Genomic DNA, 67,123 nt, shown 5'->3' on the forward strand with positions numbered 1-67,123 from the left:
TTAGCAGCTAAGTGAGTTTCTCCTTTCTTGGTGGTTTCACTTTGGCAACAGAGTCGATTTCTTTGAGCTTCATGCCATAGACTCACATTTCCGGGCCGGACAAACAGACACACACACTTACTTCCACGCGTAGACGTTTATATATAAGATACCCATAAAATATTTCCACAGGCAGTCATTAATGTTATGTGAAGGTGATGTGACGTATGTCCTGTTCTGTTAAAGGAGTATCTTGAAGTTTAAAAATAGTCTGATACTGATAAGACAATTAATGATCTCTGTAAGCAATAAAAATTATAATAATGCTTGCTACTTAAGGGTCTCCACCAGACATGACCTAACTTTTATTTGGTTATGAACTAAGCAGCTTGGGATTGATTTATGACGTAGCTAAGAGAAGAGGAGACTATGCTCAAGGTATATAGAACATGCACTTTGTTAATTGGTATTTGGAACTTTAATGTTAAAGTTCTGGATCAGCATTAATTCTAATAAAGGTCTCCTTTGGTTAAATTAAAATATCATATAATATAATCTTCCACAAAAGTATTCAAATTAAAAGAATTTTTAAATGGTTCATTAAACAGTGCAGTGCCATAAGGTAAGTGGAAAGTTCAGGAGTATGGTGTTAACATTTGGTATTGAACACAACAACTTCATAGACAGAAGACTTCCCTTTGACTTTACTTTCTGTAGTTTATTTCTAATAAATTTGTTATTCATCTAAATGCTTAATTTTACAAGGATGCCAACTCTCAAGTATATGGCGTTAACATTTGCTAGCAAGCAGTGAATAAATGTTTACCTTGTTTTAAAACCTAACTTTGTCCACAGTGAGACCCTTACATATTCTTAATTTTTTTGTCAAAGTTCAACCAAGAACAGTATCTGTAGAGCAGCAGAGAATTGTGGGTGATGGGCAGAGAGACTATGTGGGTGTGAGGCCCAATGTAGCACACCTGCTATTTTTGGGTCGGTCAGTGTGCAGTTCAAGTGGTTCTCAGATTCAGTCCAGGGAGGTCCCCTCTGGCTGCAGGCTTTCATTCCAACCAGTTTCAGAATCAGTGAGTCATTTTTACCTTTAACTGATCTCATTGTTAAATTAGGTCATCGTTTTTTTCATCTTTTTTTTACATTCAGAAAAGTGCAGTACAGTAATGTGAGATTTATATTTGTAAGAAATGTAAAAAATGTTTGTTTTTGATCATTTCTTTAAATCTTAACTTGTCATTTTCTTTTCAATTCACTTTTTCTGTGGAGTTTGCTCTGTTAATTGAATCGGAATAATAATAATAAAACGACTACCAGAGCAGACAACAGGGTAAACAACATTAAATATTTAAGGTCCTCGTGTGAATGAATTAAGTAGAAGATTAAAGATAAGGTTTTTAAGACAGTTGTAAGACCAGCAATGATGTATAGAGCTGAGACATGGACATAAAAGCAGCACAGGATTAAATTAGTAGTGCACAGAAGCCAATGAGAGATTGGGTTGTGCTTTAATAGAAGTTGGGGTTCAGCTTCAGAATTCAGCAGGAAACAGTCCATGTGAAGCAGCATATCTCTGAAAGATAGTGTTTCAGTTACAGTATATACATCTTTTTTGTAGACTGTCTATCTGGGTATAATGCAATTCATATGCCTAAGGTATGCATTTCTAAACTTATAACATTTTCTGTATATACATTAATTTGTATTCAACAGTACCAGAGTAAGATTTTAGGGTTCAATTAATGGGACTCCCCCATGGGATATTTTGTTCACTAACCATGAGCCCATTAATAAAGATTTGCCAGATGTGCAGTATTTTAACAAAAATTAGTAAAAACACTTGGGTCTGAAAATATTTCATTATTATTATAATAATATATCTATCTAATAATGTCACAGCAGTTATCCCCAAAATCAACAAACTGGCCAGATATAGCATCTTTGCTAAAAAATAACTTTATTAGAATATTATCTGAAGAAGCAGGTGGTTTTACAACTATATATATATATATTTAGATTGGTGGCCCAAGCTCTTTTATTTTGGGGGGACCACAAATACTGCACTATGGTAGTGGTTTAAAAATATGTATCCTTTCAGCAAACATATTAAATTATTCTCTGATCCTTGGCCCTAAATATATTAATACTTTCCACCTGTCAGTAAGTTAAACCACCCTTGACTCATAATTAATTATATTTCTAGCAATCAAAAGCTTTGAATATTGTGCCTTCAACAAGAACATGGGGACCCAATACAGATTTCACACAAAAGTTAGAAAATTTTTATTCACAAAAAAAACCTCAGCCACACTGAATAAATTGCCAAGTACTGTAGTAGAGAATGGGATTTTAGTGACATTACTGTCAACACTTGATATTATGTTAAAGAATAAAAGAGAACAAGGATTAATAAACTTGTTTGGCTGAAAAGCCTGTTTTCATCACAGCGGTGCTTTCTGTAGCAAGTGCTGCAGCTCCATTAGTGTTCTCATCTTTAATGCCAGCTTGGTACTACAACACTGAGTCTTTTTGTAACACATATATAAAGGAAAACTCTTTGTTTGATTATAGCATAACATAACCCACAAACCTTTGTGATCCCATTTAGGGTCACTGGGGGACAGAGCCTTACTTGGCAACATCTGGCACAAGACAGGAAGTCAGCCTGAATTGGGAGTCAATCCATCGCAGAGCTCACTCACAGATACACTGACACAGAGCCAATTTAGAGTCTCATTTGTTTTGGTGAAAGAAAAAATCTTGCAGACACAAGCAGAATATGAAACGTCCACACAGACAGTGAAAAATTGATCCCAAGCTACTGGAGTTGTGAGGCAGCAAGACAAACCATACTGATACAATGATGTATATTTTTTATATATTCCTTTACCTTCCAGAGCAGCTCCAGTACTGGAGGATCACCGTGGCTGCAGGTTTTCATTCTAACCCTTTTATGAATGAGTGACCTGTTTTTCCTGCTAATGAACTTCTTTTGAACTAATTTTAATTGATTTGCGCTTGAAGACTCAGACCCCTTGATTGTTTCTTTTTCCTTAATTAGCAGCCAAACAATAATGAGATACAAAATGAGCTGAAACAACTGGTGTCCATCATACAATATCTGAAAATAAAGAAATGTGAAAGTCTCAGGAATGTTGATCTGCTCAGGTCCACAAAACATTTTATCAGTGCTCTTAGAAAAGAGAAAATCAACAGTTTCAGAAATGTCTGCTAATGCACCACGAGAGCAGCAACAAAGCCATGAAATTAAAGAACGGGTTTAATTAACGACAAAAATCGTCACCTCATTAAGCAGCTGGTTGGAGTGAAATTGGTTGGAGTTTGAGGCCCTCACTTAGTTGGTCTTCTGTTGGCTCACTCACTTCACATTTAATTTCTGTTTGGGTGCCATTTAAGGAAAGAAATGAAGCAATTCAGGGGAGCAAATCTTAAAAAAGCAATTCAATTAAAATGAATTCACCAGAAGTTAATTAGTAGCACAAACAGGGCACTCATTAAAAAAAGGGTTAGAACGAAAACCTGCAGCCATGCTAGTCCTCCAGGACCGGAATTGGCGACCCCTATTCCAGAATGTAGACAGCATAATGAAATTACTTGCATGGTTGAACAACACACAACACATTGACATTCTTTGGTACTATGATAAAAGGAATGTATTAAAATGTATAAGTTAAAGTGAGTGAACCTTTAGTCACTTGGATTATTGAATAACTGGCAGAAAGATTGCAGTTTGTGAGACTACAGTGTTGTCTTTTAGAACGAGTAATCAGTAACACATAGTTACACCACTGGGTTGTCTCGGCTGCCTTCCTAATGCCTATATATTTAAGATTTCAAATATGATTCTGTTCAGAGATGTTACACCTGCAGACATTATCAAATGGATCTGCAATCATGGGCAAATAAAATGGTGGACAGGCAGAGAAACATTGAGGCCTTGTGGGTAATTATGTTGAGTGGTGTCAACTCAAAACTATCAAATATTTGCAATTCAGCATTAGCAAAACCAAGGAGATGGCGATGGGTTTAATGAAGGGTAAGACTCACCCAACGTTAGTCTTCATCTGGAGAATAGAAGTTGAGGTGGTTGTGGTATGTAATTCCTGGGCAAATATGTGGATTGGGATGCAAACAAAGAATCTATGTACTAAAGATGTAGTCAGGGGTGACTGCATATCCTGAGGATGTGGTATAGCGGGTCCATGGCTCTAAATGAATGGGCAGTTTTTAAAATAATCGCCACACTCACGGCTTAAGGAGGGGCCGTGGTAGTTTGGCCAGAGCAGTTCCTGGGCGCAATACAGGCGTGGGCATTTCCACACTGAAGTGCATAGGTGCGGGATCGCCCATGTCTGTAACTGTGTGTGCCATGTCCCAATCATAAATAGGAGAAATATGAGTGGTGAGGGGGAGACCGAATAACACAGAGCAGAGGTTAGACGAAGAAGGAGGCAGGAGGCGTGGAGAGCTGGTTCAGGAGCGAGTGAGAGAGCAGGCTCGCTGATGGATGCAGGCAGTTGGGAGGAGAACCCAGAAGGAGTGTTTGGCTGACACTTGGGGGCTGAAAGAAGTGGTTGCTCCAGCAGCGAGAGTCAGGGAGGCTTGGGAGAATGAGCCCCCAGCATGAGTGCCCTCGTTGCTGGGGAACCCGAGTCTGTCCACTGGGAGCAGCGTCTAGCCTGGGGATGGAAGGCTACCGGACCAGATGAAGGTCAGCTATAGCTGCAGGTAGGGCGACTCTCCTGTTGAAAACCCTGTTGGGATAAGCAGGGGAGCCGCCAATTAAACAAAGAAGACACCAGGTGTTTAAAAATTTATTTATGTTGGATTTTTTAACCTCCACTTTTATCACCCTGCTTTTATGGATTATTTATTTATTAATTTTGATGCACTGTGCTTTGGACACTGTTTTGGTTTTGTTTGTTTTTAATAAAAGCATTTGCACCTTTTGCATCATCCCCTTGCTCTGTTTGATTTGTCCCCATCAGTTTACATTACCAATGGTGTTAAGTTCGAGAGGCTCCCAGAAGTAAGGTGGGAGCATGAAGTTGGACCCACACTGTCACAGAGGAGCTTTTGGTCATTTGGCATAGATGGAATTTTTCTGCCTCTGTTCTATCAGTCTGTGGTTCCAATCTTACTCTTTTGCTCAAATGTTTGTTTGAGCAAAAAGCATTAGAACAGAGGGTGACAACAGACTTTGGAAATTAAGCAGGTTCTGTTCTGGGCAGGAGACTGGATCCCTGGAGGAAGTAGCATGGAACTAGATGGCGACTAATCTGATGCTATCATGAACAAAATATCACTGTCTATCTATCTATCTATCTATCTATCTATCTATCTATCTATCTATCTATCTATCTATCTATCTATCTATCTATCTATCTATCTATCTATCTATCTATCTATCTATCTATCTATCTATCTATCTATCTATCTATCTATCACCTAAAACAAGCTTCTAGCAACATTAACATGCTGTGTCTAGCTGACATTGATGTGTGGTTCATATGACACATTGTTAATGTTAGCTCATTAAATAACAGCGATTAACAAGCGCAGTTGTACCTTATCGCCACCACTCATATTTTGTGTAGGTACTGTAGTTTAAGACCATGTAACCTAGTAAGAAAGGGGAAATACTTAGTGAATGTACAAAGCAAGTATTAGCCAACCAAACTACTGTCTGCAACGAATGCCCAGTGTGAACAAAATGCATCTTTACCTAACTGTTGTTTTGCAGCACAGGAAGTCGTAAAGAAATAACGGCAACAGGAATGTGCAACATTGTGGTGTTGTGGTGTTACGATAGGATGGAGGTTTGTGGGTATGTTTCAGTATTGCAAAAAATGATATGACCAGTGTGAGATTATTATGACTTCAGGATGTGAAGGAACAATCTATGGAAGGATATGCTATAATATATTATAGCTAGAGGCATCATGCATTATGTATTTCAAACTTATAATCAGCCATGGCACATAGCATTACACACTACACTCCTATTAATTATTTAATTTCTTGCTAGATCCATGCTAGACACAATGACAGGAGAAGATTGTGCTTCCGGGTACATGACAGAGGAAACAACAGCTGAGAAGGATGATGAAATAAATACTATATGTGGCAGAAATGGAATGGAATGTTGAAAAGGCTGCTACAAACTTTAATTACTTTGCCCGCCTCAGTTCAAAGATCTTGATCTTTTTTTTCTGCTATCATCTCCAACAGTCCTCCAGAGACAGAGTGCATTGTGAATATGGATAAAGTGATTGGAAGGCATGGCCTTAGCTATCAATGATACAAAGATGAAGCTACCAGTACTCTACAAGACAACACTCCTGACCTGATCTACTTGTTGCTCCTCACCTGCTGGCACCAATATCTACATGAATATTTTGAAAAGAGTAAGAAGCAGCTCACCATGCCAGTATCAGCACTTTCTGCTTGCATGCCATCATAGATTTAAGGATAAAGATTGTTTATTGCTCAAAATGAGATTTATTTTTTGTTATCTATTATTAATTTAATTTGTTTTAAACTTTTCCTTTGGACATCCTGTAAAGCACATTGAGCTACATCCTGTATATGATAATACGTTATAGACATGTTGTTGTTGTTGAGATACTTACTGTAGTATCTCCTAATTACTGTTCTGTCTTGTGTCATGTTGAATAGTCTCATCTAGAACTTTTGTCTGTTGGTTTATCGCTACTTTTCTGTCATCCACAAGATTTCACAGAAAAGAAGAACAACAAAATTTGTGAACTTCTAAATACCAATGAAAAACTGAAGGTTTTGAAAAAACAGATTCTAAAGCTTTGTACTAACTAAAGGCACGTTAATGCCCTTAAACTACAGCACTTTATAACAGAGAGTTCTGAGCTGGCTTCCACTTTCAGCAATTGCCTGCTAGTTTCATCCACACCCTAGCAGCACCTAAAGTCGACAAACATCTGTTTTAAACCTGTACCCATACATGACAGAGTGTGGGAGCACCAACAAAAAAGGAGGTATCCACCTGAAGCTCTGGGGTGTGAGTTCAGGACATTGTTAAAAAAAGCTCTGTCTGTCCATAAAGATGTTGGAGCTGTGGTTTTCGATGTCGGAACTAAAGACTTTCGCAGTTGCCAATCAGAGGTGTTGAAGGAGCTGGAGGAAGACTTCAGATCGCTGCTGCACATCACTCAAGATGGGAAATTTTTTTCCTCAACACATGGTTGAAGACCTTCTGTACTGAGTATGGCTTTGCCTTTGTCAGCAATATTAATTTGTTCTGGGAGCGACAGAGGTTTTTTAGAAAAGAGTAGCTGCATCTGAACATGTTGAATGATTATTTAAACAAATATTTTATTCTTGATAAGTTTCAGTTAGGTTTAACAACAAATAATACAACTGAAACTGCACTGGTTAAAGTAGCAAATGACTTCTGGATTATTGCAGATATAGGCCACATATTTGTTCTCTTAGACCTGTGTGCAGTATTTAACATCATAGACCACAGTATTCTTATAAATCGGCTTAGTCAAAGGGTAGGCCTCTCGTGGCACTGTCTTAAATTGGGGTTCATAGTTATTTAACACATAGAAAATTCTTTGTTAGTTGTGGTGATTGTAGTTCAAGGATCCATGATATTGTATACGGCATACCACAAAGATTTATTCTGGACCCACTGTGATTTTCAATTTACATGCTACCATTCAGTCAGATTATATCAAAATACAAGGTGAAATACCACAGCTATGCAGATGACATACAGTTTTATTTATCCATAGCACCAGATGACCCTGTCTCTCTGGACTCTCTAAGCCAATGTCTGTCTTGTAATTTGGAATGGTAGAAATTTTCTCAAGCTAAAAAAGAAAAAATGAAGCTGTTATTCATGAATGGAAATGGAAATAGGAAATAGTGAGGATATTAGAAATAAACTTGACTCCGCTGCATTAGTGAAGACAGAAGTAGAGAATTTAGGTGTAATCATAAACTTTAAATTGCATATTAACCATGTTACTAGGACTGCAATCTTCCACTTAAGGAATCTTGCAAAAGTCAGACCTCTTGTAACACTGTAAGATGCTGAGAAATTAATTCACTCTTTATTTCTATTTCGCTAGATTACTGTAATGGTCTACCTAAGAAAGACATCAATCAGAATGTAGCAGCTAGAATCTTAACCAGAAAAAGAAAATCAGAGGACTTCGCAGTTTTAGCTTTGTTACATTTGTTAACTATGTCCTTTTGAATTAACTTTAAAATACTACTAGCGGCGTGTAAAGACTTAAATAATTCTGCCCTTTCATATATCTTGGTAGGTGCATTGGTGATCCTAAATGGTCCCTAGTGTGTGCTTGCTGTGTGTGTGTGTGTGTGCGCCCTGCGGTGGGTTGGCGCCCTGTCTGGGGTTTGTTTCCTGCCTTGCGTCCTGTGTTGGCTGGGATTGGCTCCAGCAGACCCACGTGACCCTGTAGTTAGGATATAGCAGGTTGGATGATGGATGGATGGATAAATAAATAAATAACATTTGTGTTAGGTAAAATGCCCATTGGGGACTGGGTGGTCTTTTTGTCTGGACCCCCTACAGATTTTGTTTTTTTCTCCATCTTAACTGGAGGTTATTTTGTTGCTTTTTTTTTTGTCCACCCTGGTCATCTGAAATTATAATTCGACTGTCATTTAGAAACTTAAAAAATAATTCTATATTTAAGGACTCTACTTCACTTAATTATACAGTACATCTGTAGCTGCTGAAATATAAGGTGTTATCAGGCACGGGTAAAACGCATGTCAAAAGAATTCTCAAAGTCCAAAAGTTCGTTTTAAAAGTATTTAGTGAAAGTTAAAGGCAAATAATCCATACAAGAATAAAAGGAAAAATAGTTACATAAGAATAAAAGGCAAAAAAAGGGTAAAATGTATCTTCTATAAACTTAGCTTTTCTTGAAAGAACTTTAGTTATTTCACTACTTAAAGATTCTTAATTTCTTCTTCTGTACGCCTTAGTGTACAGTACGGTACTTAAGTAAATAAGTTTTCTTTATGTGTTATTTCTCACATTCAAAGAGCCCATAGGCCATCAAGCATGGTCACGTGCATAAGCACGAACACGAGCGCGAGTATGGTCACGGTTAAAAACCGTATGCCTATACACCTTATACAAGGCAAGGCTGTCACTAACAGAACAACAATATTTACTTGAAGCCGTTAGAAAAGACAAGAATGTACCAATAGAAATCTATTTATGAGGGTTATAGGGACCTCCCATAGATTATGCATTGTCATCCAATAAATATTCATAAATTTTATAGAACTAGGAAAATGATTCTTACAACATCTTTCATACATAAGTGTGCATTATTTATCATTTGTATACTTTTTACTCATTATTATCTAAATTTAATTTGTTTTTCCTTGCATTGTAACTATTTCTTTGCCATGTTGTGAAGCACTTTGAGCTTCATCCTATGTATTAAAATGTGCTTTAGAAATAAATGTCGCTGTTGTTGTTCATCCTAATTCCATTTGTTCATCCTACGAGGTGTGATCAAAAAATATGGTGAATGTTTTAAAAAAGAAACGTTTATTGCAGTAAAAGATTTATAACTACTAGTCACCCTCAAACTACTCTCCTCCACTTTGAATGCACTTATCCCATCGCACCTGCCACTTTGTGAAGCAGTTCTGGAAGTTTTCTTTCCAGTGTGTCTTTAGATGGGCTGTCGCGGCTGCCTGGATGTTCTCAATGGATTGAAATCGTTTGCCTTTCATGGTTATTTTCAAATTAGGGAACAGCTAGAAGTTGCACAGTGCCATATCCGGGGAATAAGGTGGATGCGGACACAGCGTAATGTTTTAATTCGACAGAAATTATCGTACTAGAAGGAATGTGTGACAAGGAGCGTTGTTATGATGAAAAATGAAACTGCTTGAACATTTTCCTCAGTTATTGATGTTGAAGGACGTCCTGATCTTTTCTAGTCTTCAACAGAGTCAGATTTTTTACGAAATTGATCAAACCGTAACCAACTGTTGACACTTGTAAACAGTCTTAATTGTCACCATAAACCGATTTTAACATCTGATTGGTTTCCTGAGCTTTTTGCAATTTGAAGCAAAATTTCATTATTAATGACAAACTTGAAAAATACACTTGAACTCAACAGTGGCTCACAAACGAATGACAGTATCAAACAAGTTGAAACTTGTCACAAACTAGGCTCTAGGATGGACATGTCAGAACCTCCATTGAAATGTTTTGCGTTGCTCTTGGATGGTGCTCTGCATCAACATTCACCATACTATTTGATCACACCTCGTATGCTATCACTACCAAAAGAGTTCCCAGGATCTTAGGGTACATAGTGAGGTTATCCCTTGATTGAATAGATCCATCCATTATCCAACCCACTACATCCTAACTACAGGGTCACGGGGGTTTGCTGGAGTCAATCCCAGGGCGCAAGGCAGGAAACAAACCCCAGGCAGGGCTCAAGCCCACTGCAGGATGCGCACACACACACACCAAGCACACACTAGGGACAATTTAGAATCGCCAATGCACCTAACCTGCATGTCTTTGGACTGTGGGAGTAAACCGAAGCACCCGGAGGAAGCCCACGCAGACATAGGGAGAACATGCAAACTCCACGCAGGGTTAACCCGGGACGCAAACCCGGGTCTCCTAACTGTGAGGCAGCAGCGCTACCCACTGCGCCACCGTGCCGCCCTGATTGAATAGATGCACCTCTTAAATTAATATTCATCTCTCTTTTCTTTCCATTTTCATCTTTCAGGAATTGCAATCCAGTTATTCTACCATCAGGTCTTCATAAAATAGTTCATCTTTCCAGAACAGTTAATTTACATGTACATTTTTTTCTGAGGATCAGAGTAACACACGCTCACCAGAGACTTTATTAGGTATATCTGGCTAGTCAGATTTGTCGGCTGCACATCCATGATGCAAATATCCTGTTCCACCACATCCCAAAGGTGCTCTATTGGATTGAGATCTGTTGAGTGAGATGATTTGAGCTTTGTGACATGGCGTGTTGTCCTGTTGAAAGTAGCCATCAGAAGATGAGTACTGCAGTCGTAAAGGAATGGACATGGTCAGCAACAATACTTAGGAGGTGGTATTTAAATCATGCTCAATTGGTACTAAGGGGCCCAAGTGTGCCAAGAAAATATTCCTCACACCATTACACCACCACCACCAGCCAGAACCATTGATACAAGGCAGGATGGATCCATGCTTTCATGTTGTTGACACCGAATTCTGATCTTACCATTCGAATGTTGCAGCAGAAATAAAGACTCATCACTGCCAGCAACATTTTTCCAATCTTTTGTTGTCCAGTTTTGGTGAGCCCATGTGAATTACAGCCTCAGTTGCCTGTTCTTAGCTGACAGTAATGGCACCTAGTGTGGTCTCCTGCTGTTGCAGCCTATCAGCTTCGACGTGTTATGAGTTCAGAGATGCTATTCTGCATACATTGGTTGTAATGAGTGGTTATTTGAGTTACTGTTGCCTTTCTATCAGCTCGATCCTGTCTGGCCATTCTCCACTCACCTCTGGCAACAACAAATCATTTTTTCCCAGGGAACTGCCGCTCACTGGATATTTTCCCTTTTTCAGACCATTCTCTGTAAACCCTAGAGATGGTGGTGCATGAAACTCCCAGCATATCAGCAGTTTCTGAAATACTCAAACTAGCCTGTCTGGCACCAACAACCATGCCACGTTCAAAGTCATTTAAGTCACCTTTCTTCCCAATTCTGATGCTTGGTTAGAACTTCAGCAGATCATTTTGACATTGTCTATATGCCTAAATGCATTGAGTTGCTGCCATGTGATTGGCTGATTAGACAGTTGCGTTAATGAACAGTTATACAGGTGTACCTAATAAAGTGGCCGGTGAGTGTGTGTTTCAGAAATTAGTAGTCAGTGCTTTTGTATTATGAAATTTTTATAGCAATGTCCATTCATCCTGAAAATAAAACAATGAAAGGGGGACATTGGTTAATAACTGAGAACTGATCAGTAAAATCAATTTAAAAGTTGAATGGCACAGTTAAATGGTGTTTGCAAGTTCTCTCTATGACTTCCTTCTCCAGACATGTAATGTAATTTTCTAACCTGCCTCGTCCAAAGTAGCGTTACTCTGGGGCTGGAGCCAATCCCAGCATAAGGGCACAAGGCAGGAACAAAATGTGGTCAGGGCACCAGTCCATCATAGGGCTAACACACACACAGACAAGCATCAGGGTCAATTTAGTGTCACCAGTTCACCTAACCTGCATGTCTTTGGACAGTGTAAGGAAACTCACACAGTCACAGGGACATCATGCAAACTCCACAAGGAGAGGACCCAGCATGTGAACTCTGCTCTCCTTAATGCGAGGTAGCAGTGCTACCACTGCACCACCATTCTGCCAACCTCTGAACATTAATGAATATATTTGAGAATTGTGATAATTGCTTTTTGACAAATTTGATTTTTCTACCTTTAAACATGAAATGTAAACTTGTGTAGTAAACAAAGAAAGTATCTGGAGAAAGCCCGTAATATCTAAATACAAAGAAACCAACCTGGCTGGTATCTGAACCATGATCTGAAGAAGCAGATGTGTCCACTGAGCTATTTCCTATTTGTTTAGATACAGTAACTCCAGTATACTTACTTAAAAATATATATTATGACAAAATAATATTTAATATCAAGGTACAGTGTGGTTTTGTTTTATTTCTACTGTTAATATAACAACGGTTTTATAAAAAAAAAAAAAGAAGAAATACAGAACCATATTTTTTGTGGTACAAATATCTGGATGTATAATTTCCTGTTATTCATTTAAATAGGAAGTTTAAACCACACTTCGGTTACATGTTCTTTGGCTTTTAAAGAACCGTTAAGGATGTCTGTCACTGTCTGCCTCAGCTCAATGAATTATAACTGATTTCTGCATTGAAAATGGCTAATTATGATGCTGGCAAGCAAAAGTGTAGTATCTTTTCTCATACGAATGATTTTGGCTCCCTCTGGTGTTTCCTGTAATTTAAGAGTTATTTATTTATTTATTTTTATTTATTTTTTGCTGTAAAACTCCTTTTCCCAATTCAGTAAGTTATGGTAAAATAAAATTATAAAACAAATATAAAAGTTAACATAATCAGAACTAAAAGTGATCCTGTATATCAGTGAAACATTTAGAATATGTAATCATAAACCACACTTAAACCCCTTTAATACTACTCTCTTGAGGAACAGAGAAAACTATATCAATGTATGAACATTATGGAACAGACTGAATTGACTGACCTTAGCAGGACTAGTGTCCAGAGTTGGGGTTACTCTCCTCAGACAGCAAAATGGCTGCGCAAGGGCCTATTAGAAATGTGTCCCAGCTGAGTGTATTGCAATCCCTGGACTCCATCCAGTAGCCTTGCATCATACAGCTCATTACCTACTGTATATGTTTAGAAGGAACCCTGAAAATAATTGAGGTTAATGGGGAGTGGGATGCAGGTGTTGGCTGGGTGTCATGATTTGGATTTCACTGTAAATTTTGACTTATTGACCAATATTTTCAACTCCTTCTTCGTCTTCTTTCGGCTGCTCCCATTAGGGGTTGCCACAGCGGATTATCTTTTCCCATATCTTCCTGTCCTCTGCATCTTCCATCACCTGCATGTCCTCTTCCTCCACATTCATAAACCTTCTCTTAGGCCTTCCTTTTTCCTCTTGCCTGGCAGCTCCATCCTTAGCATCCTTTTCCCAGTATACCCAACATCTCTTCTCTGTACATGTCCAAACCAACGCAGTCTTGCCTCAATGACTTTGTCTCCAAATCGTCCAACCTGAACTGACCCTCTAATGTACTCATTCCTAATCCTATCCATCTTTGTCACACTCAATGCAAGTTTTACCATCATTAAGACCTCACCACTGTTACACGTCCCTCGTATATATCCTGTACCACTCTCACATACATCTCCGCCACTCCTGCCTTCCTCATACAATACCATAACTCCTCTTGAGGCACCTTGTCATAGGCTTTCTCCAGGTCCATAAAGACACAATACAACTCAACCTAGCTTCCACTACTCTGTCCCATAACTGTAGTTACCACAGCTCTGCACATCCCCTCCCCACCAGTACTCCTTCTCCACTCCTCAGGCATCCTCTCACTTTCCAAGATTTTATTAAACAATCTGGTTAAAAACTCCACTGCCATCTCTCCTAAACACCTCTATGCTTCAACAAGTATGTCATCTGGACCAATAGTCTTTCCATTCTTCATCCTCTTCATAGCTGTCCTTACTTCCTCCTTGCTAATCCATTGCACTTCCTGATTCACTATTGCCACATCATCCAACCTTCTCTCTCTCTCTCTCTCCCTCATTCATCAGCCTCTCAAAGTACTCTTTCCATCTGCTCAACAAACTCTCCTCACTTGTGAGTATGTTTCCATCTTTATCCTTAACATGGAAGGACCAGTAGAGGAACAATACCTCCCCCGGGACACAAGAGGGCAGCCGCCCAGGTTTACATCGGGGCCATGGGATCAGAGTTTAGAAGCTCAACCCTATTGGGGCCCATGACCACCACCAGGGGGGCCCAGTGGATTACAGAACCTTGGATTGCAGCACTTCTGCCACACTAGGAAGTGCTGCTAGAAGATCGTCATGGAGCATCTGGAGCACATCCTGGGCATTATAAAAGGGGCTGCCTCACTCCATTAGAGGAGCTGGAGTCGGGAGGCAGAGGACAGAGCTTGCGAGGAGAGGAGAAGAGGCGGCAGAAGTAAAAGAAAAAAGGACTATTGTGAGTTAGTTGTGGATGTTTGGGATTACTGTGTATTATTTGCTGTAAAGGAAGAACAGAAAATTAAACATGTGTGATTTTTGGACTTCTGTGGTCTGTCTATCTGTGTGTCAGGGCTGATTCTCTACAGACCCTAACCTGTTGCACATCTTTCCTAGTTCGGTCTAGCCAATCAGTACAGGTCCTTTTCCCTCTCTTTTGTGTCCAACCTCATGCAACTCATCATACACCTTTTCTCTAGCCTTCGGCACCTCTCTCTTCACCTTACACCTTATCTCCTTGTACTTCTGTCTACTTTCTGCATCTCTCTGACTATCCCACTTCTTTTTTGCCAACCTCTTCCTATGTATACTCTCCTGTACTTCCCCATTCCACCACCAGGTTTCATTTTCCTCCTTCCTCTGTCCAGATGTCATGCCAAGCACCCTTCTTGCTTTCACCCTTACTAATTGTGCTGTAGTTGCCCAGCTGTCTGGCAACTCTTCACTGCCACCCAGTGCCTGTCTTACCTCCTCCCTAAAGTACTAGGGTGTTGTACCGTGTTAGCCATTATGAATGTAGAGAAAAGCCAAGCAAAATGACACCTTTTATTGGCTAACTAAAAAGATTACAATATGCAAGCTTTCGAGGCAACTCAGGCCCCTTCTTCAGGCAAGATGTAATCACATGTAATTGATGTAATTACATCTTGCCTGAAGAAGGGGCCTGAGTTGCTTTGAAAGCTTGCATATTTTAATCTTTTTAGTTAGCCAATAAAAGGTGTCATTTTGCTTGGCTTTTCTCCTCCCTAAACTCAACCTTGCAGTCTTCCTTTTTCAACTTCTACCATTTGATCCTTGGCTCTGCCCTCACTCTCCTCCTCTTTTTGATCTCCAATGTCATTCTACAGACCACCATCCTATGCTGCTTAACTACACTTTCCCCTGGTACCACTTTGCAGTCTTCAATCTCCTTCTGATTGAACCTCCTGCATAGGATATAATCTACCTGTCTGCATCTTCCTCCACTCTTGTACATCACCCAATGTTCCTTTCTCTTCTTAAAATACGTATTCACCACAGCCATGTCCATCCTTTTTGCAAAATCCACTATCATCGGACATTCTTCGTTCCTCTCCTTGACACTATACCCACCCATCACCTCCTCGTCTCCTCTGTTCCCTTCATCAACATGTCCATTGAAATCTGCTCCAATCACCACTCTCTGTCCCTTGGGTACACTGTTCATCACTTCATCCAACTCACTGCAGAAATCTTCTTTCTCATTACACGCAAACCCAACTTGCAGGGCATACAGTATGTTTTCACCTCCAAAACACTCTTGACATACTGTTCCTTCAGAATAACCCCTACCCAATTTCTTCTCACATTCACACCATGAGAGACCAATCTGACTCCACCTCCGATCCACCTGGCCTTACTCCCCTACCATTTAGTCTCTTGCACGCACAATATATCAAGCTTCCTTCTATCCATCATATCTGCTAACTCTCTCCCCTTACCAGTCATACTGCCAACATTCAAAGTTCCTACCCTCAGGTCCACTCTGTTTACCTTCCATCTCTCCTCCTGCCTCCAGACACATCTTCCCCATCTTCTTCTCCTGAAAAAGAATTCTTTGCTGTTATGCTTCTCGCATAACATTTGGTTTGACCTCTTTGCCTGTTTCCTTAGCTTCAATTCTTGTCTTTTATTTGTTTTGGTTTAATTTTTAACATGCTTCTCCCAGTTAACTCAGTAAAAAGTCACATATCTGTTCCTCAGCAGGATATTAGGTCTTCATCCTATGAAGCCGGTGTTTTTTTCTAAATACAAAATGACCCGTGTGAGTGTTTATGTATGTAGGCCCCTGCCCGAAAATAAATCTGAGTAGAGAGAATAACATTCTATGTGGATGAAACAGAGACATTTTTTTCCTCTCTGCCCTTAATTTAAATCCAGTCTTGTCATCCTTGACACAGCTCTTGGTCAAGCAGACTCAGCCCCCATTCCAGTCCAGTTGCGGACTGTTCATGTCCTGTCATTCATTTTCTCCAGTTTCAAATGGTTCACAAATATAGTCATTTATATTCCATTTATTCTGGAACAGAGTAGCAGGGGGTGCTAGAGCCTATCCCAGCTTGCATAGGGCGCAAGGCAAGAACAAACCCCGGACAGGGTATTGGCCCATCGCAGGGCGAACACACACATGCACACACCAAACACACGCTACAGCCAGTTTTAGTATCCCCAACCCACCTAATCTGTATAGTCTTTGGACTGTGAAAGGAAACTGGATCACCCAGAGGAAACCCCTGTAGACACAGGGAGAACATGCAAACTCCACTCAGGGAGGACCTGGGACTCCTTACTTTGAGGCAACAGCACTACCACTGCACAAATACAGTTTCAGACAAATAAGAAGGAAAGGATATACAAGTAATTAAACCTTTTCACGCCCTGCTTCTCCCTCAGAGTCATAGATTTACTTGACCCTTCCAGTCCAAGAAGGCTCATAGAATGTCAGGCATTCCTCCACAGATGGTCCACTCTGATGAACTCTCCCACTCCATGTCACAGAAGAGCAGGGGCCTCATGTATAAACGATGCGTATGCACAAAAATGTTGCTTACACTCGTTTCCACGCTCACATCGCAATGTATAAAAACTAAACTTGGCGTAAAGCCACACACATTCTCACGCCAGGTCAAACCATAGCGTACGCAAGTTTTCAGCTCAGTTTTTCAAACTGGCGGCACCCAGCGTCAAAGCAGTGCTACTGTTCCTGTGTGGTTTCCCTTTATTTATTTGATTCACATCCCTGACGCGGCTTTATCAAATTCACTGAAATTTGTTTTTTAGTGTAAGACATCTAATTGTAATCAACCCGTAACAATATAATGATGCACTGAATGGCCAAACTATTCCAAATACCTTAACTGCTTTAGCGTTGTTACTCTCAGTGCACCTGTATATTAACCCATTGTATCTGAGTGAGGAATCACAACTATACAGCTGCTGATAGGAAAGCTCTATGGCAGATTGTGTCAAGTATGGAGAGAATTGTCAGGGTACAGAATCTAGCACACACTGCCTCAGCCATGGGCACGGCCTATTTGAACTACTCCCATCGGCAAACGCTTCAGAGCCTTTCCTGTATGAACCTCGTGATTCAGAAACAGTTTCATCCCAAGAGCTCTAAACGCACTCAATCAGTCCATCAAGTGCTCCTGGTAGAACTGTTTGTACTTTTAATTGTTGTTGTTATTTTACCATTTTATAGGAAAATAAGTTTATGGAGAATTGAATCTCACTGTGCCATACAATAACAAGAAAGGAATTCAAATCAATTCAACAGAAGAGAGCGCATATTTACAGATGATGATGACTGGCGTCTAAGTTGATTTAGATTTTCAAGAGCTATCTTCTTGGAGTTCTGGGTATCATTTTTAAGATGAAATGCATTAAAGTATGTATATTACATTATACAGATACATTGTTCATTTCATTTAAATAATGATATTGTTATTTTTTTTTTGGATTTTATTAAAGTCACACAACATTCCATACAAATAAATCGATTTTTACAAACATAAGATCGAAAACAAATCAACCCCCACCCCTGAGAAAGAGAGCTAAGCCAGCAGAGTAAAACTTAAAGCTAGTAAAAATAAGTAAGTAGATGAATTAATAAGTGAATAATGATAAATGGGGGCGGCACGGTGGCGCAGCGGGTAGTGCTGCTGCCTCGCAGTTGGGAGACCTGGGGACCTGCGTTTGCTTCCCGGGTCCTCCATGCGTGGAATTTGCATGTTCTCCCCGTGTCTGCGTGGGTTTCCTCCGGGCACTCCGGTTTCCTCCCACAGTCCAAAGACATGCTGGTTAGGTGGATTGGTTGTTCTAAATTGGCCCTAGTGTGTGCTTGGTGTGTGGGTGTGTTTGTGTGTGTCCTGCGGTGGGTTGGCACCCTGCCCAGGATTGGTTCCTGCCTTGTGCCCTGTGTTGGCTGGGATTGGCTCCAGCAGACCCCCATGACCCTGTGTTTGGATTCAGCGGGTTGGAAAATGGATGGATGGATAATGATAAATGGAGAAAAAAAAGATAAAAGGGGAGAGAACCTGCTTCCTCAGTGCTTTAAAAACTTATTCTAAAATAACATTGATTAGATCCTGCCAGGTTTTGAAAAAGTTCTGCACAGATCCTGTAAGTGTGAATTTGATTTTTTACAGTTTCAGATAGTATATATCATCAGTTACCCACTGACTTAGAATAGGAGAGTTAGGATTCTTCCAGTTGAGCAAGATAAGTCTACGTGCCAATAGTGTATGTAGTAAAGGCAATCACAGATTTTAAGATGAAGTTTATGATGTTCTACTTTAATGACAAAATAAACTACGTGATTAAAGTGGAAATTTCAAGATTAAAGTTGACATTTCGAGTTTTTTTTCCACTGTGTCCCTTTTTTTTCTTTTCTTTGTACCCTAATAAGCTTCCATATGACACTCAGATGGTGGGCTACAACTCGCAATGACTTTGATATCTGAATTCTTTTTTATTTCGGGCACTGTGTGACTTTCTGATCTTGAACTTTCGATCAGCTTCCTTTTGTTGGTTATACAACTGCTTAAACCAACAAATGGTATGTTTTTCATTACCTCCACTTGGCATTTGCTGAAATTCTTCTTTTTTTCCCCATGCTTTTGCCATTGTCTTTTCACAGAAAGCTGTACTTAAGGGAATATTTATATTGATTTGCATATTCAAAGAGGTGTAATTCTGCGAGGAGTCTGTGAGGGACGGCAGGCGTGTGCATGAGCGTTACTTTTCACACTGACTGGGATTTATGTAGCAGAAGAATGTGGAAGCTGGCTTACACACGGTTTTGTGCATCTGAATTTTTTTGGAAGCTGGCTTACACACGGTTTTGTGCATCTGAATTTTTTTGTGCGTATGCACATTCCAATTTTTGTTCGTACGCCATGTTTTAATGTGAATTCTACGCACAGTGCTATGCCCCAGATCACCTAACAATAGGTCTTATCTTATCTATTAGAGCAACAACTACTTTATCCAGCTTACTTGCAGTTTAAAATTGGATATTCAGATAAAAACTTTCCTGACTGTTTAAAAATGTATACTGTTAGGGATTAATAAAAATAAAAGAATATCAATCTATATGCTACATATTGTTCTCTGTTACAATGTGTCATTATGCAGTGTTAACTAAATATGAAAAATATAGTAGATTCTCATATTAGTGCTTAAAGTGACAGATGTTGACAAAGGGCAGCTGAACTGTACATTTGTTATAAGAATTCTGAAATAAGGCTATATCCCCATCTAGTGGCTCAAAGAAAACATTGAAATTTCATCAAAATTAGGTTGTGTGTTTTTAAATATATATATATATATATATATATATATATATATATATATATATATATATATATATATATATATATATATATATATATATATATTATACTATTCTACTATACTATAGTAGCACAGTAGAAATGTGTATTCTTTATACAGAATTTACAGCTTTTTAAGTTTGAAGTTTGAAGTTGAAAGGTAAAATAACATTGATATGAGTAATGGCAGCAAATGGCTTTGGTCATTAGGAAAATGTCAGAGTAAAATAAAAAAAAATGCCAGGTCAAAATCAATCTGACAATGGTCATACATTGATAACAGAAACTTTAAGTTAAAAAAAACATAAAATGTAGAAGAACAAATGAAGACAAAACATTTTCAAAAATTTTAAAGTCAAAATTAATCTATATATATAAAAATGGAATGGGTGGGTCGTCGGGTGGGCCTTTTTTTCATTCCGTCGTTTTTTCGACGTTTTGAAAATGTAGAATGATTATTTGATTTTTTTGTTTTTATTTGATCGTGTCTATGTAGCCGCCGTCGTAATAAAGTATCGCTAAAATCGTCATTTATCATAATTTATTTTTGACGTATAACGTCGCCGTCGTCGAGGTCAGTGATACCAGTGCAAAAAATCTGCTTACGGTTGAAAGACACGCCCTACTCACTGGACAGTTAAAAACACCAATCAAACTAACGATGACATCAAGTATTACCCAATCAAAAGTAGGAAAGGAGGCATCTTCATAAAATGCGTGTGGGATGATTTGCATGAGACGCTGCTTTAAAAAAAAAATGATAAAAAAAAATACGGGATAAATCCCGTCCAGTATTGATTCAAAACGGGACGCGCAATTTCATTCTCAAACGCGGCACGATTCCGTATTTTAAAGGACGGGTGGCAACCCTACAGTGCCAGGTAACCACCCATACAATCACATTGTGATTCAGACTAGGAATGCAATGAATGTAATTACCCCGATCTACATACAAGGCGAAAGTCTTGCAACATTCAAAGATGATGGTTTGGGATAAGTACACCATACAACATAAAAGAGCTTATGAAGCCTTGAACCGAAAAAAGCAACATCTCAGAGATCATAAAAAAAAAATAGGAGCTAATGTCGTTTTACTCGCTGTAGATTTTAGTCAAACATTACCAGTTATTTCACGAGGGAGACCAGCACATCAACTCAACGCGTGTTTAAAATCCATGCTTCTCCCACGCTCGGTTATATGTCGCGTGTTCTCGGGTAGGTGCACCAAAAAATGTATACATTTAAGCATGTAATAGGCAAACAAAAAATGAGGTATACCCAAAGGCACAGCAGTAGTACTTAATGTAACTTTACTTCTTAAATGTTAATGTTTTACTGTTTAATAATTTATACGCTTCTTATATGTTGTTCAAATTCTTTTATCAAAATACCACTGACAGCGCAATGCACGATAACATCGAGTGAATACACCATACGCATCCGCCCACGGCTGCCCTGCTGTGCGCAGATACGACTTGATTGTACAATAAAATAAAATAAAGATAAAAAGACTAAAACAATCATCACCCATAAAGCGGATAGTAGACGTGACGTACTATATGTGTACCACATTTCAAGTGTATAGGTGCAACGGTTTGCGAGCTACAGGTCATTTAAAATCCTGGACAGACACACAAATTGCCACGGTAGCAAATTACAGAAGAAGATTTTACTGTTTAATAATTTATATTTATATGAAATGTGCTTCTTATATATTACTTCATATTCTCATATGATAATGATGTTAATGTTTATATTGATTTCTGTGTTATTAAAACTGCATGTATGTGTGTATATGTATACGAGCTGTATATACCCGGCGTTGCCCGGGGCAGAAGTAACCTAATCGGTCAAACACTTACATATATACCAAAGTAAACCTAATCGGTCAAACAGTTACATATATAAAAAAAGCGAACCTAATCGGATAAACAGCTTCATATATACAGAAGCGAACCTAATCGGACAAACAGCTAATCTATATACATAAGCAAACCTAATTGGTCAAACAGTTACATAAATACAAAAGCAAACCTAATCGATGAAACAGCTTCATATATACAGAAGCGAACCTAATTGGTCAAACAGTTATGCATGTGCAGAATGATTTTACAAAGATTATGCGTGTTAACAATCATTAAAAAGAAAAGATTGAGGAACTCTTCTTCTATATGTGATAAAGCTGGATGAAGCTGACTTGACGAAGACGTAGGTGGCATAGATTGGTTTTTCTAAAACAGAAGAAAAAAATGAGTATCTATTATTATTTTAAATTAGAATGAAAATGAGAACCTTGATTAGAGATAGATTATCCGTATTAAAATATGTGCATGAATAAACTTTTGCTAACTCTCTAGCAAAAGTTTATTCATACAAATTGGCATGGGATGGCTTTGTGAAAAAGTAAAAATTAGATAAAAATAAATTGAGAATGCGTACTTCGATTTGACTGAGATTATCTATAATGATCAAAAAAAAGTTTACTATGTTTTTTTTTCCATACGGGAAGGATGTAAAACCTTACATAGGCATCCTTCAGCCCGTACTGAAGGGTAGTGTCAGATTCTTACTGACTAAAAAACACCCATTTTATTCCACAGCTACCCCAAAAACCACTATTAGGCATTACTTTGGGGTGGCAGTAGTTTAGTTATGAAACAGCTGGGTCCTGAAAAAAATCTGTCTTATTAGTGGCTTCATCACATATAGAAGAAGAGTTCCTCAATCTTTTCTTTTTAATGATTGTTAACACGCATAATGTTTGTAAAATCATTCTGCACATGCATAACTGTTTGACCAATTACGTTCACTTCTGTATATATGAAGCTGTTTGATCGATTAGGTTTGCTTTTGTATTTATGTAACTGTTTGACCAATTAGGTTTGCTTATGTATATAGATTAGCTGTTTGTCCGATTAGGTTCGCTTCTGTATATATGAAGCTGTTTGTCCGATTAGGTTCGGTTTTTTTATATATGTAACTGTTTGACCGATTACGTTTACTTTGGTATATATGTAAGTGTTTGACCGATTAGGTTACTTCTGCCCCGGCAACGCCGGGTATATACAGCTCGCAGATCATAAATGCCAAGTGAAAGACAAATAATCAACAATGAGTTTACGGCACTTCATATCTTTGGTGCCCTGAGCCTTAAGCTGTACTTAAAGGGCCAGAATTCAATGTAGCCTCTCTGTCACTCCTTTTCTAAAAGCAAAAAAAAAAAAAATGCCCCAGTTATATAAATGATTAACTATGCACTGGCCTTACAGTTGCTGTAGAAGTGTATATGCTCCCTTCCAAATCCTACTATCTTGCTTTGGAACAAATATCCTGACCCCAACATCTTGAGCTACTGACCCCAAGGGTCACATGGCACATGTCAGTGCACTTACTTCTCTTCCATGGCTTCACTAACTTTCTAAGAAGAGAGTTACATGGCCTTGGCATCTGCCTGATCACTTGCACGGATTCAAACAGTGCTTCAGTAAAGAACAGGATAAAACCAAAGGCATTTGCAGGCTGTGCAACTCAGAAGTTAAGTATTGTTGTAACACAACAAATTTGAGAAATTATTTATCCCGATGTCTCTCATAAACGTAATCTCGGTTGACATCCATATGAGTAGAGCCTAAACAATCAACACTGGAGACTGCATTTAGCACCAAGCTTAATAGCAGAATCTTTAGCAGTTTTTAAATCTATAACAAGGGCTTTCAACAAATGATGCAGGTTTTGGAACAGTGGTAATGCTATGCCAACCAGAAAGCAAATATGTACATAGGCTTTATGAAAATCTTGAGCAAAGCATCGCCACATCTCTCAGGTCAGTGAAAAGAGCAGCCCTAACCTGTGACAGCTGGAAATCCAGGGCAGCAGATTCCTACATGACTATCATATGTCACTACTTTAAAAGCAACTGTGCACCAGTGGCAGATATGCTGCAAACCTGAGCTGCTGAGATGGCTGGCTGTTGTTCCAAAAACCTTTCTAGCATTTTCTGTTCCATTGTGTGACCACATCAATCAAACGTATGTGTTGGAAAGTCCAGTAAACATTGCTTCTCTGTAAGCATGTGGCTAGCTGTACTGTTATAGTGGAAAAAGGTTGCAACATGCCTCATCTGGCCGCTCAAGCAAACAATTGTTGGAGTTTTCAGAGCAGTCTTTAATACCAAAGTGAGTGTGAGTGCAAAGCAGTCAACGTGAAGTAGCTCCATCAGCTGTAATGCACAGATCACATTAACGTTGTTGTCAGTCACGATGCCTGGTTCTCTGTCTTTTATGTTTTATTCATCCAATGCTGCTGTCAACAAGCATCAGCTCTAGATCCTCATTTTAAAAAGCTTCCTTTTTGTCAGAGGAGGTACTGTGAAGACACATTTTCTAGACTAATTAATGCGAATGAAGATAAGTGTAACTTGTAGAATTATAGAAAGGCAAGAGTCTTCCCACTGTATCTTTAATTTTGACTAATTCAAGATTATTTTAAATGTCCAATAGGGGAACAAATCTGGCTCTCAGTTAAGTTGAAGGGTTTCTACATGGAGATTCATAACACATGATTAGGTTACTGAATAACATATTTATTATTTAAGAAGCAATATCTGACTATTTTATAATAATATTATTCGCAAGATGATATAGATGTTTTATAAAGTAGATGCTATTGCATTGTATTAAAATAAGGAGCCCCCTATAATATGTGTGGATTCTGATATGGTGATACATACTGTATGTTTGTTAAATTATGGTGAAGTTTGAATGAGTGCAGTGCTAATTTTTTTTTAAGAGTAATATTTTGTTCCACATGTTGCAAATACTAAGTCACTATGTAGACACTGTCACACACATGTGCATAGTAGGCAGCTGAAGGGCTTAGAGATGAATGATAAAACATCTGCCCCCGGGCGCTGTGCACTGATGCTCTTTCTAAGTTCCCTGCAGGCCTTTCCCGGGAAATCCCACCAGGAGCCACCGCCTCGACTTGGGACACATCACTTCCAGTCCCGGCCCCGAGGATGACATCATTTCCCCCAAACTTCCTATAAAGCCTCACACCTTTTCCCTGGAAGTCAGTTCTGTTTTGGACTCTGTCTTGTAAACTTGACTCAACTACGAATCATTTAGTTTTGCAGCCAGGATACTGAATTATACGGGTATGGCTGTCCCAAACCTTGCCATGTCTCTTATCTCTTCTTCTCACAACACCCTTCAAATAAAGTATTACGGAAATGTGTTACATTATATTAATGTTCTCTATACATGGTTAAGCAATCTCTAAAAAAGCCAGCACTTCAAATATATCAGTGCATGCTAATTCATTCAAGATAAAATCGATGGCAAATTGAATCAGTACATTGTGAATCAAAATTGAATCGAATCGGAACATCAGTGCTAATACCCAGCCCTAATATTTAGTGCTATTTTATAAAATCACTGATTTGTGTGTGTGTGTGTGTTTTCTCAAGGTTATAAGTGAGCTTAGAGCTTATAAAAAAAGTTGATGGATGGATAGTAAATGATCACAAAGGTATTGAAAAATCCCCTTCTGGTTTGGAAAAATGTTCATTTAAGTGCACACTAACCATTATCCTTTTAGCAGGCATGTAAAAAAATATTTTAGTGAAAGACCAAATCCCAGGGTATCTGTAGTTGTAACTGACTTGACCAGGGAGTTAGAGAAAGAGACACTTGCACAAAAGATTTTGATTACTAGAAGTGGCAGCAATTGAAAGTTCAGTGTGATTGAGATACTAAAGCAAAGTTTAATGAATAAAAAGCAAAAATGTGAATATGCACAGAATTTATATGCATTGAAATAAATGCGTGTAGTGATGATAGAGAGAAAGAAAAACAAACTATCTTCCTCGTCCTTCAATGGGATCAATTCAGGAAGGATCTTCCACACGGAAATTTAAAAAGAAAAACAGTTAAACAAACTTTGAAAAATGAAGAACAGGCACATAAACCTAGATACTACCACAAATTCTTAATTAACCTGAGATTCTGTTATATAGAAAGGACAATATTCGTCACTGATTCTAAATGTTCTGCAGCTTTGAACTTAAACACTAACTGGTCAAAAGATTACCTGTGGTGTGTGCTTTTACATTTTATTTGCAGAGCAAGTTTTTCCTGGCCAAACGTAGCTCATGTCTACTACCTTCAGCCAGTCACCAAAGATGTTTAGGTGCTTACTTCACGTTGCAGTCTAGGCAGGTGAATTCTTTCTATATCTTCCTTTCAAACCTTTATCTTACTTATGGCTTCATATACAACTGAAAAACATGTGCTCTCCTTGCTAGCAACTACGCAGATGTCCTTTTACCTGTCACTGCTTTTATGGCTCTGTAGGCCAGGACATACAAAAACCCTCTAAATGCACTCATTCTGCTGCTTAGCCATTTCTTCCTGGAGCACTTCTTAGCACTGCTTCATATGACCACTGCCTTCTAACTATAGCATTTACCAAAAGGGAAATAAGGCTCTAAATAGTTATATAACTTAAAGCAGTGGTTCCCAATCTCTTCTAATGTTTGCTCTGCATTCCTAGCAAATGTTTAATTTATGTTCGCACTCCCTACACCAATTTCATTTTTCTAATTTTTGAACCACATATAGTACTGTGGGTGAACAGTAAAATAAAATAAAAAAATAAAATAAAATTTAAATATAAATTCAGCAATTTACCTTTATACCTAAATCTTATGTGTCCCCCATGAAGCTTAGACATAATCTCAGGTTTGCGGTATGAAGGAAATGACACATAAAAATGATTTAGGTGCTTGAAGGACTGGAGACCAATTGGCCCCACTAAGCAATAAAACAGACACAACTAGTTTTGTACCCCAATAACAACTGCACTGCAGTTCAAAAACAGATGTGCTGCAGGAGAGAAGGACTGAGTGTAAGCAGCAGGTATTACATCCAATTCAGTCTCCCTTGTCTCATTACCCACTCCAAAATTGCCAATCAAACCTTGAAATCAGTGACGTTTCATAATCAGGGCTTGCACAGAAATCAATACTACACATTCTGTACTAATCATTGCAAGGTCCAAATTCAATTCTCTTAATGTCATCTTGCACCTCCGGTAGGGAACCCCTGATTTAAAGTAAATTAAAAAGCTTGACACATCCCATCACACATTCAGCCACTTGAATTTATGAATTGATTTGAAGGTCAGAAAAACTAAACACTTGAGTCAGAAAATGTAACAGGCCTAACCCTAAGAAAGGATCCTAAAATGCAACCCTAAATGGATTGTGCAATCATTTTTAGTCCTCAGTCTGTACAATCAATGTGGGTACTTTCTAACCAACTCAAGGTAGAATAACCACAGAACTGAACACAAAATAAAGAAAATGGCCTAACAACAGTAAGGCAAGAGGAGTACAGAAACAAAAGGTGATTATAATGCAAGAAATTAGATTTAATTAGATTATAATTTTTGTTCCCAAGGAGAAATTAATATTATACAGAAGCTCCCAAAATAAATAAAGAAATAAATATAATAAAAACAAACATCACCCAATAAAAGAAACACATAAAAAATGTCTGGTTTAGATAACAGAGAGACGCTGCTGTCAATAACAGGCTTGTAGATGGAAGTAAAATGAGGTCAGACCTGCTCAGATTATGTTTAAAGTCATTAATATTTGGATAGTGCAGGTCCAGCTTGCAGTGTCCAGGAATGGAACATGCTTAATAGACACTTCCTTTCTTGTTTGAAGTCATCAGCATTCAGAATGATTCATCATTAAGATATTGGTACAGAGTGAATCACTTCTGTTGCAGAGTCAGCCTGGATGATATAATTTACTTTCATGGACAGTGATGTGGACAAATTCAGTCTGCAATTCAATGTCTGGGTCACACATTTTAGTTTTAATTGTACTGTGCTCCCTTTTTTACCATTGCACATTCATAAAAAGCTTCAGTCCCCATCCTGCTTTTTCCACCCAGTCTGCTGAAACCTATCCAGCATTAATGTATTATCTGAAATAACAGGTCTTATCTTCAATACCCAAATATCACAGTACCTGAACTTGCCATAATTTGCTATGAGATATAACAGTTCAAACAACTTATATGAAAGCAATCAAACATTTCTCATTATATGAAGTCAGACCTGTCCTTTCCACCTTAATTTTATTCCCACTCTGGATCTTCGCTTGTTCCATCTCCAGATGAACTTGCAACTTTTATCCTTGATCTGGATATTTGCCCTTTCACCCCTTTCATTTTCAGACAAGTAGCTCTTCATATAGGGCATAACAGGGCACTTTAGGTGCCACTGATCACAGCGCTACCAGGTGAATGCATGCATGTTTGATATATCCCATGTTCAACATGTGACATTTCTCAAGTTTACAGAGGCAGTTGAGGTAGGTCAGTGCATGGGTCTGTGGTGATAGCAGTATCTCATCAGTTTAGTTTAAAAAGTCATTCAAAAATGTATGGTCATAAGCCAGAGGCCAAATCTTAACGTTACTAATTAATAAAATTAATCTATTACATTAAAAACATTATTAATTCTAAATAAAAATGGGAAAGAGAGCTTCTGTAAAGGCTGCTGCATGGAATGGAACCTGGAAGTGAATCATCAGCAGTTTGATCAATGATAACAGTCAAATTCTGTTATGAATCGAGAAAGCATTATGTGGAATAGTTTGAATAAAGTATCTGTTGTAAATAAGTGCATTATTATAGAAGGACAAGCCAGTATGGCTTATCTGTTAAAGAGCTAGACCTGTCTTTGACCTTCTGTATGACGCAGAACAAGAAACATAGCCTGTGTTTACTTCAATGATGAGAAAAATTTGTAGAGAACTCTGCAATATACACAAACTACCTTAAGAACTATAGAAAAGGTTTACAAAGACTGGTATTTCAAACAGTGAAATCCACAATTACCCACAGTACCACTCACATGGGGATTACATTAATGTGTTAATCATTCCATGAATTTAGAAAATAAAAATCTAATGGAAGCCTAATTAAAAGATATATTCAAGTTATTTCAAATGCAAAAAATTGTTGATCATCAAGTGAGAATGTCATTTTTGCTAACAGGCTTGTACCATCCAGTTAACATTTAAACCTTATGGTTTAATGAGTGTGACCTGTATCATAGATTCAAAGTCATCCAGGCTCTGCAACATACATCAAGATCTCATGGTCATTAATATCATCGACCTTCATGTTTATATATGTGTATTGTGCGCCAGCTGGGCAGTGGTGGCACTCTTCTGTTCAGCATATTCGGTGGTCTTTGTCTGTCACCTGTGCCATATTTATCCATGCAGTGAATCAGTGCCCATCTTTGATGAATGCAGTGCTCTTTCCTTGTTGTATTTGAGGAGTTATGTCAGATTCAAACATCTACTACCTTCTGTGCCATTTCTGTACACCTACCGTTTTTATGTAGCCAAATGATTTATTATACAGTGTTTTCATGATAATTTGCTCTGCTTCTGACCCTTGCAAGTACTTATTTAAGATTGTGATTCCTGCTTGTTTCTTAGGCTGATTCTTCATTTAGAACAAGGTATCTTTGTGTGATTTCTTGACTACAGTTGACTACAGTCCTTGATTTGTCCTATGATAACTGCTCTTCCTCCTGCTTAGGTTCTTAGCCCTCCACTAGAAAAATACAAAATTTATGATCTTTCAGCAATAAAAAAAATAAACATTACTTTCTTCTCTGGGTGTCATAATGAGCAATGCTGCGCATCCTCCCTCTGACACACTAACACTGAGTTCTTTTAGCCAACTAATCATTCAGCAGAGGTGTGTCAAGAAAAGCTATGGGGGCTCTTTAATACAAAAGGCAATACATCTGCTTAATATCTCACTAGGATTGTGAATGACAGGTCAGAAGTTTCCTTTCTTTTTAACTCTCTTCCCATTCTCATGTTTTTTTCAGCTGTTTTCAGGCCATAGTGTGTGCGCATATATATGTATTGATTGATTTATCTACCTATTTATGTATTTATTTATTTAAAGCGCTTCTGTCAAAAGGCAAATATCCCCCTGGTGATTAATAAAGTTCTATCTATCTCTTTATAATTTGCTCAATTGGATGATAACAAGTTACCTTTTTGACATAACTAAAGTTTTATACATACTTCAAATTAAACACATTTTGTGTGACTTATTTGCCAGACTGCCAGATTAAAATTAAATTAAATTAAAGTCGCCAGACAATGATCTCATCCTTTGTAATTCTATTCATATAGTGTATTTACTCTAAATACTGTTTTAAAGGTGTGCATATTAGGTAAACTGTCAATTCTAAACTGACCCTGTATAAGTGATTGTGGCCTGGTCCCAGTATTAAATGGATGGCACAAGTTCCCGATAATAGAATACGGTCGTAAAGATTTTGTGCTTTTTTCCTACCATGATGTGACTATTTATCCTAAAAGGACAGGGAACATAGGATGTTATGATCACTTTAATATCTTTCTGGACTAGGAGGTTCAATCACATTTCCCCAGTGCCACTTTGCCACCCTAACTGATATCTTCAGAAAAGTTAATAATGTACAGTAAAAATACCAGCAATTGCCATCTACAGAAGTTTTCAGATGACTCCTCCATCATAGGCTTCATTAATAATTTAGATGAATCACAGTACAAGAGGCTTGTGGAGGACTTTGTTTTGTAGTGAAGGAAGAACCACCTGCAGCTCAACATCTGCAAGACAAAAGAGTTGATGAAGGATTTCTGGAGTGTTTAGGAGCACCTGAGACCTGTCAGCATTCAGGGATAGGACATGGAAGTGGTGCAGAGCTACAAGAACCTGGAGGTTCACATAAACAGCAAACTGGACTGGTCTGACAACACAGTGGCACTGTAGAAAAAGGGCACATGCAGCCCATATATCCTGAGGAGACTCATGTCTTTTGATGTATACAGCAAGCTGCTGGAAATGTTCTACTAGTCCATAGAGGCCAGTGTATTGTTCTACATTGTGGTCTCCTGGAGAGGTAACCTGAGTTCAAAATATACAAAATGCCTGAACAAAAATACAGTAATCCCCCGCTCTATCGCGGTTCAGCTATTGAGCTCCCACTACATTGTGGATTTATTAATACTATTATTATTACCCACCCCCACTTTTGATTTACCAGATAAACAATTTAAAGAGATTGTTATTTTCGTGGGAATTGTTACATATGCATTATTTTCATTCTTACTTTAAAACTTTTGTAAAAACAATATTTGTCCTTTATTTCCTGCCCCGGGCGTGGTTAAATATCTTTCTCGTGGCACTTATAACACTGCTCGAGTTGTGAAAGGGAGGTCTGAATGCACGCTAAAGAGATGCTATCGGTTCAGCTGGTGTCTTGCTGCTGCTGCTGGCCAGCTGTGTGTTGTGCTTATCGCGCTTTGCATCAATCACTTAAAAGCCTGTGCAGCAGCTGTCCTTTTTCCACTTTGCGTCTCTGCCGCTCGCTTTGTGATGGGGGATGGCTGAACAAATGCTAAGCAGAAGTGGACAGATCAGCTACTGGCTTTGTGCTGCTTCTGCCAAGATGCATGCCTGTTCTGTTTTGAGTTTGTGTGTGGGGCTGGGGGGCTGAATGCACGCTAAGGAGAAGTGCTCGGATCTGGTCACAATCGCTTTGCTCAAACCCCCGCCTCCCCCGGAGGCTCGCTATGCTCCTGCCACTTCGTCTTGAGAAGGGGGGAGCTGAATGCATGGTAAGGAGAAGTGGACTTTGTGCTGGCTCTGTGCTGCTTCTTTTTCAACTTGTCACGCTGCGTGTCAATCATTTAAAAGCCTCTACAGCAGCTCTTACCCTGTCTCACTGCCTTGTCTTGCGTGAAGTTAAAATGTTTTATAATAGAGTGATGTTACTCATATCCTTAGCCCGACATCCGCATATCATATGTGTTTACAAAGTGTGTTTTAATAAGTTTACATGTGTTTAAAGTGTGTGGGATGGGTTATTTAAGGCTTAAACTATAAAAAAAAAATGGTCTTTCTATATCGTGGATTTTCACCTATAGCGGGTGGGTCTGGAACATAACTTCCGCGATAGGCAGGGGATTACTGTATCAAGAAAGCCATCACAGGACTAACTATGGGCTTACTAGAAGATACCATGGGAAAGAGAAATGCAGCAAAACTGAAAAATCCCCTCCAGGAGGTGCTGTCTTGGAGCACTTTTAGCCACAGACTCATGCCTCTATGGTGTGCTAAGAAGTGCCTCTGGGGATTGTTTCTACTTGCTGGTATCACGAAATTCAATGCATCCTCCCAATGTCCCAGGCTAAGCACTTATACGTTTCCTTGTATGTGTTTTGCTTTTTCTGCACAACATATGTCATATTTATTTATTTGTTTATTTATTAATCTATCTATTTAATGATTGTATTATTTGTCCTGTGAGTTTGTATCTTTGCTTTTTATGTTTACACTGATACATGCATCTAAATTTCTCCTTGTGATAAATTACGTTTATCTAATCTAATCTAATCTAATCTAATCTAATCTAATCTAATCTAATCTAATCTAATCTAATCTAATCTAATCTAATCTAATCAGATATCTAATATAACAGGTTAATGAGAATTTACTCACTGCTACAGAGAGCTTTGATTTTGCAAGAAAGTTAAGAGCTTTTCATATATAATTTTACCTATTTGTTGCAAGAATAAAGCTGTTACACTGCATATATTGACTAGATGCTGCACATCTGTAATTTATGAATTACTTTACATTATTATGATACCTATTCAAGCAGTTAAAAACCCCAGACAGCTCCTTACGAACATCTTTACAAACGAAAATATATAAGATGGGATCCATAAGGTTGTTAAAGCTTAGTAAGCCAAGAGATATCTGGAAGTAAAGAAACATTTTAGCCTCAAAATTGCAAATATTATCAGAAAAAAGCACTCCCACAAATTTAACATAACAGGTTGCATGGTAAGGCCCAAGTCCTATGACAAATATGAATAATACAACGCAAAATAAGCGTTTTATCCTTTTCTTTTCATTTTCCGGAACTGATAAAGATTTGTTAATGACCTTCCGAGTTTTGTCATGTAAAATCAGTAAAACCAGCAGTGGCAAGGGAAAAGTAAATGTTAAAGTTATTAATCGGAAGATAGTGTAAGCTTTCTCTGAAGGATAACTCTCTAAACACAGACCCTCTTTGGCACTTTGATCGAACCCCAGAAAATAAGCTATAGATGTCAACAAGGAAATACTCAGCCAAGCACTTATACAAATTAAGCATGAGTTTCTGAGTTTTTGGTGACTTTGAAACCTTAGAGGATGGACAACAGCCACATACCGTTCCAATGAAATTGTGACTATGAAAAAAGTATTAGTAGTTTGGTTGATCCAGTACATGACACCACTCACAGGACAAGATACTCCCCCAAAATTCCACTTATGACCCTTTCTGTAGTAGTCAATCCATAAAGGTAAGGTGAGGATTTGAAGCAGATCTGACAAAAGCAGATTGATAACAAACACTGGAAGAATGTTTTCTGACTTGATCATGCAGTAAAGACCATAAAGTGCTAATAAATTTATGGGAAGACCAATACAAAAAACAAAACCATAAAGGACTGGTAAGAATACGACATCAGAATTAAAATCAATATTTGTACATGTTGTGTTGTTCATTTTTATACGTGCAGAGTTCTGTTGGAGTCGTTTATAAAACAAAGGATCTGCAGTGACTATAAGACATTGATTGCTTCAGATGGTGATATCTTCTTTGAAATATTCCCACTGAGGTGTCATCATCAAAAGCTAATGTACCTATCAGAAAAAAAGCAAAACAACAGAGTAAGCCAACAGTTTAATATGTACAATTATTTGAACAGTTGCAGCATTTAAAGAGCTGATGCTCCAGAGTGTTTATAAAGATAAATACGTTATTTTTTCGAAATCTACTCAGTGTTACACTTTTTGATGGATGGAACAGGTCCTGGCCAATGATGTTACAGATGAAAATACTACATAAAAATAGAAGGGTAGATATGTGGCTCCAGAGGCATGTACAACTTTAAAAGTTCACATCTCTCACCTGTATTTATTTGACATCAATTAGTTGTGCTAAATCTCAAAGACCATGTACCAATATGGGAAAAAAAATAGTTTTGACAGTGTTGGAGACAGACTAAGTATAAAAAACATTTTCCAGACTCTCGAGTAGCCCAGATATGGCTATAGTGGAATTTGATGACAATATGGAAAAGAGGGCATATAACATCCCAAGTGGTCACTTGCAGTATTGTGTACTCATTTTTAGATTATTTGCAGCAGCAGTGAGATATCAGCGTCTGGTGGGAAAACGTTTAAGCTTCCATTTGCAATATGGTGTGATGCATTTAGAGAACATTGTGGTGATTTTATTTTTTTGACAGCAGGAGTAATGAACTTCAACCATCTTAAAGAAATCAATTAAATTTTAAAGGACACTGGCCAACATATCAACCATTTTTCAATGAAAAGGAATATATTTGAGATAGATGGTAGCTTAAGCTAGGGTAAAACCACAGATGCCAAAGGTGAAAGCAGCAATGGAATAGCCTATTTCCAAAAAAGACACAAGGTTTTTTCAAAACTATGCATTATTAAAGGAGGTTTATAGCCCACTTTTCTTAAAAAGGTACCACCATTCACAGGATTAATACAGAAATGGGCATCCAATACAGGTTTGTGGAACCCCCTAAGCTTAATGCCCTTAAAGGTTCCTTTTGAGGTCTCCTAAATTCCCATACACTTTTGCACTCTAGATGGATGCATCAGAGGCAAGACTAGGAGTTGTCTTGTCTCAGCTAATTTATGAAGGGTACTTCCCGATGTTGTATCCCTTCCTGAAGCTATCAATGGCAGACAAAAGCATAAGGAACTTGCAGTAAATTGCATCATGGAGCAACTGAAATACCACTTTCTTTGTCAGAAATTCATGCTGGTCACTGCCTTAAAGTGAATAGCTAATGACAAGGAAAGTAATCTCTTGTGCATTTGGGTTTTGTCATTATTCATTGAATTATTAAGCATTAATTTTAATATTTTTTCTGTGATTTTCTGTTGATGTCTTTGTGATGTCATTTTGTATTTAACTTTGGATATCATCTATGCCCTTTTCTGTTTGTATGTATGGCTGCTGTTGTTTATTTTCACTATGCCCATTGTCAATCACTGTGATATAGGAGTCACGTAACCTTTAATGTCATAGCCCCTCCTCCTGAGAATTAACTCTAGTCAGGAGGAAAAGATCTAGATCAGATGGGTAGAAATAGAAAATGTCCAAGAATTCACATTACTGAGAAGTGTAGTGAACTTCTTTTTGGAACAGAGACATGGAGGAAAACAATAAATTTTGTTAAAATCCTATGTGTGTTTGTCAGTGAAACATGTTAGGAGTGAGGTGACCAAATACAATCAGCAATACCTTCCTATGTCAATGGACAAAACAGCAACCTTGTCATGCTTGGGTCACAGAATTGCACAGAAACACAGTAGATTGTTGAGTCAGGAACTTTTATTCAAACACTTCAAATGAACATATGTCCCTTTCAAAAGTAAAACGAGCTCCATGTGAAGACAGAGGGGACAGATCCATCTCTTAATTAAAAGTAAACACATTTTCCTCTTCATAGGGGTGTGTGTCGGGGTGGGACCCCCAATAGGAGCAGAGGACATCTGGGGAAGGAAAGAGAGAGAGAGAGACAAAGCAAAGAGGACAGGTGCTGTTCAGACTTTTAAGTATGCAAAGCACCGCGCAAGAAGCATATCATGCGACAGAGCAGCAGCACCAGTCCAGCAAGTAAGGGAGCAAAGAGGAGGTAAACTGTATTTATTCCCATTGTATCAGCGTTTAAAAGGGGGTTTTGGAGAAGCATCCGTGTCTTCTAGGGGTGCGTTCAGCCCCCCTGTTCACAACCTATATCCACTACAATCAAGATCAGAAAGTGGAATTGTATGGGCCACACACTGAGAAAAAAGAACTGTGACATGATAAAACAAGCATTGAAGTGGAACCCCCAAGGAAATGTAAATGTGGATGACCAAAGAACACCAGCCGCAGGGGATTAATTGACCTTCAAAAATTTTGTTTTTTCAGGGGTGAAACAAAGAACATCGCCAAGCATAGAAAGAGATGGAAGGCTACTGTCTTCACCCAATATCCACCTGGAATGAAATGGACTAAGCCAGAAACTAAACTAAGTCGTCCAACTATATATGTTATGATTGGTATTCTTCATTATTTTTCATTAGTTCCTCTGCACATATTTTGCTTTTCCTTATATTTTGGTTGCAGAATTTATTTCTGACATTGATTAATTTCTAAAATGTTGTTTTCAAATGTTTTTTTTTTCAAAACCATTTAGATTTTTATGCCTGATGTAATTGACACAACATCTTAAAATGCCACCAGTGACGATCTTTAATTATCTATTATATATTATATAATTATATATTAATTAAGTCAGCGGATAACTTAAAAAATTTTTGTGTTCGTTTATTTGTTCTTTATTATTGTTATTGAACTGTGTTTTGACTTCAACTTGAATTTTTTTGGTTTTTAAGTTGATTTTGATGATAGACAAGATGGATTCTTCATAACAGTTCTTGGCTGATTTCTCAACATGTCCCCTCCCAGTCAACTCTACTTGTCTCAATTTTCTCTTTTTTTTGTTAACTATAATGATTTAGAATGGTAGTGCTCTACTTTTGATGTTCAAGCTTTGGATTGAAATTCATACTTTTGTGGTGAAGAAATTAGATTATTATTAAAAGGGTATCTTATTTATAGTCGATACGTAGACTTTAATCTCAAAGGGAAGCGAACCCAGGTCCCCAGGTCTCCCAACTGCGAGGCAGTAGCAGTACCCACTGTGCCACCGTGCCGCCCCTAACCAAAAATAATAATTCAATAAAAAATAATGAAAAATATATAATATGAAGGCATTAGTACAATAAACATGTACATACAGTGCATATAGCGCAAATGGTTCATAAAGTGACTCAGGTTGTGCAATGTTACAGTGGAAGTGCCAGTTTACAGTGAAGTAATTGTAATTGTAAGTACAAGCATTTCTATTGGGAGTACTTGATGGACTGATTGAGTGTGTTTATAGCTCTTGGGATGAAGCTGTTTCTGAGCCTCAAGGTCTGTGCAGGAAAGGGTCTAAAGCATTTGCTGGATTGGAGAAGTTCAAGTAGACTGTGACATGGCTGAATGGAATCCATGCAGATGCTGGTGGCTTTCCTTAAGCAGCATGTACTGTAAAAGTCCTCCAGGACTGGAAGCTGTATCCCTATAACCCTCTGCGCTGTTCACACAATTCGCTGTAGAGCTTTCTGATCAGCTACTATACAGCTATGATATCACATACTCATACAATGGGTTAAAATACTCTGGTACACTGAGAGTAACAATGCTAAACCAGCTTTGGTATCTTGGATAGTTTGTTCATTCCATGCACCATAATATTGTTACAGAATGATTACAATCAAGCGCATTAAATTTGTTAACAATATGTAATTAATTTTGGAGTATTTAATAAATCCCACATCACTGATGTGAATCTGAAAAAAGGTAGACCAAATACAAAGAGTGGCACTCGTTTGACGCTGGGTGCTGCTAGTTTGCAAAACCAAGCAGAAATATGAGTAAGTTAGATAGTAAAATTAAAGTACTTGCTGCTAGGCTTGAAGAAGTTAAGCAAACATTTATGACTCATATTGAAATAGTTGAACAATCGACATCTGCCACTGATGAAAAAGCAATGGCTGCAAAATCAGAATGCAAAGTGCTTGCTGACAAACTGGCTATGCTGGAAGATAGATATAGAAAGAACAACATCAGAACTAAATGTCTTCCTGAAAAATGTGAAAGTCCAAACCCAGTGAAATTCATAGCTGAACAATTCTCTAAAATAACTGGAGAGAACTTTACATCGGACATCAAGATCTCAGCAGCCTGCCGTATACGTGGATTGAATGCCTCAAAACCAAAAAGCATGATTGTCTGTTTCAACAAACTATAGGTTGGGAGCATACATCTCTTCTTATACTGAAAGAGGACATTATATTTGAAAATAACCGCATTCATTTTTTCCCAGATTTCTCCCCTGCAACAGCTGCTAAATACGTTGCATTCTACAGCATTAAACAGAGCCTACATTAAGCTGAAATCAGATACAGCCTCTTGTACCTTGCCAAACTGAAAGTGATCATTAAATGTCAATTTTAAATTTTTAGCTGATGGAGCAGAAAAAGAGCTAAGAAGACTGATCTCAACATCCATTTGAAACACGATCATGAGTCTGTGTGTTCTGGCAAGGCAAAGAACATTCTACTTGCAGCTTTCAACTTTTAATGTTTGTAATGTAACATTTGCCATAACTATATATTTTTTCCTCTTCTACCACCTTTTTTGTTTTTGTTAAAGTTCAATTATTATATTGAAATTTCTTCCATTAATTATATGTACATTTTGGCTACCATAAAGTAACCAGCTATTGAGATGTTTTTTTTCCATATCATACCTTTGGTTTATTACATTGGTACTGTCTAGGTTTATTGTATTTGGACTGTGCTTTCATAAATGATGTCAGTTTTAACCTTTTCTGCACCACTGCTGTGGGGTTCGTTTTGTTCTGATGTGCTCTGTCTCTTGGCATGTCATAGGACCGGGACTTTGTGAAGTGTGGTCTGCCTCACTTGGGGAGGCAAAATGGGGTGGCGGTTGAGACAGGGAGAGAAAGAGAGAAATGCTATTTCTTATTTATCCTATCTACCCCAATAACCATAAGTGTTAACATAAAAATAGGCTCTATGGCCATAACACCTAGCAATAACAGGAAATCTATGTCAAATCTGTCATATATGTACTACCTCAAATCTATCATATATGTACCACCTTAAGACTACAAAATATCAACAGAAGTTCAGAAGCAATGTCTTTATGACCAAATAGTGAACTTAGTGAGCTGAAATGTCAAAAGTCTTAATCATGAATTAAAGAGAAAGAAACTTTTCTCTCACTTAACAGGTCTAAATGTCTTGATAGTATTCTTACAGGAGACTCATTTAATAAGTAAGGACCAGTTTTGCTTGCAAAGAGAGTGGATTGGTCAAATTTTTCACTCCTGCTATACAAAGAAAACTAGGGGTGTGGGAATCTTAATACACAGAACTATTCCATTTGAAGTGTCAGACATAACATCTGATCCTGAAGGCCGATATGTCATGGTGATGGACAATTTATTTAATACAAAAGTGATTTTGATAAATATCTATGCACCTAACATGGATGATAGAGATTTCATCCCAAATGTAATTGCAATTGTTCCTAATGTAAGCACTCTTAAAATTATAATGGCTGGGGACTTTAATTGTGTTTTAAATCCAAACCTGGATAGATCTTCAGCTACAGTGGCAATGACATCTAATACTGTAAAAATAATTACACAGTTTACAATGAATCATAACTTATCAGACTCATGGAGGTTTTCAAATCATAATCTAAGAGCATATTCCTTCTTCTCACACTTGATTATTTCTTCATAGACAATCCTTTTTTGTCTTTTATCAAATCTTGTAAGTACAACACTATTATCTCTGACCATGCCCCTCTGATCATGGAGCTTAAATCGCTATGTTCTACGCATTCATCACGTAAATGGCGTCTTAACCCCTGTCATTGGCTCATGAGAATACGTATAGAATTCATATACAAGCAGATTGATTATTTTCTTGAGACAAATGAATCCTCAGAGCAGGAATACTCTGGGAAACTCCCAAGGTATTTTTAAGAGGCCAGATTACTTCATATCTTTCTAACAAAAATAAATTGGAAATCAAGAAGGCATCTGAGGTAATCAGTGAAATTACCAGAATAAATTTAGATTACACCGGCGGCTCATGTATAAACGGTGCATATGCACAAAAATGGTGTGTACACCTGTTTCCATGCTCACATCATAATGTATGAAAACTAAACTTGGAATAAAGCAACACTCATTTTCACGGTAGTGCCACCCCCTACTCCATACATGCGTGCACATGTTTCTACTTGGTTTTGCAAATTGGCAGCACCCACTGTCAAAGCAGTGTTACTGTTCCTGTATGGTTTCCCTTTTATTTTTAGATTCACATCCATGATGCAGGCTTTATGAAATACACTGAAATTAACCACATATCATTTATAAATTTAAGGCAGCTGATTGCAATCAACCTATAACAATATAATGGTGCACAGAATGGCCAAGCTATTCCAAATACCATAAATATCTAGGAGTAAATATCACAAGAAAATGCATGGAAAAAATTAAAAAAGATTTAATAGATGGTCTACCCTCTATCTCACATTAGCAGGGAGAATCAACACTGTCAAGATGAATATCTTTCCTATGCTTCTTTTTCTATTTCAAAGCATGCAAATACAGTAATCCCTCGCTATATCGCGCTTCGCCTTTCGCGGCTTCACTCCATCGCGGATTTTATATGTAAGCATATTTAAATATATATCGTGGATTTTTTGCTGGTTCGCGGATTTCTGCAGACAATGGGTCTTTTAATTTCTGGTACATGCTTCCTCAGTTGGTTTGCCCAGTTGATTTCATACAAGGGACGCTATTGGCAGATGGCTGAGAAGCTACCCAACTTACTTTTCTCTCTCTCTCTCTTGCGCTGACTTTCCTGACGTAGGGGGATTGAGCAGGGGAGCTGTTCGCACACCTAGACGATAAGGACGCTCGTCTAAAAATGCTGAAAGATTATCTTCACGTTGCTACCTTCTGTGCAGCTGCTTCCTGAAGTGACATGCTGCTGCACGGTGCTTCGCATACTTAAAAGCTCGAAGGGCACGTATTGATTTTCGATTGTTTGTTTTTCTCTGTCTCTCTCTATCTCTCTCTCTCTCTTTCTCTGCTCCCGACGGAGGGGGTGTGAGCTGCCGCCTTCAACAGCTTTGTGCCGTGGTGCTTCGCATACTTAAAAGCCAAACAGCCCTATTGATTTGTTTGCTTTTCTCTATCTCTCTGACAGTCTGTGCTCCTGACAGGCACTCCTTTGAAGAGGAAGATATGTTTGCATTCTTTTAATTGTGAGACGGAACTGTCATCTCTGTCTTGTCATGGAGCACAGTTTAAACTTTTGAAAAAGAGACAAATGTTTGTTTGCAGTGTTTGAATAACATTCCTGTCTCTCTACAACCTCCTGTGTTTCTGCGCAAATCTGTGACCCAAGCATGACAATATAAAAATAACCATATAAACATATGGTTTCTACTTCGCGGATTTTCTTATTTCGCGGGTGGCTCTGGAACGCAATCCCCGCGATGGAGGAGGGATTACTGTATGCATTAACAAATAATTTTTTAAGTAATTACATTAAATCATAACCTCATTCAAAATATCCATGCATTCAACGGGCAACTCTACAATAATTTTCAATCTTATTACTGGTAGGTAAATATACAAGCTATAAAGACCTGGGGCCTCATATATAAAAGCTGCGTATGCTCAAAAATGTTGCGTAAACCTGTTTCCATGTTCGCTTTGTGATGTTTAAAAACTAAACTTGGCGTAAAGCCATGCACATTTTCATGGCAGCCTCACACTGTGCATATGTAAGTCTCTGTTTGGTTTTGCAAACTGGCAGCACCCAGCATCAAAGCAGTGGTACTGCTCTGCTTATCTTTTTATAGTCACATCTGATGCAGGTTTTATCAAATACACCAAAATTAATTGCATATCATTTACAAATTTAATTCACTTGATTGTAATCATTCTATAACAATATAATGGTGCATGGAATGGCCAAACTATTCCAACTACCACGGCTGCTTTAGCATTGTTAGAAGATGTCACAAATGGAAGAATCAGAAGAGAGAGCATATTTATACTGTAGATAATGACAAATGGCTTCTAAGTTGATTTTGATTTCTAAGAGCTATCCTCTTTGAGCTGTGTACTGAACTGGCACCGGCTTTACAAAGGCAGACTTTAAGGAATTGTACTCTACCTGCTCCTTTGCAGGATCTGTCCACTCTCAGGTTTTTAGCTAGTGGAGCTTTTCAACATGAACTTGCTGACTTATGGGGTATTTCTCAGTCATCACTGAGACGCGACATGCCAGCTGTATAGGATGGTATTATCCGTCTTGTCATTCAGATATATAAGATTTCGTTACACTACAGTTGTACTGGGAAACATCAAAGAGCAATTCACAGCAACATTCGGTTTTCTAAATGAGTGGTCAGCTGTATGCACATTGCTATTGCAACAGTTCTGGACAAGTTACATCAGCCAGGGATGAATCACCAAAAGAATGAGCTGGCATTACATCATATATAGCAGGAGTGCCTATAAAAACGGCAGCTCTGCATAGTCGCAGGTGCTTTTTCCAACTAGTGCAGCAAAAGGCAAGCAGTCCTTTTAAGGATAAAGATCAGCAAATCAATCTGCTGTGCCACTCAGTGCCGACACTACACTATAAAGGCACCTTCAGAGAATGAATTTGCTTATGTAAATAGAAAACATTTCCTGTCTATTAATGTGCTGCTTTATAGTGCATAGAACTTATGTCGGATTGTGCAACCATGTAGAGTGCTGCATATATAATGTGGCACACAATCGTGGATTGCCCGTACCTGAAGAGATGCTGTATGATGAACCTGACCCTCACCCACCAAGTGATCATTCAAATTGGACAGTGTTACAAATTCATTTGAATGTAATTAGCAGAATGTAAAAACAGGTAATTAAATGCAGCATTTATTTTTTAACCAATTCAGTTAATTTGTGATCAGTATCACATAGTACAGCCATTATATTCCTTAGTTAATTTGCCATATCTTTTACAGCATCCACTATTGAATTTTGTGACTCAGAACAGGGCCTATCTACACACGGCCAGATGTTCAACCAGCAGTTTTCCAAGGGAGAGGTGTGTGTGCAGCCTACCCCCGAAGAAGGGCTCGGCACAGCAGCACAATCACTGCCTTACCATTGCACAGGGATCAGCTTTTGTAATATTGTCTGAAACAGAATAAAAAACTATGGGCTGCGACTTGCATTTACACGTCGACTGTGATATCTGACCACTTCTTTTTTTATTTTGGGCACTGTGAGATTTTCTGCACTTGAACTTTCGAGTGTCTCCGCCACACTTTTGTTGCTTATACCATTGGCTAAGCCAACAAACATGCTTTTGCCATTGTCTTTTCACAAGACGCTGAGCTTAAGTGGCTATTTATATTGATTTGCATATTCAAAGGGGCATAATTCTGGGAGGAGTTCGGTGGGGCGGCAGGCACGTGCACAAGTGTTACTTTTCACACTGACAGGGATTTATTAAGCAAAAGTGCGTGGAAATTAGCTTATGCACGGTTTTATGCCATGTTTTAGTATGAATTCTATGTACAACATTATGCATGAGGCCCCTGGACATTAAAACAAATCAATGAATATACACAAGCCTGGTCTACAATAGAATTAAAATCTTGCAGTACTTCTTTATATTCCCTGCTCTGTGCTCCAATAAATAAAATTTGTCATTACACTAATAATCCAATTGCCCTTCTCTCACTTAGAATATGGAACCAATGTAAGAAACACTTTAATGCAGAGAAACTCTTAATCTGTGCACTTCTATATGACAACCACCTTTTTCCATCCTCTCAAAGATACACAGTATTTAATGTTTGCAAAATGTGTGGGATTAAAACACTTAGAGATTTGTACATAAACAATGTCTTCACATCCTATGAACAATGAAGCTTCAAATTTAACTTCTCGTCAACACAATTCTTCCACTACTTTCAAGCTTGAAACTTTGTTAAACGGAACCTGCAGAATTTTCTTCACCTCCCACTTATTCTATTTCGGAAGACATATTGATCAGTCTTGAAGACTCACATAGCATCTCTACAATTTATAAAAACAATTTTAAAGTCCCTTCTTTTCAAAGATCCTACTTAATATTTCAAGCCATGCACAGAAGACACTCTAGTTTCATATGTGCAATGTATTCAATCATTCCACTTAAAATCTTTTATCAAGCACCTTATCTCGTTTAAAATTGTTCAAATGTTGCAAGCTAGGTCCAGCCTCACTGGGCAAATGTTTTGGGCATGCACCACATTAACGACATTTTAGACCAAAATCATTGAATGCCTATCAGAAAGCTTTTATGTCACTATCACTCCTAACCAATTAACAGCTGTGTTTGGTATACTCCCAGATGGGCTTAAAGTGGAGAAGGACAAACAAGTCATAATTGCCTTTACCTCACTACTAGCATGTAGACTAATCTTGCTCAGCTAGAAGAATCTCAGCCCACCTGTTTTAAGTCAGTGGGTAACTGATGTTTTATACTACTTGAAATTGGAAAAAAATCAAATTCTCGAAACATTTTTAAAATATAGCGAGATCTAATCAATAACATTTTAGAATAAACTTCTATTTCGGGGAAAAGGATGTTCTTCCTTCCTTCCTTGCCAAAAATTGAAGGAACACTTTTTAATCAGAGTATCAAGTCAGTGAAAATTCTGGGATATTGACGTGGTCAGTTAAGTAGCGGAGTGGGTTGTAAATCAGTTTCAACTGCTTTGTTGTTAATGAAGTTAACAACAGGTGCACTTGAGGGGCAACAATGAGATGAGCCCCAAAACAGGAATGGTTTAACAGGTGGAGGCTGACTGTTTTTCACTGGTTTTGCATTTGGCTACTGGCAGTGTCACTACTGGTAGCATGAGGTGATACCTGAACTTCTCCAGGATGGCACATCAATAGGTTCCATTGCCAGAAGGTTTGCTGTGTCTCCCAGCACAGTCTCAATGCCCTGTAGGAGATTCCAGGAGACAGGCAGTTACTCTAGGAGAGCTAGAGAGGGCCATAGAAGGTCCTTAACCCATCAGCAGGGCCGGTATCTGCACCTCCGGGCAAGGAGGAACAGGATGAGCACTGACAGAGCTCTACAAAATGACCTTCAGCAGGCCACTGGTGTGAATGTCTCTGACCATACAATCAGAAACAGACTTCATGAGGATGGCCTGGAGGGCTGATGTCCTCTAGTGGGCCCTGTGCTCACTGCCCAGCACTGTGGAGCTCAATTGGTATTGTCAATAGAATACACTACACAGAAGGACCATCCACATATATATGGCCATTAGTATATAAAAGAAATAAGGTAAATGATAAAAATAAAATTAATATTACTAGCTTTATCCATTTCAGGACCTGATTTCTAAATAATGTTACATATATTTACTTGTGTCTCAATACAATGCTTTTTACCAAGGTGTATAATTTATCACCCACTGAAAGTGTGAGTATTAAAATTTTGGGTCCTTAATAATACATTTTTAAAAAGCTTGTTATGGTTTTGAAAACAACTCTGGTAGCAGCCAGCAGACAACATTCTTAGGTGGATGTCTGTGAACACTTAACAGGATGGTTTAGGATAAATCTTTGAGTCGCAACCACTGGCAAGGAAGAGGGAGTACATCTTTTGACTATTCTCATGCAAGTCTTAGCGCTTGCCTTGGTTTTACTGATGCAAAAGATTCTGATGGAGATTGCTGATAACAACAATAATCAAATCGCAGAGGAACAGTGTGAGACTAACCATGTCTTGTTTCCAGTTCACATTTTTTGTTTTGGAAGTGTTTTCCATGGCTCATATCTATTGGAAAACTACGTAATTAGACTCATTAGGCTCTTAGGCTATATTCAAAATTGTAGCTTAAATTGAATTTTGTCCTTCATATGTAGCACAAATCTGATCTTTTTAAGGAAGTGTTAACAGCAGTAAATATGAAGTTTTCAGTTGGAATTTAGACCATTTTCATGTGACACCAAATCCAATGTAGACATATGAAACTTATATCTGCCCTGTGTTTGAATGTTACAGCTGGACTTGTCAAGAACTTTACACTTTCCAACTAAATTCATGTCAGTGTTTATGTGATCATCATATCATTAAGTTGAAAATTAAGGTCAATGATAGTACTGACTCAGCATTCTAGTGAAAAGAAAGTTATGTAGTGAACCTAGTAAACATCAAAGATAACAGCCATTTGCTATACTGTACATTTTCTGATAGAAGTCTAACATACAGATATTGCTGGAAATAATCACACAGTCCCCTAAAACCACTATTTTGCATCAAAACCCGATCATATCTCACTCTTAGCAGTTCTAGTTCCTCTGTCATTTTCACATGTTTCTATGTATGGTTTCTCTGGATATGATGCAGTAAAAGCACTCAAGGCAACAACTGTGTTTTGCATGTTTCTAATACTTTTGCTTGCTACAATACGAACAGAGCCTGGCCATGCAGTTTTTCAGTTTCTTGTTTTTCAATAAACAAGCATAGCTATCTCACAGTTTTTAAAGAATACCTGCTATGCACATTAAAAGAGAAAAAGGCCATCATTAGAGTGCTTCCCTTTATGTTTGCCATGATCGTCTAAATGATGTGCCTTCTGTTTTCTTAAATAAATACAGTTGCAGTACTGGTCTGTGGCAGAGTAGTGGAGAAACAAATTGTTTCATAGCACACATCCATCCATCCATCATCCAACCCACTATATCCTAACTACAGGGTCGCGGGGGTCTTCTGGAGCCAATCCCAGCCAACAAGGGGCGGAAGGCAGGAAACAAACCCCGGGCAGGGTGCCAACCCACCGCAGTCATAGCACACAGTTACCAGGATATGCACATTAAAACAGACATTTTAGCATTGCACACACACATCAACTGTGTACATGTGTGAAATAGAAATACAAGGTGGTGTGGTTTTTGTCTGCACCCTGTGTATCTATGTAAGATTTTGATTATCCTACTTAAGATATGCATATCCTAATTGATAGCTTATAGCTAATTTATTTTACATTACATTGTAATCAAGTGAACACTGACGCACCAACAGGACCCCCTTTCACCATGGGGTGTTTTGTATACTGTTTTTCTTTCTTTCTTTCTTTCTTTCTTTCTTTCTTTCTTTCTTTCTTTCTTTCTTTCTTTCTTTCTTTCTTTCTTTCTTTCTTTCTTTCTTTCTTTCTTTCTTTCTTTCTTTAACTTCCATAAATGTTCTTCCAAGCAAAGGATGGAGGAACAAACAAAAAGCACTATGAATATTCCAAGAGAACTCTGCTATGAGTAAGGTATCCTTTGAATGTTTCTGTAAAGAAATTATAGTACATGCCTAGATATTTGCAGAGATCTTGGTTAATTTGTTAACTGTGTCAATTATTTGCCAGTAGAATCTCCTTAATGAAAAAACAAACTGCGAACCTTGTTGAAAAATACAGACCTTTTGAGATGAGAAAGACTATTACAAGAAGTACAGTGTACCCATGGGAGGGAGGAAGGCCTGCGATGAAGTCTATCAAAATCTATTCCTATCTATTGGGGGAGGGGTAGGAGCAACAGCAGGCCGGTAACATTACCAGAATTGTCCTTTAATCTATTGCAGATTTCACAATATTTAAAAAAATCACTAATGTCTGTTTTTATAATTGGCCACCATAAGTATATTTTAACTACATCAATGATTTTAGTGATACCCAGATGTACTTTACAAATAGAATCACAAAACCAGCTCATTTTATTTTGAACCAGACATAAAAGTATCTATGTCAGACCTGTTTTTTGCCTCCTTTATCTTGTCAGTTGAACAGTCACCAAAACGCCCATGAGGAGAAATTTTTATCTGGATCTTAATTAGTCTCCACATCATCAAAATTCTGAGAAAAAGCTTCTGCTTTGAGGTTCTTATCCCCAGCCTTTTATGAGATTGCATAGTTAAAGTGGCTGAAAAGCAGTTGATTATTTATTGGCATTTTATAGTTCTTTACTGGGTTGTGTGGTTGCTCATAGAGCCATTGCTTAACCAAGCACAGTTTCATTCTGAAAAGGGTTCTTTGCATATGAAGTAGGTGCTTTGTGCTTTGAAAAAAACTTCCTAATATGTAGAAAAAAATAAATCTTTAATTTATGGTAGGTTACCTAGCAGGACACTAATAGATTAAGAAAACCTGGATTTAATCTGTGTTATTGTATGCAGCAAGAGTCCTTTTAAAATCATGACCCAATTGGTATTTCATAAACCTGGTACCATCTATTCATGGTTATTTACTGTGTTTGGAGCCTGTTACAGATGTAAATAAATAAAGATTCTATCTGGAAATCTTATGTGGATAGGTTTTTTGGGGTCTAAAAATAGTTCCCCTATGGCATTGCTTTGAAGAACCTCTCTGGCACCTTTATATTTAAGAGTGTACTATGCCCATTATGAGACATTTGGTACCCTAAGAAAATAACTGAAGATAAGTGGAATTCACATTTGCTTTCCAGCATTGTAAACCTCAGAAGCAAGACTACACCTCTTATTCATGCTAAACAAGTGCCTCCTAGCTCTGCAAAGAGTAAAATATTATGTGTTCGGACAAAAGGCTTGGCGGGCAGACAGAAAATGAGAAGGACTAGAAAAAAACATTGATAAAGTAGATCCATCACAATTATTTCAACTTAACAGTGAATCATGTAGTTGAATACATATGTTGAAATTATGGGAAATTGCATTTAGGACTGAAGCCAGAAAACTCTTCTTTATGCAGAGTTGTAAGAATCTGCATGAAACAAACTACCAACATTTACAACCTTTAAGAAGTATCTGAATTGGGTTTTAGGTTGGAATGGTCACCTCTCATTTGTCTAATTTGTTCTGTTCTTATGTTATAAAGTCACAAAACATAGCAGTAGATAATAGCAGAAATTAAACCTCTCTTACATCTTAACCAAAAAGAGGAGAGCAAAATTCATTTTCTAAAGCACAGAAGATAAGGTTGATTGCCAAAAAGGGAAAATCACACAGAGTGTTCAGTAAGTATCCATAAATATGGGCAATGATGTCAACGTGACATTGGCATATAAACCTTTGTTCCACTGACACTTCCCTGGCAGTTCCCATTTGCTTTCAGATATTACAAACAGCTTTACATTATGCAGAGTTATGGAGTAAAATACTAAAACAAAAGGTACAAAAATCCAACTCAGAAAAAAAAACTTTGAATCAAAAAGGTAATGCTTTATCTGAATTCTCTGATGTTTAAAACATAAGTCTTAACCAAAGGAATTAACCAGAAAAATATATAAGGCTCATACAAATTTAAATCAGAATGAACTGCTCTGGTTTCCTACCACAGTCCAAAGACATGCAGGTTAGGTGCATTGGTGATCCTAAATTGTTCCTAGTGTGTCTTTGGTGTGTGTGTGTGTGCCCTGCCTGCGGTTTGTTTCCTGCCTTGTGCCCTGTGTTATGCCTGGGATTGGCTCCAGCAGACCCCTGTGACCCTGTTTTAGGATATAGCAGGTTGGATAATGACTGACTGAACTCAGATTTACTGATATGCTGTATACCAATACATGTACTCCTAAAATATCCTCAGAAAATTTTGAAATGGCTGAATTATGGTCAGAATATCAAATGATCCCTGTGGTGTTTTAAGACTTAGAAAAAAAAATCTAAATCAGAGTGAAATCACAACAGTTAAACTTCACATACTGCCATACATATAAGTATGGGTGCGTTTTATGGGTTTGTTTTATGCTGGATGATTACAGGGAAGGAAAAAATTGTGATACTGCCACTAACTTATGTTCTATCTCTTCACTTATAATAGAGAAGGAGAAAGCATTGGAAAACCAATAAGGTCTCTTCCATTACTGTATGTATGAAGCCATGACTATTCCATTCTCAACCCTCTTTAACCAAACCCCTCACTGGAAGTCTGAGTTCATTATCAGACCATCATCTGAAAAGAAGAGCACTATGAACCTCTGATGTTCTTTTTTCTAAACAAGCATTACACCAAACTTTTGTTAAGCACATTGGTGCTATCTTTTCTTGTTCTTCAGTCAACAAAATTAAACAGGGCATCCTCCAGGATCCCAACCCTTATTTTGTTGTTTCTGTTCTTCATTTCACAATACCAATCCATAGTCTCCTAAAATATTCCTAAAATTTTGTTCAGAAATTGACTGAAATAGGGCCTGAGTATGAATTCATTCCTACTATATCACAAAGTGTTTGTAATGATCATTGAATTTTCCATATTTATAGAACCATTTTGTACTCTTTCACTTCTGTGATGTGAATTAGATTAACTATGCAGATCACATTGCATGCAGATTATGACCTCAGTGATGTGTTTAAGAAAAGATGATATTAATGGTAGATGACAATTGCTCTTAATTGTAATGTGATTTAGTTCAAGAAATAAGAATACAGCTCCTATGGGACTTCTAATTGCTCTGATAAAACCGACATTTAAGTTTTTCTTAAATATGTGCAACCATACATGTCCGGGTGAGGCAAACATCTTCCCTTGAGGTAATGGGGGAACCAGGAAAAAAAGTCTATGTCACAGTCATAAGATCGATGACAGGAAACTTCAAAGACTTTTGTTTGCTCGGAGTATTGGTAAAAAACTGATATTCAAAAGGTATTGTTTCTACCTTATTGCAAAATATATACAGTACTAAGGAATGAATTTCTTCATACAGGAGTGAAAACATTCATAACGCCAAGGCTCAATCTCCTCAGTACTGTCAGAAGTGATTTTTCCTGGCTTTATCTTCAGCTCTGCTGTTTGTTTTTTGGAATTCTGTTGCTTTAAGGGTCAGAAAAATATCTTCATGTTTCTCCATTTTGTTTTCTCATAGATGTGGCCATTTTGTGCAGTTGTGTTGCAATAATTGATATGGGATTGCTTTGGGTGAAGTCCATGGTCATGTTGTACATATCATTAGAGGTTAAGGATATAAAGGGTATAAGGGTCAGCTCTATACACTTCCTGGTGTCTGAGATTGGATATCAAACTTTTCCTTGTTGGCATATGCATTCTTGTTTGATTTTCTGGTTTAATGGAATTAGTGTTTTGTTCCCTGACTTTGATTTTTGTTTGCAACTCTCAGTTTTGGCGAATGATATGATGGATATTTGGATAAATACCCTAGGCTTGGTATTTAATCATGTTTCATCATCGAGTTGTGAAATCTTTTCCTTTTTGTCCCCGTGCAGGCAATAACAAGTACACAAAATGTGCACAGATTGTGGTGTTGAAGCCACAATGTTATGATTCTGTTTGCTCACAAGTCTGAAAAAGTGAAAGACTTGAAAAATAAACATCAGACCTGCAGAGGAAAGGCTTCAAAGCAAAAAGAGATTAAGTGAAAACCAGAAAAATTTGTGTTCCTCAAAACATTTGATAAGAATTATATACAGTACAAGTAGGAGAAAATGAAAATAAAATAAAAATGTTTGCCTAAAAAGCAAACCTAATAGCAAACAAATATAAGACAAAATCTAATAATTATATCTTTTAATGAAAAGTGTAAGTCAATTGCCAAAATCAAAAACAAACCAGCAGGACAAAAACCCAATGGCAAGTAGTCATTTCATTTACTTCTCGCTCTTAAATAGGTGGTCCCCTAAACCACAATGTCAGGTGACCTCAACCCCCTAGGTTCAACTTAAAGGATGCAAGGAACATAATTTTCCAAACTACAAACTATACTAAGCTCATAACAGAACAAAAATTATCGTACAGGTTAGTGCTGTTATTCTTCACTGTCTCTGGTGTACAGAATATGACTACAATCCTATGAGGACAGTCACAGTAAGTGTGTTTTCTTCTACCCACTTTGGTAATACAGTAAGTATGTGGCATTATGAATTATGTTTTTGCCCGTAAATTCTGTTTTTGTTCATTTTATTTTTTGGCCTTCACATGATCCACTAGATAGCTACTGAGTCCTGGCAAGAAAAGGAACATGGAGCCACAACTGCTTATGTTTAAAGAACAGATGGTGGCCAGTACCATATGAAAGGCCAAATATAACTTTAAATTCCTTAATAAACTCTTCCCAGCCTGAGCTACAAGGGTGGTTAGCATCACAAAGGCCAGTCACCTATTTTAGGAGCTGTAATGAAAGTTACAAAATGCAATTTTTTTTCCTTCTCTGAAAGTAGCAGACTGTTTATCAATAATAAATGATTACAGATTCAGAATAGTTGGGTACCCTGAGAAATGCTTGTGGTGTGTCTGAAATTCTTAAAAACAGCAGTAACCTGATGCTGGGCTGAAGGTATTGACTAAAACAATTGTTGCTCTAGATTGTGCTCAATTAATATCTGTTGACCAGTCACAATTAAATCATATAACTGATTCTGCAATGCTTTGTGGTCTTTCTGGCATAGTTTAATTTCAGAGAAAACTTAAGGTCAAAAGACCAAATGAGAGGAGACCATTCTGTTAATCAAGCTCATTCACTTACCAAATAGCTAAGCTGTCACAGATACTTCTTAAATGATGTCAATGTTTCTGTTTCAACTACATGACTTGGTAGTTTATTCTAGTTTCACACAACAGTTTAAGTAAAGATGTATTTTCTGCCATCAATCCTAAATGGACTTTCCGTTAATCGCCACCGATGTGATTCACCATTACATTTAAACAACTCATTTGCAACTACTTTATCAATGCTTTTGAGAATTTTGAATACCTGAATTACATCCCCACACAGTCTGCTCTGCTCGAAACTAAATAGTTTTATTTCTCTGAGTCTTTCAGAGTAGGACATATTCTAAAATCCTGGGATGCACTTGGTTGCTGTCCTCTCAGGCAAGCTAGGCAGATGCCAGATCAGATTAGACTAAATACCAAAGTAACTAATAATATAGTCAAACAAGGAGAAGTAAATGTCATTAAACACTAATTAATCCTTTCCCAACTAAATTTTGCATTACATTACTTTTTTATAATTGGAATTCAAAAAAAAAAAATGTCAAACGTGATCATGACACTAGATATTATAGTTTAATGGTAAGGCCATTCATCCCTCCTGTTCTTCTGTTGTTTCAAAAGCAATATTGAATTTACACTTAATGGTATTGAACTGACTTTCTACATGCCTTGACATCTTTGGCATTCATTAATTTGAAAATGCTGCCCTTTGTTTATCACACAGATCATATATTAAGAAAAAAAAACTTCCCTGTGCTGCTGCAGTTACCATTTGCCAAAAGCAGAGATGCTATAGTAGTGACACCTAATGTAAGACTTTAACCTTTCTTTTAAAATGTAGAAACCACACTAGAAATGTACTAAAACTGCAATAGATTTGGTTCAGTTTGATTCTAAACTACTAATGCTGATGATGCATCAATAAATAAATAAACAAATAAATAAATAAATAAGCGAAGTAGGGCCATACAATTGAAAGTTTACTCAAATGGAATTTGCCAGTTTGTTGGGTATTCAGTTTTTGTGCTCGTAACTCAAAATGCTCATATCTCAAATCAATTTTCCCCATTGAAATTAATTGAAATGAGATTAATTTGTGCCAGCCTCCAGAAAACCACCCCAATTTTTTGTTAAATGTTTTCAACATAAGAAAAATGTATTTATAATGAACAAATATTGTATACAAACAAAATAAAACCTAATACATAAAAGTGAATCTAAAGAAATAAATAGATGTTGGCGAAGCCGATTAGCATATTGTAATATTTTTTCTTTCACTTCACTTTTGCTTAACTTAATTTTCTTCTTCACTTGTTTTTTTCGTCACTTTCGTCACTTTCATGCTCAAAGCGTTTCAATAGAAACCTGTCCAAGGAGCTTCGTTTAGTCCTCCCCTTTAGAATGTTTCTGAAATGAGTTAAGCAAGTGTCATTAAATAGCTCCGCTGCATGACCAGTTGCAACTTTTTCAGGGTTTCTTTTCAATAAAGTCAAATGTTAGGCAAGTGTCATTAAATAGCACCACTGCATGACCAGTTGTAACTTTTTCAGGGTGTATCTTTTCTTTAAAGTTCAAAACTTTTTCCCACATTGCAAACACTTCCTTTATCTCACCTTAACAGATAACCTCCTCCGCAATACCGATCTCCTGCAGAACCTCCGTATGTTGCCGCGTCTGTAGTTCCATCAACTTCTCCGTCGTTAGTTCCTCGGAATGTGCGGCGACAAGTTCTTTGATGGCTCGTATTTCGAATTTTGGCTCGTAACTCAAGGCAAAAAATCAACCTAGTGATGGCTTGTATCTCAAAAAACTCGTACGTTGGAGCACTCGGATCTCAAGGTACCACTATACTCAAGAAGATCTGGTACCTTTTCAATTTACAAAGCAAGGTGGCTGATTCTTATGCTTTTTGCTTGTTAGTTTTTTTTAAATTTTGTAATATTTCAAAAAATGTGTGTATGTGTGTGTAATGCAATTTCATCCATTAGATCATCCTTTTGACCCTCTCCAATTTAGGCATCACTGGGACTGCTCTTAGATGGTTTGATTTCTACCTTTCAAACAGATCCTACCAAGATTTATGGAAGGAAAAGGTGTCAAAGTCACATCTTTAGAATATTAGAACAATTGTGAAAAGAACAGTCCATTAAGCCCAACAATCTCAATTATCCTATTCACTTAGATTGTCTAAAATAGCTTCAAGTCAAGATCTGAAGGTCCCAGAAATCTTACTGTTCACCATGCTACCTGGTAATTTATCACACGTGTCTCAATGGTTCTTTGTGTAAGAAATTCTCTTCTAATATATAATTTACTTTATTTAATTTATTAAAGTTTATTGTCAGTTTTTACTCTCTGATAGGGGTCCATAGAGGTCTAAATCCCTAATAAAGGATAAAAAAAAAAAAATCATATTCATAACCACTGACCTTGAAAGAGTCTAACACAGTGTTTCCCAAACTCAGTCCTGTGCCCCCCATTTGGCTGCAGGTTTTTGTTCCAACCAGCTTTTGTTGTTAATTGGACTCCTGGGCTAATTAAGTGTAAGAGCCAATTTAGAAACTTAAAGCTTTGAGTTAAACTCATATTAAAGTTTGCTTTATTTGAATAGAATATAATTTCTTCTATAGTCATAGACAATGGTAAAGTCTTTTTCCCCCCTATAAGTTAGTAAGAGATAGAATCTTCTTGCTATAACTGAGAAACTGTGAGTTAATAAGCTTTTGTTGTGTTTAGAGCAGGTCCCAGTAAACAGGGACTTGAAAGACCCATTTTCAAGTTAGAAATGGGATAAGCATACAGTTTTCTGATCACTTTGAAATGGTTCAGAAACGTTTTGAAATGGTATTATAAGTGAATAGTAACAATTTAAGATTTAACAAGATTAAGCCTTGAACTAAATTTTTTCTTATTATAATTTTTCCTTTTTGCTATTTTTAATTTTCTTTTTTGTGTGAACTGTTTTACTTTCAAACTTAACTAAACTTTTAAAAACGAAGATATTTTGTCTGTGGAATCATTTCTGCGCGTCAGGCTTTTGTTGAATCCCATTTTTTAAGTTGGAGCTGCAGAATTTTGGAAACTTTGGGAAAACGCAGCTACAATTAAGTGATTGGTAAATATATATATATATATATATATATATATATATATATATATATATATATATATATATATATATTAAAATGTAACAAGCAGTTATATGGGAATAATTCATTTTTTTCTTTTTAACAATATTTTCATGTTGATTTTCATTCTACTTTTCTTTGTGTTCTAATTGTTTAATTGATCCATTATTTACTAATTAGTGAGTCTGATGCTAAAGTAGTTGCAGCCTTTGATTATTCAGTGTTGTTTGCCAGGGTGTCTACTCTCCTCATTTTTAATTGTCATTAATAAGATACAATGAAGGGGAAAACTGCACAGAGAAAGGGCAAAATAGAATGAAATTAACAAAAGAGAGTTAAGCATTTAAATCTACAGCAAAAAGCAGAAATATTTCTAAATGTCTTATAAATGTAAAAATCATGCTGCTGTGCTTTTCTGAATGTAGAATAAAAGAAAAAAAATCCCATCTAATTACAGTAAATGATCTCAGTGCTATCAGGTGTTGTCACTGATTAGGAATCTGGTTGGAACAAAAACCTGCAGACACGAGTGTGCCCCCGGGACCAAGTTTGGGAAACACTGGTCTAAAACAACATCCCACATGTGTATATTTGAAATTTGTCATTTCTAACTTTCTTTGAGGGGCTGTCAGAGGACTAGGATCACCAGTAAAGAACCCTATGTCAAAAATATTATATTTGTTATCCTATATTACCATTTTTCATTTTGACCCCTTGTATTCCGTTAGGGGGAGAACCCCTGTTGTGGCATGCACAACTTCAACTCCTTCTGATCATTTTTGTTGGAGACACCTATTAATTTACTCTTTATCATAAGATTGACATTCCCTTTACAAAATATAGTCTGAAAATAGGCTAAAAGATAGTGCTATTTGGGTATAGAAGAGCTAAAATAGGGGTTATCCTCAAAAAGCTCAACATCTTGCATAACTCGTATCACACACTTGTGCCTGGGAAACAACTTCATGGCTTGTAAACTTGCAATTCCACCCCAAGTCAAGGGCTGGCACTCCCTCATAACACCTCTCCTTTCCTTCCACTCTGCAGATCTGGAGAATTATGGGCCAACAGCACATGATGTTATGATGTTTTGGGGTGCCTGAATCCATCCCTTCTGCCTCATTGACTTAATAACCAGCACCATTGTCATTTTTTCCTCAGTCTTTATGTCTGTAAAAACCTAGTTTGCAATTCGTTTTTGATTTTTGTGTATAGCAACATGCGAGGATCACCATTTGGTGCCACAACTTTTCATCTTTGTTTCCTTTTCTTATTATGGTAAACATCAAGATGAATATGTGGTGTGTTCTCATACAGGTGTATCAGTAGGCTCTGACAATGTGATTCACATGTAATGTTTATGAATACAATTCCAAGGTAATAACCTTTGGACTTCTAGCTCCCAGCGAGAAACTTTGAGAAGACAGTGCTATGTGACATAAAAGTGACCATTCACCCCATTCAAAAATCTAACATTAAAAATAAGCAAGTGAAATAGATGGCATTTTTGTGACAGCATTATACATGCAGTTACAGTATGGATGCAGTAGCAAACCAACAGCAAACTTGCATTTCCCTGAAAGACTGACAGGAATTGGGTACACAAACAGGAAATGGAAGACATCACAAATTGTACTCCTCATAATGCTCACAGTGTGTGAGCTGCAGCACACATTCAGCCTGGCTTCTGCTTTGCCTATCTTTAAGAAGGACACTGCCTGATAAAACCAGAGATTAGTTAGAAAATGGAGGGTGGGACTTGTGTTAACATACAGTAGCTTAGCTTTGTTATTGGTGCAGAGGTGGAACCTGGGAGGAGGCGGATCTGCCACAAAATATGATGCTATGATTGGTTAAGAATACTTATCTAAACAGTTTCATGAATGGAGGTGATGCATTACTTTTCACAAGACAGCAGGCATTCAAGGGTACAGCAGGGTACTGTACTTTAAGATCTAAAAATTGTGAATTGCCCATTGGGATTAATAAAGTAGCTATCTATCTATCTCTATCTCTATCTATCTAAATAATGTTTAAGGAATAAACAACTCTACCTCAATGATGAGGGAACAGACAGTCTGGCCTCTTTCCTACCATGCTCATGAGTTCACGTTTACTGTATGTGTGTATTTCTTTCACTTTTAACAGTTTTCTACTTTCTCACTGCTTACTACTTCTGTAATTCAAACAGACAAACACCATACACACAGTGACCAGACCAGTTTGAGCTTTGAGGCAGCAGCGCTAACCACTGCAAGTTATTAATTGATTATTTTGATTTTTTAAATATTATAATCCTTTAGTTGATTGTACTTTTAAAAATATCAGTGTACATAAGGCGTTGATTTTATATAATGTAACCATCTACAGCATCTAACGTATTAAGAGATTTCTGATCATGTTATATAAAAACTTAAACCTCTTACATAAAATAGAGGAAAATGAAAGAAAAGTTTTTAGGTATATATTTGTTGAATTAAGTGAGATTTCTGAGCTGAATGTATATTGAAAAATATTATATAAGACAAAAGCTATCTCTTTAATCTTTCACAGAATTCTCTCTGTTTCCATTTCTACATAAATGTGTCAGGATTTTGAAAAATGTCAAGATCAGTAAAATCCAGTCATGCAGCTTCTGTCTATTATGGGATGTACACTCTCGAACAGCTGTGTGCCAAGACAAAACTGAGTGCTGTTATCAACAATGCTGCACATCTTCTCTCTGAGTCACCAGCACTGAGGACTTTTAGCCAACAAATAATAATAATAATAATAATACATTTTATTTATATAGCGCCTTTCCCATGCTCAAGGCACTTCACAGAGTTTAAGAAAGAACGGCAGTGTATACAGTATATAGCATTGTACTAAACCAAATAAATAAATAAAGAAGAGTAAGATAGTAAATTCAGAGAAAAGCCTAACAGACTACATAATTGATGGTCTCACACACACACAGGTTACATGAGGATCTTGATACAGAGGTAAACTGAAAGAAGGGTAATAAAGTCAGGTATCGCTAAAAGCCTTCTTGAACAGATGAGTTTTGAGTTGTTTTTTAAAAGAATTCATGGAGTCAGCTGACCTGATTAATTTCGGTAGGTCATTCCAGAGTCTGGGCGCTATACAGCTGAAGGCCCTGTCACCCATGGAGTGTAGATTAGTGTGGGGCACTATAAGATTACCAGAATCAGAGGACCTTAGTGGGCGGACAGGCACATAGTGATGGAGGAGGTCACTGATGTAGTTTGGTGCGAGGTTATTTAAAGCTTTGTAGGTTATTAGTAGGATTTTATATTCGATTCTGTAGGACACAGGGAGCCAGTGAAGACGGAGCAGGATGGGTGTGATGTGCTCGCTGCTGCTGGTTCAAGTAAGGACTCTTGCAGCTGAGTTTTGAATAAGCTGGAGCTGTGATATAAGATTAGAAGGGGCACCTGCCAGTAGGGAATTACAATAATCGATGCGGGATGTGATAAAAATTATTCAGCTGAAGTGTGTCAACAAAATGCTACTGGGGCTCCATTTATACCAACAGCAATGCACCTTTTACAATGTCTCACTGTGACTGCGACCATTCTTTTTATCCTTAGCCAAGTGAAAAGTTTTATTTCCCTTTAGTAAATTTTGTGTGTATTTGTTTATTTAACATTTATGTACTGTATTTATTTATTTACCGAACTTATTTATTTACCGAGCCAGGTTTCCCATTTGGACAAATAAAGTTCTATCTATCTATCTATCTATCTATCTATCTATCTATCTATCTATCTATCTATCTATCTATCTATCTATCTATCTATCTATCTATCTATCTATCTATCTATCTATCTATCTATCTATCTATCTATCTATCTAAAGCACATTCTTAATTCTCAGACCCCCCACCCACAATATGTTTCTGCTAATACTAACTGTTAACCTAAAAATTATTAGTCACTGAAGTTGAATAATGCCATCCAAAATGAAGCTCTTGACCATTATTGTCATACACCTACTCTAATACTCCAAGTATATCAAACCACAGTCTCCATGATCAAATATGTCAGTGCTTATTTCTAGAAGGCAGAATTACTATGATATGAAAATTGTGAAGGTTAAACAATAAATTTAGACATTTTTAAAAATTACACCATTTAAAAAAGTAATTATTAATCCCTACATATGGTATTGTGATCAATTGTTGTGTACATTAAAAAGAGAGCACTTAAGAATAACAGTTTAAAAATAACACACCAAAAAGCTGACACCTGACTAGTCACAGGAAACTTATTTTGTAGGAATTAGACTGTTTTGTGCCAAACAGAATGCACGCTTCCACTTCCTGTGCATATCTAAAGTTATTAGCATTAAAGACATTGATTGAAATACACTGTTGAATAAGATATCCTGCAATACATTTTAGGAAGTATCCTTTAGCTGTCACATAGTAATATGCATTTCAATAAATATATATGAAAAAACAGACCTGTGTGGCAAGTAAAAGAAGTTTTTATCCATAGACAGCTTGTTATATGGCCTCAGTCAAATAAAGTTCTGTTCAACACATGTGTCTTTCTTTTGTTTTGAGAGACGTCTTTAGCACTGGAGAAATTTCCTAGTGCTGATGCAGTGTGGTGGCATATCTGACTAATTCAAACAACTAAATGAACAGCCCATTGATACATCACTTCCCATTTCTGCTATCTCCTTTATATTATGGGTTGTTGCTTGTGGTTTTCAATGTGTGAAGAGCATTTCCTTAAAATTAAAATCTCTCAATTGTTACTATTTTCATTTCCTTTTATTAAATCAGTAACCTGGAGAATAAATATAGATCATTTGTATTTTTTCAAAAATGTATATACTTTAAATATAATTGAATAAATGATAAGTTAATGAGGAATAAATAAAAATAAAGCATTTGCATTTTCTACAGCACTTGGAATAGCCTGCTAGATGTGAAGGCAACTGATCCTTCAAAACTCAAGTTTGTGGTACAGTTGTAAAGAAAATAATTTTTTATAGGCCATTATACTGTGTATCGGAAGGTCAGGGAGGGAGCAATAATATCTCCTTTTCATGCCAGGACCTGGAGGTGGAAGGATGTTACAGCAGCTACAGTGGTAGTGGGTCCTAATAACCTCTGAGTGACATGGGAACCTGGAAGGTCAGCCCAGTGGCAGCATGCCTGCTATAAGCAGTGTCCCCCCGTGCACTTGTTGGCAACATCCCAGGTCTGTATAAGAGTTGTGATCCCATGGGCCTGCCTTGTTGGATTCTATGAGGGCCACCACAGGGAGTTCTTAGGTACTGATGTTATAAGGACTTTGGTCGTCCTGCTTTACCTGGAAGTACTCCTGGGTCCAGAGTTAAAAGAGATTCCTTCACCTGACTGAGAGAGTTGGAGTCTGGGGTGGAGGAGAGAGTGGAGTTGGAGAAAAAGAAAAGGAAGTAAAAGAAGAGAATTAGTTATGCTGAATTTGTTTACAAAGAAGCCTTTAGGAAAGTATTATTTAAATTAAAAGTACTTCAGTTGAACTGAGACTGTTTAGGGCTTGGTGGAGCCCCCTACAGGCCGCAATATCAGCTTTTGAATTGCACTCTTCACTGAGTGTAGGCGCAAAACGCGATGGCAAATTCCCAGGTAAAATTCAAGTATAGATTATATGTAGTACTATATTACAGAATTAAATAACAGATTTGTTAAAACACATAAAAACAAAATAGAAAATGATTAATTAAATTGGAAGCTAAGGATACCTGTCCATTAGTTCATTGTTAAACTATGGCTAGTTGACAATGGTGGAAATGAAAACTGTAAGAGAGAAAGTTAAAGACAAAGTCAGACACAGTCACAGTTCTGGAGACCTCGGCCAATTAGCCACCAACACCCCATCTGGGCATCCTATAGTAGAATCTGTGCTGGTTGTCCAATCTGATGAGAGAATCTTTTCATTCGATGATTCCAATTCTCCTTTATCTGAAATAACTTTTCCATAGGCAACAAAGCAGCTTGGCAGTAGAGCAGTGGCACCAATTAAGATACCAAGAAGGGAAACAGAACAGAGGAGGGTTAGTAATGGTTTATAAATATTGTATGACTAATATTTCTATATAAATGTTGCCTTAGGTGAGCCCTGAATTGGATCTTCTGATGCACACGCATGTTAGCATTAATCTTGTCTTCTTTTTGCTGCAGTGTGTGTAGTAGTCTATGATGTAGTAGTCATCATCTTATTGAAGGGCACAAGGTTATTCATGATGTGTCTAGCAAGGAGTGTTAGCTCCATGAATTGACCAAGTTCAGTGAGGGGAAATGAACTATGAAAAAGTTGCCCTGTTTACTGTACCACCGTAAAGCCACAATGGCAACAAAATAGATAACAAAACATTCACAACAAAAAATATATATACTTAGCTTGATATTGAAAAAAAATCATTTCAGTGTATAATCCATCTCAGGCTCTGTCGGGAAGTCCCTATTTAAATGCAAGTACAGGAAATATGAGTCTCTTTCTCTCTCTCTCTTTCTCTCTGGCAGCTGATGTTCTCTTGATGGTCCAGCAGCTATCTTCTGTGAGTGCTGACATAGCTTGCAGAAGTTTTCAAGTGACAGGGTATGGTAGAACATTTTAACTTTAAAATACAGTAATCCCTCCTCCATCGCAGGGGTTGCGTTCCAGAGCCACCCGCGAAATAAGAAAATCCGCGAAGTAGAAACCATATGTTTATATGGTTATTTTTATATTGTCATGCTTGGGTCACAGATTTGCGCAGAAACACAGGAGGTTGTAGAGAGACAGGAACGTTATTCAAACACTGCAAACAAACATTTGTCTCTTTTTCAAAAGTTTAAACTGTGCTCCATGACAAGACAGAGATGACAGTTCCATCTCACAATTAAAAGAATGCAAACATATCTTCCTCTTCAAAGTAGTGCGTGTCAGGAGCACAGAATGTCACATAGATAGAGAAAACAATCTCTAGCAAACAAATCAATAGGGCTGTTTGGCTTTTAAGTATGCGAAGCACCGCGGCACAAAGCTGTTGAAGGCGGCAGCTCACACCCCCTCCTTCAGGAGCAGGGAGAGAGAGAGAGATACAAACAAAAATCAATACGTGCCCTTCGAGCTTTTAAGTATGCGAAGCACCGTGCAGCATGTCGTTTCAGGAAGCAGCTGCACAAAAGATAACAACGTGAAGATAATCTTTCAGCATTTTTAGACGAGCGTCCGTATCGTCTAGGTGTGCGAACAGCCCCCCTGCTCAATCCCCCTACGTCAGGATCAGAGAAAGTCAGCGCAAGAGAAAGAGAAAAGTAAGCTGGGTAGCTTCTCAGCCATCTGCCAATAGCGTCCCTTGTATGATATCAACTGGGCAAACCAACTGAAGAAGCATGTACCAGAAATTAAAAGACCCATTGTCCGCAGAAACCTGCGAAGCAGCGAAAAATATGCGATATATATTTAAATATGCTTACATATAAAATCCGCGATGGAGTGAAGCCGCGAAAGGCGAAGCGCGATATAGTGAGGGATTACTGTAATATTGTTTTAGTACAATAAACCGATTAGTGATAGAAATCCCTTGGAATAAAGAACATTCCCATTATTTTTCTTACCCAAGTCCAAAAATCCTTTCTCATCATCTGATCAGGTCAGGTTGGGGAGCATGCACTGGTACAGCGCATTGCCACACCCACCACACAGCAAAACAGCTCAGGATCCTGCTTGGCAACCCCACAGGCAGACACACAGTCCAGTCCCACCCTCCAGAAATTACCATCTATCTGCCGCAGCCAGATGTTACGTTCGTGTCCCTTTGGTCTGGTCCAGTCACTTGGGTCCTCAATAATGAGGATCCTGCGTGCTGGATTACCCTCGGGGAATCGTGCCACATGGCCATAGTGCCATAACTGACTCTCCTTAACAATGCAGGTAATGTGCCTCATTCAGGACACCGTGAGCAATCACTTATTCAACACAAAGTCAAACCAGCAGTACACAAGGATTCTCCGAAGAGACACAGTACCAAAGGAGTCAAGTCTTCGTCTCAGGTCACTGAATAGCGTACATGTCTCGCAACCATATAGCAAGACAGGAAGCACCAGGACTCTAAAAACTTGGACCTTTATCCTTTTGTATTGATATCCGGAGCGCCACACAACCCTTTCCAGAGACCTCATAACCCTCATTGCTCTCCCAATCTGTCTGCTGACTTCATAGGAAGAGTCACCAGAGACATGAATGTCACTGCCAAGGTAAGTAAATCTGATCTGATACATCAGCGTAATAATGAAAACAAAAACAAGAATGTATAATAAAAAGGAAAAACAAGCTTTGTAACATAATAATAATAAAAAATTAATTTTCTTGACCCCCTATTGAAAATCTATGGAAAGAACTGAATAATGCCATCTGGAGAAAGCACCCTTCAAACCTGACGCAGCTGGAACAGTTTGTTCAGAAAGAGTGGGCCAAACTACCTGTTGACATGTGCAGAAGTCTCAGTGAGAGCTCCAGGTGTTGCTTGTTTGCAATGATTTCCTCTAAAGGTTGTGCAACAAAATATTAGATTAAGGATCCCATCTGTTTTCTCCATGCCATTTCATTTGTTATTATTTGAAATATTCTGTTCAATCAAAACTCTAAAACAAAGTCTGATATTTGTTAAATAAGGAAAAAACACTGATATTGTAAACTCTGCATCTGATGGTAGGCTTTTTGTTTTTTTAATGGCAGTTATAAGAGATGTAACTGCAGATTACACCCTCTTGTAGCATGATTTTTGTAAAGGAGTTGATTTGTAATGTCATTCTAAGACAATCATCTTGTGAGCAGCACATGAAGTTAAAAAGCACACGAACCCTCTAAAGTAGTTTTATAGAGTTGGCATCTAGGCATAGAAATGAGTTACCCATAACAAAATATTAGAATGGACCCCAATCTTTCCAATCTTATGTTTACCAGTACATGTGCTCCGCAGGGCTGCATTCTTTCACTCCATTGTTCTCATTTTAAATGAATGTCACTGTACCCCCTTTCATAATTCCACAAAGAATTAGAAGTTTGCTTTTAAAATGACAGTTGTAACTGTTAGATCAGGTGTAAATTTATGCTGACGCTATTAGTTAGGATCAGATGAGGAAGGGGCGAGGAAGAGCATTAATGTGACTGAGAGAATAAAACAAGAAAAAAAAGCTAACTTTTAGAAGTACCATAAATTTACACCCAATCTGACTTTGTTCATTTGTAATATTGTATTAGTGCGATGGTGTTTTCTGATTGGTACTATTCAGGTCATAAAATGATTTCTTCAAAATGTCACATATATTTGTCTCTTTCCCTGGTGCTGCGTTGACATCATGGACCATAAGGCGTGAGCTTATTCAGTGTGAACAGGAACATGCGGGTGGCTGGTTGCTGTTTGTACAACATGCTTGACCTGGTAGCGATGAATGCACATGTACTGTGCAAGGCATGCACGGGGTCCACTGAGAAAAGAAGAGTGTTCTTGGCTCACCTTGAAGAGGAACTTCATTGTCGCTTCTTACAAGAAAAGGCGATGGAAAAAGAAAAAGAGGATGCAACATCGACAAGCTTCTGTTCCAAGACCACCGCTTCACCCAAGAAAGCAAACTCAGTCAGTGTCTAGTGCCCCTTCAATGTAATAAGAACCACAGCATAGAGAAATGTGTACATTGCAACAGGTACACATGTCATAAATGTAGGAAGGACGGTCCTTAGGTGTGTGGGAACTGTTAACCTTTTGAATTGCGGAACTGACCTCTCTGTACCATTCTTTCCTCTGCATGTCCTGGAGTAAAAAAGAAACACCAACATGCACCAAAATGTGGAGTTTGGGCAAGGTTGTGAAAAAAAAAGGTATGTGAATGAATATGAATAATGTTGCATCAATGACACAATGTTTTCCGAAATGTACCATACAGGTCATAAAATGAATTATTCCAAATATTATTTACACCTATGTCTCTGTTTTTTTGTCAGTGTGGCTTTGACATCATGGACCATAAGGTGTATACTAATTCAGTGTGAGTAGGAACAATCAATAAAATTGAATAAAAAAAATTCAAGTGACAGTGAGATACCAAGAAGGCAGATTCACCAGCCATTGTGTGTCAACTTTTATCCCTCCAGATCAATGAATTTCCAGTTCAATTGTCTCAAAACACCACTCACATCTACAGTTATTCCCAGTTTCAAATAAAAGCTAACAGCGTCAGATCTTAGGGGGATGGTGTTTGTGTGTCGGGGGGGTGGGGGGGGGGGGGTTGTATTGTGCTTGTGACTGAGAGAATAAAAGTGAAAAAAAAATGCTAACTTTTATAAGTACTATAAATTTACACTGGCTGTTACAGACACAAATCAAATGTATGGTTTTATTGTATAATATTAACAATAAGAGCAGCTTACTACTCAAAATGGTAATTTTGCGAGGCAGCCAGTATTGAACTGGCGACCTCTTAGTTACAAGTCAACAGTTCTTACCACTGCACCACGGAAGCTGTCGTATTATACTTGTACCTTTTGTGAAAGTGTTTATTTGATATTTGGACTTCAACCTTCACACATTATACAATTCATGTCTACAATTTGTCATTTATTACTAAAATATGAAAAACGTTTCTGTTTTAACGATGTGTTTACATAGATTGTTGTAGACACAGGAACACACATGAAATGTATGTATTCCAAATGATGATCTATTATTTACCCTCTATAACTCCAGGCAATTCATTCCAACATAAACACTGAGCACTGAGACTGCACAGGTGGTGAACCAGCTGGGGGGGAGGCTGCAGAGATCTGTGGTATCTGGGGTGGACTTTTCCAGGCTGGTGGTAAGGCTGTCTTCCTGGCATTGCAAGCAATCTTTGTTTCCATTTGGGAGACTGGCATCATCCCAACTGACTGGAAAATGGGATTTGTCATCCCTATCTGGAAAGGGAAGGATGATCGCCTGGATTGCAGCAACTACAGGGGAATAATACTGCTCTCTGTGCCAGGTAAGGTCCATGCTAGGGTCGTCCTAAATAGGATCCGTGATCACTTGCTCACCTACCAGCGACCGGAACAGTCTGGTTTTATCGACTAAGAAGTCTACCATTGACCGCATCCTGGCATTGAGGGTTCTCATGGAGCGCAAACACGAATATCGGCAGAGTTTCTTTGCAGCCTTTGTCAATTTTCGTAAAGCGTTTGACTCAGTTGATTGAGCTGCCTGTGGGACATCCTAAGGGTTCACAGAATCCCCTCGAGGTTGCTGGATAACATGGTTGGCCTGTACACTGGTACTGTGAGGGCTGAGCAGAGTGGAGGAAGAACCTCTGTGTTTTTCCCAGTTGATTCTGGGGTTCATCAGGGGTGTGTTCTTGTTCCTACTCTGTTCAGTGCTTGTATGGACTGGGTGTTGGGCAAGGTTGTGGGCTCCAGCGGCGTTGGTGAAGAAAGATTCATGGA

General features: G+C 37.8%; 1 protein-coding gene across 1 annotated transcript; it reads right to left on the reverse strand.

Moving 5' to 3' along the window:
* Window positions 1–32,826: 32,826 nt before the first annotated feature.
* Window positions 32,827–60,263, reverse strand: LOC127526722 (G-protein coupled receptor 4-like). The gene is made up of 2 exons (XM_051923167.1): window positions 60,130–60,263; window positions 32,827–34,016 (listed from the first exon to the last, which is right to left on the reverse strand). The coding sequence occupies exon 2, from the start codon at window positions 33,876–33,878 to the stop codon at window positions 32,952–32,954; it is 927 nt and encodes a 308-aa protein (XP_051779127.1). The 5' UTR covers window positions 33,879–34,016; window positions 60,130–60,263; the 3' UTR covers window positions 32,827–32,951.
* Between the last annotated feature and the right edge of the window lie 6,860 nt (window positions 60,264–67,123).

Source organism: Erpetoichthys calabaricus, chromosome 2, assembly GCF_900747795.2.
Source record: "Erpetoichthys calabaricus chromosome 2, fErpCal1.3, whole genome shotgun sequence".
NCBI classification, from domain to species: domain Eukaryota; kingdom Metazoa; phylum Chordata; class Cladistia; order Polypteriformes; family Polypteridae; genus Erpetoichthys; species Erpetoichthys calabaricus.

Coding starts and splice junctions, on each gene's coding strand:
- LOC127526722 (XM_051923167.1), bottom strand. CDS start 33,878: ATGAACAACACAACATGTACAAATATTGATTTTAATTCTGATGTCGTA.